Source organism: Peromyscus leucopus, chromosome 23, assembly GCF_004664715.2.
Source record: "Peromyscus leucopus breed LL Stock chromosome 23, UCI_PerLeu_2.1, whole genome shotgun sequence".
In the NCBI taxonomy this organism is placed as follows: domain Eukaryota; kingdom Metazoa; phylum Chordata; class Mammalia; order Rodentia; family Cricetidae; genus Peromyscus; species Peromyscus leucopus.
The window spans coordinates 20,525,984-20,598,072 of NC_051082.1; the positions used below are offsets into that span (position 1 = coordinate 20,525,984).

General features: G+C 49.9%; 1 pseudogene; it reads left to right on the plus strand.

Moving 5' to 3' along the window:
* Positions 1 to 38,525: 38,525 nt before the first annotated feature.
* On the plus strand, positions 38,526 to 38,619 carry LOC114693724 (annotated as a pseudogene).
* Positions 38,620 to 72,089: the final 33,470 nt, after the last annotated feature.

Genomic DNA, 72,089 nt, shown 5'->3' on the forward strand with positions numbered 1-72,089 from the left:
AGATGACAGTGGTACCCAGGAATTCCAAAGCATGTAGGCCAGGGACTCCTCAGGCCTGCTCCAATCTTCTTTACCAAGACCTTTGCATCTGGGCACAGGACTCTGCATGTGGATCTACCATGAGTGGCAGCTGGGACAGGTACCCATCTCCCCTCCCCCCAGATCCCCAGGTGAATAGTGAGTGCCCATCTTTTCTCTCACCTTGGCTCTTGAGGGGGGTCAGCCTCCACAGGAAGTCAAAGGTAATGCTGACAGGTTCAGAAGCGCCCCCACATCCCACAGATACCGCATCACTGTCAGTGGGTCCCCAGGACCCTCGGTTGGAATCTCTTCTATTTACTCCCTTCCTCCATTGCTCAAGGTGGGCTAGGGCTGGGGTAGAACCTGACACGACTCCACTCTTTCCCCCCACTCCCTCTGAGCAGAATTATTTCTACCTTATGTCCTGGGTCTGGCCCTCACCGCTGCTGGCTAAGCTACGCCCACCTCTTCAATTATCCAAACCTTTAGGTCAAATCAATGGCGTGGCCAACAGACCGCACAATCATTCTCTGCCCACACGGAATGGGCAGGGGAGCTCTGGAGATTTTCTTGGTCTTGTGACTGACGGCCTGGCTTTCTCCAGCCTCCGCGCCCCCCTTCCTGCCCCCACCCCACAGGAAGCCAAAGCCAAGCTGAACACTCAACCTGCAGGTGACCAGATGTGTTCTCTTTGGTCCTACCTAGGGCTAAGCGTGGGAACAGATGCAGTCCCGGGCTCCAAGCATAAAAATAAAGAAGGCAATTTTGGGGGAGAGCTCTGCAGAGATGATGAAACAGCCCAGCGGGGTACCGTGGCCCTCAAAGCGAAACCCACAGGCAATCCTTGTTTTCAGCCATTCGCCCAGTGGCTGGTTGCATTTGATGGTTGATGGGGTTCCAGGAACTAATGTTCTTCTGGAGGAATGACAAGTGCCATTTTCCTAGTCCCTGATCCCTGTGACAGGCACATGCCCTGAAGATAGCAGGTAAAACACCCACAAGAAGCGAAACCTCCAGTGTCCTGCACAATGCCATTGGAGTGAGGGGCAGAAGACCTCCCCTCAGAGACTCGGTGTGGAATGAGTATCTTGGACCCCATATGAAAGGGTGGGAATCTGGAGAATGGCCAGGGATCACCAGGATGTGAAAGGACAGAGCTGAGGAGGGGACACCCCCAGCCCTCATGGAAGGACTCCTTAGTGTCAAACTGAGACCAGGTCCAGGGTAGTCCTGGGAGAGTAAGACATACCCTATGGAAACGGCTCTAACCTAAGCCATATGGGAGTCCCAGAAGTAGATGACACTGCAGGGGGACCCCCATTAAGAACTGGTTTCATGGGCGAAGTAGCTTCATCGAAAATCTCAGAAGCCAACAACCTCCACCTTCAACCCTCAGGTGGGGAGGGTTCTGGATGTGTCAGGTGACCGCTGAGTTGATGGCAGCCATGGATCACACTGCAGATTAGTACTCGTGTGTTGCTTGGCACCACATGTACCAGAACAGTATTCGGGATGCACAGCTTGCACAGTGAATTCCCAGCTCAGGGAGAGGCATTTGCTTGCTTGCTCTCCTGGGTCCTCCTCAGTTGCCTCCAGGTCCAGTGTGGATTTTTCTCACCTGCTCCCAGGCTCAAAACAGACAGAACTTGCCACTCAAATATTTCTGCCAAGTTCTTTCTGTATCTGGTCACTTACCCTGAGGCTCCAGTCCTACCCAAAGCCCCAGAAGTGCCTGAGGCAGTGGTTTCTCAAAGCCCTGTTTTGAAAGAATGACTTCATGGCTTTCCGGTCTGGAGGGAAACTCTGGAGTCACGCACTGACTGAAATCATGACCAGCATCCGGCATTGCCCCTGGCCATACCCGGCAGAGTCTGACCTACAGTATGAGGATGGTGTTCTTAGCTGCCTTTTCAGGCCTGGGCCTGGTTCCTGGCTACACAGCTGAGCACCGTGGGGGGAGACACAGCTCGCAGGGAAGATGTGTCATCTCCACACTCCATAAAGAGTTTCAGCAAGTGTCAACTTGCCGGGCCTCAGGCTGGCCCTATGAATGGTTTTGGTTCTGCATGCTCGCTCGCATGCGCACGCGCACACACACACACACACACACACACACACACACACACACACACCCCTGACCCAAGGCCTGAGAGGGAGGGCAGGAGTGCCTGCTCCAGCCTGTAGCCAAGCCCCACATGAGCGACCACACTCCTCCATACAGGTCTCCCAACCACCCTTCCCACTTTCCTCATACAGTGACTTTGTGCCCTGGTGGCATATCCTCCAAGGGTGTGGCAAAACTGCATGGCAGGTTCTCAGGGTGATCTCGGTAGAAGGCATTAGGTTCCCTGGTGGGGGGCTGGGAATGACCCCAAGCAATAGTCATTATATACTGTGAGTAGTAGCTGTGTATCCTCATCTCTGTTGATGGGTGGACCATGGTACCCCCATAGTCCTGTGCTGCTGAGTCACAGTGGTACAAAGCCCACCTGAGTTGGTGAAGTAAGACATCACTGACTAGGTAGAGAGTGTCCTGCTGGGCTCTGAGAAAGTTCTGGTAGAGACTCTTGTCTGTATTTTTCCTATGAGCCTAGGAACCATGCATGGGCTTAGCCGTGAAATCCCTGAGCAAAGCGATACATTCCAATCTTGGTCTACTGAAAAGTCAAATCTGACTCAAGCTAGTGCACCTGGAGAAGCCCAGTGCAGACATTTGGAAATGCAGAGGCCCAAGAGATGGCTGCCACCCGGCACAGGACAACCGTCACCAATTCCTGGCACCTTGGGTGGGTGGAGGAAGTAAGGGTCTGGGCCAGGACTTCGGTCCCATGAAGGAGGCCTCCCAGAGAAGCTGGATGCACTGACTGCAGGCCAGAGTTGGGGACCCACAGCAGTGCAGTGGGGGAGGGGCTTGCAGCTGAGTTGTTTATCTGAGCAGAGAACCCGGGCCAGCCGGTAGCAGGTGAACTTCCTTCCCCTGTGAGTCCACTGATAATAAGATATTCACTTCTGTCGTTTTGGAGACATGTCTGCTCTGCCTTCCGGCTTCCTTCGTTTTTCCAAGTTACCATCTTCCTTTATGTGCAGTTGATTTTTATTTTGCCGTTAAATGTTTAAATTCCTATCTCATTTCCTTTTGTGTGTATTCTATAGCTCTTTTCTTTGTGGTTACCATGGGGATTACATGTAATGGCCTAAGGTTATTACACTCTAATTTGGATTTAGACCAGCTTAACTTTAATAACACACAGGAACTCGACTCTGCAACACCTCCCCCACCCTGCTTTTCTCAGTGGTTGATGTCGCAAAATTACACCTTTATGCATTGTGTCCCAAAATACACACAGACAATTCCCAAAGGTATTGGTCTCTTGGGTCAGGTAAAGAACGAGGGGGGTGGGAGGAGACACCAAAGTGGCACAGAGCTTATGTGGAGATGTTTCCCATTAGGAGACCTACTGGACGCTACTCTTGGATCATTGTGTTCTATTGTGTTATCTGTGTCTCATTGGGTTATGGATCCTTTACTTATGTTCTGAACATCAGTCCTTCACCCACTAAATGTGCTGTGAAGAACTCTTCCCACTGGGTGGCTTGCAGTTTCACTCCAAAAGGTTTCAAATGATCAGCGTTTCTTCAATTCAAGTTTTTTTTCCCCCAATCTATCCATTGCTATGCCTTTAGATTTGTTTTCTGTTTCGAGTCATTCCCTGACCCAAAGCCGTTAAGTTACCCCAACCCAATCATTTTCTAAAGGTTCTTCCACGTTTAGACCTAAGCTTTACCTTGAAATGGTTAAGGAAGAGCAGGGGATAAGACATACTCAAAGGTTCATTCACTCTTTTAAAGATATGGAAAGGAGCCGGGCAGTGGTGGCACACGCCTTTAATCCCAGCACTTGGAAGGCAGAGGCAGGCGGATCTCTGTGAGTTCAAGACCAGCCTCATCTACAGAGTGAGTTCCAGGAAAGGTGCAAAGCTACACAGAGAAACCCTGTCTCGAAAAAAACGGAAAAAAAAAAAAAAGATATGCAAAGGACCCCACAATCTACAGGACAACTCTCACATTTAATAAATGTGTTTGCACTCATTTTTGTGTGTTGTGTACGTTCCATATGAGTGTTTGTGTCAGGCATCTGTTTGTATTTTTATGTGTGGTGTGTGCTCCTGTGCTTCTGTATGTGGTATTTGTGTGCTTATATGTAGTATGTGTGCTTTGTGTCTGGTAAATGTGTATTTTATGGGTTTGTGTGCTTATGTGTGATGTGTATGCATGTGTGCTTGCGTGTATATGGTCTCTGTGTGTGTCTACTTTTAGACTGTTTCACTACACGGCCGGGTGCTGAAGGCCCATGATCAGGGGATCATGACTTTATTGTAGGTGTCATGCCCGACAGCTTTCACTACATGGCCGGGTGCTGAAGGCCCATGATCAGGGGATCATGACTTTATTGTAGGTGTCATGCCCGACAGCAAAGCCCCTCAGCCCTGCTGGTCAGCCGTCCTGATTGTTCCTGCCCTACTCACATAGCCAAGGACATTTGAAAACCAGCTTGTCAGCTTTTGCAAAAAACAACCTGCCAAGGTTTTGGTAGGCTATTTGAGGAATAATTTGTCCATACAATGAACAAACTCAAACTCAGGGTGATTTCAGAGGAGGCGTGTGAGCGGTGTCGCCTCTCAGTGTCCACAGGGGACTGCTGCCAGACCTCCTATGACAATAAATGCATTGATTCTCAACTTCCTTGCATAGACTGGCATTGTACTTATAAACAGCCTATACATGCCCCCTGTAGACCTTCACTCATCTCTAGATGTGTAAAATAGCAAATACCACAAAATACATAAATACTGTGTTGTACTATTTAGGTAATAATGACAAGGGAAATGCCTACATGCATTTTAGTGAAGACACACTTTCCTCTCTGGGAAAAAAAAAAAAAACTCAACTCATGGCTGGTTGAATCCATAACTAATATTATTTGCAAAGAGCCTTTCCTAGAGAGATAGTGATGCCTTAAAAATACAGCATGCGCGTAACTCAGCCAGACAGTAGCTTTACTTTAGGTAGTTTATCCTGCTGATGTAGCTACTCAAATACACAAAGAGGGACAGACGCATGGAGGGTCATTGTTCCCTGTTTTGACCAGATGAGAAATAATCTGAATTCCATGTATACGGCATGTCCTTGTAATGGAATATTATGGAGCCATTAAGAATGAGATTTATCTGTCTTCTGTACATCTGGTGGTGAACCAATACACTGTTAAAACAAAAGGGAGAGTGAACAGAAAGAAAGGAAGGGGGCATGATAGTTCAGCCTCATTGTCAACTTGGCTGGTTTGGAGATCACCTAGGAGACACACCTCTGGGCTTGTCTGTGAGGGTATTTTCAGAGTGGTGTAACCGAGGAAAGAAGACCCACCCTGAGTGTGGGCAGCACCATCCCCTAGGCTGGGGTCCTGGACTGCAAAAAAGGGGAGAAATCTGAGCTGAACACCAGCATTCATCTCGCTCTGCTTCCTGACTGTGAATGCCATGTGACCAGCCACCTCACATTTCTGCTACCATGCCGTCCCCACCATGATGGACTTTTGAGCCACAATAAACCCTCCTTTCCTCACACTGTGTTTTCTGGGCATTTTGTCACAACAATGGGAAAAGTAACTGATACAAGGGGACAGGAAAGAGGAAGCAGGTCCAGCTCAGCACAGACCTTGACTGCAGGGTGTGTGTGCATGTGGGTGAGGTAATGGGATTATGCACAGGACTGTGCATAGGTGTCTCTAAGTAACATCTGAAATCTACCACGAGTGGCTGACTCCAAGAATAGAGGGGTCCCCATGGACAAATGGCAGGGAGACCGCAGAGATGATTGACAGCTCCCTATGTAATGCATCTTCCTTCTGGGCACACAGCCCTCAGAAGCACCCAGAGCACCAAACTTTGGGCATCTGCTCTCTGAGGCCACCAGCCTGCCTTTTTTTTAAACCACCAATGCCCCTCTTTGCCATGGCGAATGTTGTTAAACTTCTCATTGCTCCAGAGCACCGTGTTTGATCACTTGGTGGGTGAGGAGTTTGTATGTGTGTGTAGGTGGGTACACGTGTTCAGACACACATGTATGTGTTCGTGGGGGCCTGACAACAACCTCAGGTACCGTTCCTCAGGTGCCAATCGCCTTGTTTGTTTGCGACAGGGTCTCTCCTTGGACTGGAACTCCCTGATTAGGCTAAGTCGGCTAGTCAGTAAGTCCTAGGGATCCTCCTGTCTCAGGTTACTCAGATCTGGGACACGTGTGTGCTATCATACCAGGTCTTTCTACACGGGTTCTGGGAATTCAACTCAGGTTCTCACGCTTGCCTACCAAGTACTTGACTTGCTAAGTCATCCCATCCATCCCCATCCCCACCCCCATCCTCACTACCATCCCCCAACCCTGTCCCTGTCCCCATCCCCTGTCCCATCCCCAGCCCTGTTCTTGTCCCCTGTCCCCATCCCCACTGTCCCCATCCCCATCCCCATCCCCGCCCTCACCCCCCCTGGCACTTTAAAAGGCAGGTTCCCAGTGCACCCTTAAGATTAGACTCCAGGGCAAAGCTTCTCTGTGTGCGTTTCAACAAGCTCCTGGAAGACGCCCCCTTTACCATTAAAGACCTATCATTTCAAAGCAGTACTCCCTGTCCTGTCTCACATACTGGGGGACCCTGAGACCCCCTAACTCTAGAAATACTGATTCTCAAGCCTGGAGGCCCAGTAACCAGCCTGGTTACATCCATCAGCTTCCACTGTGTGGAACATTCTAGATCGCCTTCAGACGGTGCTGCCCCTCTTCAATCTGAAGGTCCCACAGCAGCACCACAAGAGGTCCAGGGGAAGGGCCTCACCATCAAGGTAGGTACATAGGTACCGGGCTATGAGGAGAGAGAGCACACCCTGGATAACGATGCTAGAAGTTCAGTACCCTGCTGGCCCCCACTTCAGGGGATCACAGAAGGCCTCGCCAGGGCCAGACACTTGACCAGCCCAGTGACAGATGTCCCTCGTAAGTCCTGCCCTCAACCTCATCTTCTCTAATCCTAAAGGCATCCTAGTGAATTTGTGGCTGTGAGTCTTCTGATCAGATGGCATAGGCCACGTTCCCCCTTTCCTTTCTCTCCTACTTTTTGGGTTTTTCTTCTTTCAAAAGAACTCAATCATATAAAAGTTGCAGAAGCAAGGTACATGCCGGTAGTCCCAGCACCAGGGAAGCTGAGGCAGGCTGGTCATAAGTTTGCGGCCAACTTGGTCCATATAGTAAGAATCCATCTCCAGAAAACAGAAAAAGGATGAATGAGGAATACTAAAGACAGCGTCCTTTATTCCAGCCTTTATGGAGAGCAAGTTAATGTGCGTCAAGTACTTGTCAAGTATTTGGGGACAGGGCCAACTCAGACTAAGTGACTGTCAAGTGTTTAATGTAGTTTTTATTACTTTTGATAGTTTTCCTGTAAGTCCCGGGAAGCATGGCTACTGGGAAAAAAATGGCGTAAGTATGCTTAGAAATAACGAACCCAAAGCAAACGGACAGCTCATCCCTGTGTGACGTTCAGCCCCTTCACACTTCTCAAAACAGCTGACACTGTGAAATTCATGCATCAGCCACTTTACCAACAGCAGTTTGGAGGGAATATGGCAGAGGCCCCCCATAGTTGTCTAAGTGGGAGGGGCTAGTGGCTTCTGTGGGGGGGCGGTAGTCAGAGGCAGGAATATTGGTGCTGGAGTTTGTATCTGAGATGCCCCCACAGGCTTGTTTTCTAGGTTTGTTTCCCAGCTGGTGGTGTGTGGCGTCTCAGGGTGGCGCCTGGAGGCACGAAGTGGGTCACCAGCGGCAGCCTTTGCTTCCTGCCTGTACTGTCTGATTCCGGATGCACCATGATGTGAGGAGGGCGGCTCCTCCACACGCTACCAATCCACTGCCTCCATGCCTTCCCTGCCACGATGGGCTGAGACTCTCTGAAAGTGTGCACCCAAATAAACCTTCCCAGGAATTTGAGTCACGATACCGCAGAAGTAACTAATGTAATCGGATGGCATTGGAGGTTGGCGGCTTCGTGTCCCAGGCCCCAGCAACGGTGTCATTGAATACCTACCGTAGAGGAAACCTGATATGAGGCTCCACTGGAAGACTGAGAAAACCTTGGTGACTGTACGATACAGTTGGTGCTCAATAAATGCATCGTGATGTGCCGCAATGTCCCTGAAGGCATGGCTGCAAGAAACCAGGATATGACCAGAGTGCAGGGCTGGGTGGTGAAGCTGGGGCAGTGACTCGAAGTAAGAGCACTTATTGCTCCTGCAGGAGACTTGAATTGGTTCTCAGGGAAGGTTAAAAACACTTGTAACTCCAGCTCCATGGCACTGGACATTTCTGCCTTCCTCAGGTACCCACCCAGACATATTATTTTGAAAATGTTTAAATCTTAAAGCGTAAATCAAATCTCAACGGGAGGGCACAGTAAGAGAGCCCATGCCTCTCCTCTGAGAGGCAGAATCCCAGCCCTGAGATCTACTGCCTGCTCCAGTCAAGAGAAGGTTCAGCCTAAGAGTCTTGGTGTTCCTGGACTCAAGGCCAAAGGCTAAAGAAATAGGTTAAGCCCTGGTCCTGCCCCCCCCCCCCCCGGGTCTGCAGCCTACTCTTTGATATACTTTTCCCAGGGTCTATCTCCGAATTTTGTACAGATGACTCTTTATTCCAAGGACTCTCAAACAGTGGAGAAGGTGTTGAATATTGCTGATGCACAGGAGCATGTCATTACTCACCTCAGAAATATCAGGTGGCAGACTGCAGGCAGGGTGACAGATGGTACCCCCTTCAGGCAGGTCACCTCCCCTGGGCTCTGACTCCTCCACAATATGTTTGAGTCCAGCCCAGCAAGCAAGACTTCACATCAATATAGCAGTTCTCTCCCTGGAGACCCCATTGAGTCCCTCCTGGCCACGGGCAGGATGACCCCGCTGCCCTACAGGCAAGCTGAGCTGTGGCACTGAGTTGGATGTATCAGCTCTTCATTGCCGTGGCCAAAGACTGAGATGACATTACAGAGGTTCCAAATGTCTAGGTTGTTTGATGCCATAACAGTAGGCTTGTTGGGGCAAAACATCGTGGTGGAAGGGTGTGGTAGAGCATCCCGGAAGTGGTAGAGGAGGTTGCCAAGGCAAATTAGAACCCTCAAGAACATGCCCCCACTTCCTCCAAGCATGCCCACTATCTATTATGTCTACCACTTCCTAATCCGTTCTATATAAATCCACCAATGTTAATCCATTGATTAGGTCAGAGATCTCCTATCATTACCTATCAATGACTGGACCCATTAGCTGGGCACCAAGCCTTCAGCAGGAGCCTTTGTGGGGGACATGGCATATGCAAACTTACCAACTGGGGATGATTCCTGCTAGTGCCCTGTTATCATGGTCTTTCGTAGGCTGCCCATCCCTGGCTCCAGTTTCTACTTATTTGTTGTTGTTGTTTTTCAAGCCACAGAGCCCAACTGGGGTTTCAGAGGAATTAATGAGGCTTGCTGACTGTCCAGAGATGGAGTTTATTTGGATGCTTCTTTCCGGTCTCTGCTCCCAAATAGCATTCCCGTCACTGTCCTGTAGACCCCAGGGCATTTCTTTTGGTTGAATGAGAACTGGGGCAGGGCCCTGCTTCCTCCTTGAGACTGATCATGGTTGAGCCCCCCATGACCTGGATCTGAGGATGCTTACTCTCCTCTGTTCCCACAAGCCGTGTGCTGACGGTCCTGAGATAAAGTTTCATTAACCCACTGAACAGGACTTAAAAGGATGCTGTACAGGGGAGGGCATTCCCACCCCAGACTTCACTGAATGGTCAGTCCTTGGGACCAGCGAAAAAGCCCTAGGTGGACACAAAGGCCAGTGGACCTGGGATAGACTCTCTGTAGCACAAGTGATGCACGTTTCCATAGAAACAACACCACCAAATCTGGCCAAGTGCAGAATGTAAAATATTTGCTTAATTTTAATGTGAGTAGACCCTAAGCTGTTTATTCCCAGTGCTGTTTAAATGCGTGTGTGGTGACTGTCTCTTCCCGACGCCTCCCTTTTAATCTCTCCTTGTTTTAATTGGCTTTTCCAGTGGACTGATTCTTTGTGAATAAAGGGAAGAAAATCAAGCAATATAAACAGAACCAGAGACACAAACAACTCAAGGGCAAACAGAGGGGAGTGGGTGTCTGGACCTAAGATCGGCCCCTCTCGGGCACCAGCAAGCTCCAGGGTCTGCCATAACACCCTCTCTACTGGACTGGCCCCTTGAGGTCAGTCCTCTAGCCGCTGGGTCTCTGGGACAGGGTAGCCATGAGTGGGAGGGGCAGGAGGGGCCAAGTGGTGGTCGTATATCAGATATCAACTGAAGGGTAAAAGTTCATTCCCTGAGGCGTCAGATGGCTCTTGCTTGGGAATGGAAATGTGGGTCCTGCAACTGTGAGGAACTTCTGTCGTGGGGTGCATCTTGCTTCCACTGTTGACTCTGTGACTTGCAATGGGAAGCGTGTGCCTAGGACTTAAAGTCCCCTCTTCTCCCTCCTGGTTGGAAGAAGATGGTATCTGTTCTGTCGCAACACTGGACACATCCTGTTAGGGAAGAAGATGAAGAGAGAAGAGACACTAACAAAACACTGGTTAAGAAAGCCCTGGGTCAGTCTGGCATGGTGGCACACGCCTTTAATCCCCGACACTTGGGAGGCAGAGGCAGGCGGATCTCTGTGAGTTCGAGGCTAGCCTGGTCTACAAAGTGAGTTCTGGGACAACCAAGGCTGTTGCACAGAGAAACCATGTCTCAAAAAATGAAACAAAGCAAAATAACAGTAGTATGTAAGTTTGTACTACATCCGGGGTGTCACTTGGAGGAGGAGCCTTAACTAGGGGGAGGAGCTATCCAGAGCAGAAGACTGGAGAAAGAACTGGGCTGAATGCAGAAATGGGCTAGTGAGGCATCCTGGGTTAATTAGGGATCTATTGGCTGGCAGAGCAACAGGCTCACCTGTTCCCACCATCCTCAAGGTCAGGTTGACCTCTGCACTTTGTGGGCCAGACATATGCCACTATCTCTGGCGGTACTTAAATTTTTTTTTTTCTTAAATCAACTCAGCCAGCTACTCAGCACTCCCCACCCAAGGCCCTGAGCCCCTGCTGCTGTCCAGGATGTAAGGTGACCAGGAGGGAGGGTCAGAGAGGAAGCAGGATAGGCTAGCCTTGCCCTCGCCCCTTCCACATCCAAATGCAGCACAGCAGAGGGCGTGGGAGTCCATAGGAACAAGAACTCCCTCCCAGGACTGTGCTTCCTGCTTCCTTAGTACCCCAGGGGAGGTGTCTTCCTCCCCCTGCTTCACACACCTCCCTGACCACCTGCAGTGACCTAAAAATATAGACTGACCCCTCCCCCCCAAACAGGACAATGTGCATACTGCGCAGGATACCACAGTCCTTCTGGAAGCATCCATATCGTACTTGCAAGGGTGTGTTTGTGGGCAGGAAGAGATCATGGGAGGGTGGTAGCTTATCCCAGTCCACCCAGGTGAGATAGAGCCATCAGACTAAGCCAGCTGATGCCTGGGGACCAGTGGCTCAAGGGACCTCAGGACTGGGTAGCCCTGTCTGTGGTGTAACATCCCACTGCAGGATGAGCATGAGTGAAGACATGCATTATCGGGAGGACACTCTGCACACTGTAAAGTCCTGTGCTCACCCAGCGTTTCTCTAGAACCCCCTGCAGACTCCTGGTAGCCAGGTCTCCTGCCCTGGTACCCAGGGGTCCTTGGGCTGCTCCAGAATCCAGGTCTGCAGTATCTGTATCCACAGCCTCCTGCCCCCTCCACCTTCCATTAAAAAAAAAACTAGAGCAACTACATATTTCATTTTAGAAATGAATATTCATTAAAATCTTGTAATACGGATTTATAGCCGCATTTCAGGGGAATTAAAGGAATAAATAACCGGTATGTCTTTGAGTGTTGTCCTGAGGCACGAACATCACCGGCTTGCATTCAGGGCTGCCTCCTGAATTATTTAAATTAGCCTGACTCACTTATTAGGGAATACCCTTAATACTAACAGTTCCGGCATTCTTTTTTATTTAATGGTAAGAAAATAATCTTGCATCAGATGCATGCACTTACTGTTCTGCTAAAAATTGGGGAAACTCATGGCAGATCGCATTTCTAACCATCGTCTGATGATTCAGCAAAACCTATATGTAACACAGGTCACGTCTTTCGTGAGACAGATGGTCAGCCAGCATTTCCTCCTTGAGAAGGGTGGGGGCAGGGCAGGTAAGCCCCATAGGATTACACCCAGATTCTGGGCACAGAGGTATGGGGTGTGGGGATTCACTGAGGTGCCAGGAGTGGAGAGGTCAGAGTGTCACCAAGGAGGTGGCAGCCTGCAGCTGCAGTGGCCCCTCCTCCCTCTTGGGCTGAGGAGGCCAACAGGCTCCAGAAAGCAGGTCTCCAGGCACAAAGCTCCAGTGCACCTAAGGGCCCCAGGTCCCTGCCTGGCTTACCAGAGTTCCCAAGAGTTCCAAGACTCATACTGCAGACTGGCTCCCACCCTGAGCGGGTGACTCCGAGCAGGAAAGTTCTGGCTCGCCAGTAGAGCCCAGTACCCTTCTTCCTCTGACAAACACAAGCCTACCTTTTCTTTTCCTACATTTCCACAAATAAACACCACATGAAAATTTGCCACAAGATGGGCACCGATCTAAGCGCCAGGGCCCTTGATAATAGTGGCAATTTGGACTTGCCTTCATGGAGTGTGTCCGGGCCTGCCTGAGGCCTAGGAGGAAGAGAATCACCTGGTCCATGCTTGACAGAGCTCACTGGGAGCATGGGATGTACAAAACCCCTCCCCCTAGTGAGAGTCAGCCTCCCCAGTGCCTCTCTGTCCTGTGGACCTTGTTGGCCTCCCCCACTCCCCCACAGACCCTCTTAGCCCCCTCCAGAGTAAAAGTCTTAAGGCTCCGTGATGCCTCTCCAAAGAATCCCCCACGCTCCCCACTGTACCCAGAGCAGGGCTAGCGGACTTTGCAGCCCCAGCCTGAGGTGTCCACCACTCCCGCAGCTCATAGGACCAGCAGAAGGGCAAGTAACTTTCTGCCATCACTTTGCTGCCTCTTGAGCAGATAGCCACCAACGGTTATGTCCACACTGGCCATGGGGTAAAGGGCTGAGGCCCCAACCCCTGGATCCTGGAATCTGAGACCCCGGGGCTGGGCCAAGAGCAAACATAAGGCTTTTCCACTCCACCATGAAAGGTGAGCCAAGGCTTGAGGCTTCTTCTCTACAGGCTGCAGCCCTCTGGGCCTCTCCACCCGGACTCTCGGGATTCCCTTCCATTGCTCGAAAGCCTCCATCTGCAATCACAGCACAGATTGCAGGAGCCACTCCTGGGGCCTTGGGCTGAGCTAGAGGGTAGCCCTGCCCTGCCCTGCAGCTGCTAAGAGACAGGGTGCCACAGGGCTGTTCACAGGCAGGGATAGGTACAAACCAAGAGAATGCAGATTTCCTGTCCCGCAGGTAGCCAGAGCCCATCCGACACCGTGAGCGGTGTTGTGGACCACAGGAGGCCATGACCAGGTACAGAGGCAGGTCTTAGCTTCACCCTCTGCAGACCTGGGCGGGTGCTCTTCCCAGGCAGAGGAAACAGTGACGGGGAGAAGGGGGTGCAGAACAGGGCATTGGCCTTCCTTCTCAGGGGCACGTGTTCATGGAGCAGGGTGGTGGGGTGCACCTGCGGGGTCCCAGGCTCAGGCACATCCTTCCCCGGGACCTTTGCAGACCAAGCGGTTCCTCATGACCGTGACCTGGGATGAGGAGAGGTAGGACTCAAGCAGACCTTTGACCCTGTCTTAATACCCCTTACACGCAGGCTTAGATCTGGAGCCCTTCTACCCTGTGTGGCCTTCACTGTGGAGAGACAGAGTCAACTTTTGGCTTCCAGAAGAAGCCATCTTCTCCGCAAGCGAGCCACACTATCTGAAGGTTCTTGGCAGCCTTAGAGTTCAGCAGCCTCCACCTCCCCCCACCTCTGACTTTATGTTCTTTAGACAGGATCTCATGTATCCCGGATGGCTGTAACGTCTCTAAGAAGCCAAGGATGACCTTGAATTTCTGATCCTGCTGGAATCATAGGCATCACCATGCCCAGTTTATTCAGTACTGGGAATCGAACTCAGGGCCCTGGTTAGAGACAGAAGAAGGAAGAATAATAGGATCTAGGTATTTCTTCTCACTCTCCCTCTCTCCCTCACCTTCTCTCTATATATTGGTTGCAGTGTGCTTTCTCAGTACCCACCCCCACCCTTGTCCAGGGTCACAGCAGAAGCTACCTGTTCCTCCTGGACCTGCTTCCTTCAAACGTTGCCAAGGAACGCTCTTCAACCCTGCACTTCTTATCTCCCATCCACTTCCCAATTTTCCCAACTGATTCTGCTCTTTCAGGATCTGGTTCAAATCCCAGTCTCTGAAATAGCATATAAATGTGTGTTGGGGCGCAAGGGTGGGTATGAGATGTCTCTGGAATGGCACTGCTCTTCCCAGCTCTGTCCCCTCCATCAGGGGCTTCGCCTTCACTGGCCAGCTGCACCCTGCCTCACTGTTAATTGACACAGGGAAGAGTGTCACACTTGGGAACCGCAGTTGAGACTGAAGCTTTGCAGCTCCAGAGGGAGACACAGACCTGGCTGCTCAAGGTCTGAGAGCTCGTGACTAACCGGAGCAGAGCATCCGAGGGCCAGCTTGGACACTGCTGTCAGCCCCTGCTTCCATTTCTGCTCCTGGGGGCTCCACACCCCACAGAAAGAAGGAAGCCATACCCGGGAACCGGCACTCGGGTGAGTCCAGATGCACCTCATATTAAGTCCCCAACACCAGGGACGATGCCGCCTCTGCCTCCATCCGCTCCCTCAGCACCTCAGCATTTGGCCACTTGCGTCCAGGCACGCAGCTTCCTTTCCCTCCTCACGTTTCCCGAAGCAAATTTACAGGAAGCCCACTTAACAGGGTCAGCGTGTCTGTGTTTAATAACCCCATCCTGGAATCGCTGTCCAGCCAGGTAATTTACTGGCCTGAGGGAACACAGGCTGCAGGCAGCCTGGAGGTCTGGCTCGGCTTTGACTTCCAAAGCACACTGCAGGTGAGGACGCTATCCGGCTAATGGCGGCTGTGACTTTTTACGAGGCCATTGAGCGCTCGGAGCTAATATGAATTATCTGTGATGCTAACTATCTCTGTCGCTAATAAATTCCCCAGTGGTCACCATATAAATAGGACCAGAGGAACCTAGAGGCATGGGCAGTGCACTTCTGAGCCACCCTGCATAGCTTCTCCTGCTTAGAAAGGAAACCCAGGAGCCACCTAGCATAGGGACCCTGTCTGGCCAGGGACACGTCTTCTCTGGTAGTTATATCACGCTCTGTTTGGTGCAGGGGAAGGAAGGGCTAAGAGTTCAGGCTTGTTCCCTTGACCTGAGAAATGCCCAAATGCAGCACCTGCCATAGGAATCCATGTCCAGCTGATCTGGGGACCCAGGAAAAGCCAGGCCAGATGCCAGGAAGAACCTAGGCGGTCCTTTCTCTGAAGATCATCTCTGCCAGAGCCAATCACTCTCAGCTTCATCTGGAAGAACCTGTGTCTGCACATCAGTAGACTCTGAATTCACATCCAGGAAGGGAAGGGATGGGTACTCCGGGCAGGGAGGAGGCTGTGAAGTGGGGCAGCTGTGGCCCGCAGCTGTTCATCTGAGCTCTGAGTTCCCTATACTGCTGCCTGGCACTAGTTCTTACCTGGGAGCCACCCAGAGGATTCCTGCCCAGTCTCCATACCCGAGCACTGGGGAGTCACCTCAATTAACTCCTACCCAGATCCATTCCCCAGCACTTGGGGGACACCCAATGGGTTCAGTGTCTCTATCAGTCCCTTGTTACTTTGGGTCACAGACTAGGGCTCTGTGGGATGCAGGATCAAACTCAGAAGCTAACAAGAGAAGTTTCGAGAACATTATTTGGCTGGGCACAATGGCATGTGCCTTTAATCCTAGCACGTATGGGGGCAGAAAGAGGCCATCCTGAAGCCTGGTTTCCATAGCCAATTCTCAACCAGGGAGAGTAAAAGAAATAAAAACAAAGAGGACATTGCTCACAGGGCTGTCAGTAGGCACAAGGAGCCCATTAGGGACATGGGGGCCCCAAGGACTATCAGAGCAGAGCACAGGCCCTAAGACTGATCATCAGGGACGGGGGACAGCATCATGGAGCCCAGGAAGGACAGTGTCCCACACTGACATGAGGAAATCTTGCTAGGTGGTGCTGGGGAAGCCACCAGCTTCCTTCCCCATGCCACCCAGTTGCCGGAACATCTGTTGAGCAGACTCAGGGGAGGCTGGGAATGGCTTCTGTGGTGTCAATCATCTCCAGGTGCAGAGGGAGCATGAGGAGAGTAATCATAAGGAGGAGAATGACCACATACGGATACCGTCAGCATGCAGTGATCTGCAACTTGTGTAGGCACACATCTCCTCTGTTCTCTGCAAAGAGCGTCACTTTCCCTGTCCCACAGCAAATCCGGAGGGTGACTGTGACACAGGAAAGGGCCACACGTGGAAATGGATCTGCACTACCAGAGGTACCAGAGCCCATTCTCCTCCATCCTCAACTCAAGGTCTGAGACGGAGCATTGTAGCTGGAGTTTTTCTGCCTTGCCCACAGTTAGGACAAATCTCTGTCACCCGCCAGTCCCACAGCCGCTCAGACCCAACCAAGTAAACACAGAAACTTATTTTGCTTGCAAACTGTATGGCCGTGGCAGGCTTCCCGCTAACTGTTCTTTTATCTTAAATTAACCATTTCCTTTTATCTTAAATTAACCATTTCCTTTTATCTTAAATTAACCATTTCCATAAATCTATTCCTTGCCACGTGGCTGGTGGCTTACCGGCGACTTCACATGCTGCTGATCATGGTGGCGGCTGCAGTGTCTCTCCTCATGGCGGCGGCTGCAGCCAGCCCTTCTGCCTTTCTGTCCTTTTATTTCTCCTCTCTGTTAGTCCCGCCTATCCTTCCTGCCTAGCCACAGCCGATCAGGTTTTATTTATTGATCAATCAGAACAACTTGACATACAGACCATCCCCCAGCACAGCCAAGTGCAGACCATCTCAAACACCTGCACTCAGGCCCATGGTCCTAATCATCCTCTATACGGACCTGCTGGGTAACGCCACAAAGAACCCAAGAAGGGCTCCCACAGGACATACAGAACATCCCACAGCAGAGCATGGTCAGAGGGTGAGAGGTGGTGTGCGGGTCTCACATAGAGGGTGGATGTGATGTGGGGTCTGGGGTGTGTCTGATCTGGGGATCCCCCTTTAGAGAGGTCAAGGTCTTCTGATACTGGGGTTCTCCTTTTTTTATTTCCCAGGGTCACTCAACTGCGACCTCCCCAGCCTGCTCTTTCCACAGTCAAACTGGCCAGTTTTATTTCATCTGGATGATGTAGTCAAATCCACCAAGACTTCTCATGTGTCCTCCAACTAGATGCCACAAGGGAAAAATAAAACCTCTACCCACCCACCCCCAATATCTACATCATGGGGCAATGGGTCTGAACACCCATGACAATCCCAGGGAAAGAGCCAAGAGGTAGGAGGAATAAACAGCCCCAAGGTTAGTGCAAGTGTCTTCGAACAGGGGTCATGGCTGAGTTTTCTGCCACACTGACCAGTGGCAAGTTGAGGAAGGCAAGGGACCCCTGGGGGAGGGGACACAGGGAGGAGCAGGCCAGGAAGGATGAGACTGAAGAGACACTTATGGGTGACCTAGGGCTAGTTTCTGTCCTCTCCGCCCCTTGTGCTAGTCATCGAAGGACAAAGGAGCTAGAAACGATGATTGCTACTAAACTGTATGTTAAGCTGCTGGAGAGGGGTCAGTGCGGTCCCTGCTGACGGCCAGAGCAAGGGGATTTTTCGGTCAGTCATTTTTCTCTCTGCCTTAGGCAGCCCAGCAGGGACAGGGAAAAGCTGGATATGTTGATATAGAAGCACCTGGGATCTAGAGTCATTCCAGGCTGGATATGGGAAATACAAGAAGTTAATTAAGAACTAAATTATCTCGAGAAACATTCTGAGTGACATTTCCAAGTGGCAAATCCCTGAAAGCAGTGGATAGCCTTTCCACTTTCTTGATCCGGGAATGTGGTCTAGACAGCAACCTCAAGTCCCTATCCAGCCACACGTACCCAGGAGGTGATGGAATAGAAATTCTCCTGTCCATATCAGGCACTGCCCAGCGGCTACCCCAAGATGCCGCAGCTCTCTCTTGAGATCCTGACAGACCTGCTAGAAGGCTGGGGAGCGAGGGTCACTCATGTGTGCCCACAGCCTCTGCCCAGCAGCTCAGGCAGCCCTCCAGCTAGGCCCACCTGCCCCCTGGAGTCCAGTGCAGCTGAGGCCTCACATTCCCTGCTCAGCTACTCTGGTCCTGGCTAATGGAGCGGTGGCTCCCTCCCCTGACTCCCTGTACCCAGGTCACAGACTCATCATTAAATGTCTTTATTTAGAGAGCTTCCTGCCCAGGTCTGCCCCCAGGGCAGCATATATTGATGCTAAATCCATCACTTAGTGGGCCGGGGCATTTAATCAATTAGGCTGCATAGAGTCCCATGAGACGGGAAGGGTGCCAGGAGAGGAGGCCAGGCAAGAAGAGCGTTGAGAGTGGTCAGAGGGTACCTCTTCCCTGTGGCCCTGTGGCATCCGGGCTCCGGCAGCAAGCTGTGTATCCCTGTAATGTTGGCACCATAGCAGAAGTCCACTGAGCGTTTCCTTTGTATTCATTCATTAGTTCCCACATGCATCCAATAAATACATGTGCGCCGCGCCAGGCACGGCTCTAGAGGCCGGCCAAGGGGGACGAGATGCACATGTTTTTGGTTCCTATCGAGCTTCTGGTCCTGTGGTGGAATAAATGATGGCGGTGGGGGTGTGATGGTCATGGTGATGAACATGGTGTTGGTGATGAAGGTAATTGTAGCGACGATAGTGGTAATGATGGTGGTGGTGATGGTGATAATGGTCATGGTGATGAACATGGTGTTGGTGATGAAGGTAATTGTAGCGACGATAGTGGTAATGATGGTGGTATCAGAGGTCATGGTGGTCGTGATGGTGATGGTGGTGATGGTGACCATGATGGTGACCAGTTATGGCCTGAGCTGCGGCGTCAGCCACCATTCTCACACTTGGAGCAGAGGGCAGAATTTGATGTGTAGGCTCTCATTCCCGCACTATCCAAGTCCACCGTCCAGAATGTAGAAGCTGCACCATGCTTCCCTGTCTGTTACGTGTCCCAGAAAGTGAACGGTTACACAGTTAAGCATGTGAAGCAGCTATGCAGTGGGGTGAAGGGCCCTGAGGGCCTTACCAAGTCGGGTTCTGGGGGGACAGGGTGCCTGGGTCTCTTCTTTCTTGTGAGTTGCTGGGGCATGAGAACCTGTATCAGGGAGGCCTGGGGCTATAGAGAGAAGGTGGATGTGTGCACAGCCACGGGAGTCTACAAGGGAGACAAGCAGCACTCCCCACCTGAGGATTCCTGACAGTGGAGGGGTTGCTATGGTGATGGGGGCGCGGTTAGGACCGTGGCTAGGCAGTGTGCGTTGACTGCCTCCCCTTGTAAGCACACACACAAGTCCCAGAAGTGTCAGGTTTCTACTGGGAATGCCAGTTGTGCCCTGTCCGTCTACAAAGAGCCCCATCTATGTAGTTCTGGTCTCCAGAGGGTGAGGCCATGTCAAGGACCAGGACAGTGAATCCATTCAGAAGCACAGGTGCTACTGACCAGCAGAGAGGGTCTAACATAGAGTCATACTTACCCTACCAAGGAGAATGACTCTGTTACCAAAGCCTAGCTTGGCCATTCATTCGTTCGTTCATTCATTCATTCATTCATCTATCTCTTCTTTCATTCATTCATTCATCTATCTCTTCATTCATTCATTCATTCATCTATCTCTTCATTCATTCATTCATTCATTCATTCATCCATTCATCCTTCCATCAAATAGTATTTCTTGAAAGTTGTGTTCCAGAGATGGGGTGACTACCAGGAATAACAGAGCCAGCCTCTGTCCTTGCAGGTCAGGCAGTGTAAGGGGAGCATGAGGGAGGATGATGTACGGAGCCATTGGCTCTCTGAGGGAAGCTTGTCCCAGAGGAATGGAGATAGTGTTAGGGAAGTCTGTGGTATCTGCGGCACAGACATGCTCCACGGAAGTTGTCACGCCTGGGTTTCCTGCACTGTGCCCTCATCATCTACCCCTTTCCTGAGTACAGAACCTAAAACCCCAAGTCTCAGGGTCAGAGCCATGTCCAAGTCCCCCAAAGCCTCCTCCTTGCCTGCCCCATAAGTCCATCACAGTCAGCAGGACAGCCTCTGCCTCCTCAAGATTCCTCTGTCCTCAGTGAGGGCCCCGGGCTTCCCTGGAGACACAGAATGGTACAGTGTAGCCTGGGGAGATGTTCCACTTGTAGTTTTGGGCATAAAGCCCAGCCTGCACGTGGCTGGGTCTTTAATAGAGATAAGTGTTGAGCAGGAGCTGGTAGATGGGTCTGCTCTGCTGGTTCTCGCCACGACAGAACCTGAGTCCTGAGTAAGTTCTTGCCTCTATGTGCCTGTTTCTCTGTCTGCCCAGAGAAGCTGTGTGAGTAAGTATCCAACAAAAACCTGGAAGTGGTACCTTGTCAAAGTTCTCCTCTCAGGGCAGGTGACAATAATGGAGATAGCCTAGAGATCTCTGAGTTCAGGAGCTGTCCCAGGCCCCTAGCAGGAATATAGAAAGCAAGAAATGTCTAGAAGAAAACAAAAAAAAAAAATGAGAGACTAGCTACTAAATTTTCAGACCTCTTCAATCCAAGGTCCTCTGGTCCATCTATCTATCCACCTACCCATCTACCACTTACCATCCATCTACCCACCCCTTACCACTCATCATCTATCAATCCACTATCCATCCAGCCATCTACCCATCTGTTCATCCACCTATCACTTACCACTCATCATCCAGCCAGCCACAATCCATCTAGCCACCTATCTATCAACCCATCATCTATATATCCACTCATCTATTAATCTCTCCACTCTGGGTCCATCCAGGTCTCTGCTCAAATATCACCTCCCTGGGGAGCCCTCCCTCAAACACTCCTAATATGAATCCCCACCCTGTGTTCTTAGTCCTAATCTCAGGGAGCAGAAAGTTAGAGTTCGCCCAGGATGACTGTTGCAGCTGGGGAAACTGAGGCCCAGAGAGCGGCAGGACCTGCCTATGGACAGAGTAGCCCAACTGAGAGACAAGGATGGATGCTGTGCTTCTGAGCAGCATGTAGAGTTGCTTTCTCAAGCTGCCTGCCTGTCTTTTTAAAGACATTCCAGTGATTCCAAGGTCAACAGAGACCAGTCACATCTCCACCTCATGGTGAGGCACCTCCTGGAGATCCGCATTCAGCATTGCTCTGGTGCCTCGGAGTCCTCAGAACTGCCCATCTGCTGAGGGTCTATCTCCGGAACCGAGACCTTCTGAGGAGGAGTCAGCCTTGCATGGTTCTCAGTCTCATCCTGTGTCTAAAAAAGAGCCTGGGTCTGGTGGGAAGCCACACCTGCTACCTCCAGCTGTTTCCCCAGCCCGCAGCTGGCATCCTAAGACACTGGAGAGTCCAAAGGGGTCCCTGTCCTTTGGCCCAGGAAGTGTAGGAGGCTGTGGCACCTCTGTCTCTGCCCTGGCTCACAGTACTAAGTGCCCCCTGTGTATGTTGGTGACAGCTACCTGTGTCCCCTCTGCCCTTCACCGACAGCTGCCAGGCATCCCCTCCATGTCTCCTTGCAGAGCAGAGTTGCAGCAAGCAAGTGCTGGGTTTCGGCAGCGGGTTTATTGCTGATTTTCGCTCTTACCTTTCTTTTTCTTTTCTTTTCCTTTTTGTTTTTATGTTTCTCTGATCCTGGGGATTGGAGCTAGGCCCTTGAGCATGCTGGACAAATGCTCACAGAACTCTCACATATTAACCCTCAGTCTCCCTGGCCCTTAAAATCATCCCCAAATGAACATCACATCCCCCTCTCTCTCAGGCCTCTCTCTGCGTCTCTGAAATTGGAGACCTGCACATCCGTGTCACCTGCCTCCCAATCACAGCCTGCATTTTAACAAGCCCCCCCCTCCCCGCCGCCGCCCCCAGAAGCTGTGCTCGTTATGCCCAAGGCATGCTGCTGCGAGCATTTGGCTCTCACACCTGCTGCACACCAGAGCCTCCCAGGGACCTGGAACGGATGCCTGCTTCCCTCTGCCAGAAATTCTCAGCTAATTGGCCTGTGGTGGGGACTCGTTAGCCTTCCAGGTGATCCCAACATGCAGCAGGGTTGGCGAATCACCGACTGAGAGGAAACCAGAGAAGTCCAACAAAAGGACGGTCATGCCGAGGTGGGTGGTCTGTTTAGAGCCCAGATGGGCAGCGTGTGGCAAATGAGCCCAAAGTGGCTGCGTTTCCCACCAAAGGACAGCAGGTGGGGCTGGAAGAGAGGGCCTGCGACCACAGCCTGGGCGGTGTAGGATGGACCCCAAGTGTATTAGAGTCCTCTAGGGGGAAAGAACAGATAGAATGAATATATATTAAAAAAGGGATTTATCAGCTTGGCTTACAGGATACAGTCTGGGTACTCCAACGACGGCTGTCTCACACTAGAGAGGCTGAGAACCCAGTAATTGTTTAGTCCACGGGGCTGCATGGCTCTGCCGTCTCCCTCTAGTTCTGTAGGCCTGGAGGATTCCTGAAAAGCCATTGTCCTTGAGGCCTGCATCAGAATCCCAGCTGGTTCTAATATCAGGAGATAAAAGCAGCAGCAACAGGCTAGATGAAGCTGCCAGCAAGAGTGACAGCAGGCAAAAAAAAAAAAAAAAAAAAAAAAGTCCTTCTTCCCCGTCCTTTTATCTGGGCTGCCATCAGAAGATGCCACTCACGGTCAAAGTGGGTCTTCCCGCTTCACATAATCTACTGAAGAAAAACCTTTGCAGGTGTGCCCAGTAGCTTCCTTTTTAGCCGATCCCAGTCCCGTCAAGTTGACAACCAAGATCCACCATCACAAAAAGTATACTTGGCGGGCCCATCACCATCCTGTGTTCCTGTATGTTTTTTTTTTTTAAAAAAAAAACTTTTATTGATGTGTGTGTGCCTGCTTGTCTGTATGTACTCCACATATGCACAGGTACCAAGGAGGCCAGAAGAGGCCGTTAGATTCCCTGGAAAGGGAGTTATAAGTGGTTGTGAGATGGTGGGACTAAACTCAGATCGTCCTCAACACTCCTTTGTAAACACTTGCACACACAGTCAGCACGCACACTCAGACCGGAGGAAGGTTTTGATGACCCTCCGAGCCTCATCCCTGGGGAGGGGAGGCTTTGCCATTCCCATGGGACTGAGGGGGGGGGCATTGGGTCCTTGACATGGTCCATGTTAACAAAACACACTCCATTGCTGTTTATGCACTCACTCAAGGCTTCCTCCGCTCCCCACCCGTCTGGAGCAGCTGGCTTCTGCACTGTCCTTCTGGTGATAGCATCCCACGGTATTTTAGACCAGTCATCATGTGGCACCAGATCGTGAAGCCCAGGGTAGGCTGCTAGCCAGAGTTCTGGTGCTGCAATGCAACACTATGCTCCCAAGACAAGGCAACGTTCCTAAGCCCTAGTGACTGGCTCTCTATGGACCCCAGCTTTCTGCTGTCCACAGCCACCTGTCTACAAGAGGTAACATTGCCTCACTGGGGTGGCCACAATGATCTGGGTCCACTCTCTTCTGTATGAGAGGTGTCCTTCTGTATACAGAGTCCTGACTGTAGGGACCAGAACCAGCAGATCTGCTGACCTCATAGTGACTGTGCAGCAGGCCTTGCTACTGAGGCCTGGGACGCTTCTGCAGAACACCCCAGTTCTCTGTTGATAGACCAGCTAGCTCTACAATACCCTGCAGGGAGAAACAACTTGCCAACAATTGATGCTCCCGGGCTTGACCATGCTGCAGACTCCCTGGCCCCTGGTGTTTCTCTAAGACTTCACCCCCACTTTCCAATCCCCAGGGGTGCCTCTCTAGCCAGCTGGAACTCCAGTTCTGTAGCTTTAGCATTTGAGTGGTCCTGTTCCCTTCCCTCAGGATCAGGACTGTCCACTCTCTATCCACCTGACCAGATATTCAGAAGCCTACCCAGGGAAATGATGGGGCTAAGCAGGTGATGACCGAGGTATGGGGCTGCTGATGCCTGACCCCCTGGGCTGGTTAATTCTTACAGTGAGACTGAGAGGTGCTGAGGATGCTGGCTAATGATCCTAGACTCTGTGTTGGATCTAGTGAACACACGAGGATGTCCCTGAGCATCTCTGTTAATGTCTTAGCTGGGTCAGGGGTGGAGACTCAGTGAGGATGATATAGAGAAATTAAGCTTACTGCTGGCAACTCAGCCCAATCAGCTAAGGAACTCAGGGGGGAAAGGGACAAAATTGTCTGTCCTGGAAAGGCAACAGACCATGGTAAAGGCCTGTACTGAATGTCCCCCATGAGATCAGCATTGAGCTGAATAGGACCTATGCTTAGATCCATCATGAGGGTCACCTCATGTGTCCACTCCTAACCACATTTATTTCCCACATAGCATGCATGACACCTCACCTCTTCCTGGATTATACTTGAGATATCGGACTCATCACACGGACCACTAGATGCTTGGCTTTGTAGCTTGATCAAATGAAGAGTCGCTGATGTCGAGTTGCTGACATGGGGGGGGGTCAAATCACAAATACAGGCTGCTGATAAGTTTGGACATGGCCTTTATGACGTCTCTGTCCCAGTCTGATTTCTTTTGGAGAAGCACCTGGCTTTCAGATAAAACAGATGCAGTTACCAACAACTATCCATATATCTACCATCCATCTACTTATCCATCCATTCATCCATGGATGCACTCATCACTCATCCATCTACCTCTCTATTCAATTATCCACACACCCATACTTACAAATTTTATATTTATCTATAGATCCATCTATCACACACCTTTCATACATCTCTCCATCCTCCCATTCACCTATTTATCCATCCATCACATACTGATACATCCATGCATCATCTACCCACCCATTCATCCATCTGTCCATTTATGACATCCACTGATCCATACATCTATCCATCACTTACCCATCCATCCATTTACTTACCCACCTACCCATATATACCTTCATATATCCACCCACCACTCACTCTATTACTGACCTGTCACTCACCCATCATCTGTCTCTCCTCCAATCCACCATCCATCCATCAGTCCACCATCCATCAACACCCTGACACTCATCCACCCATCCAATCTACCTTTATACATATCCACTCATCCATCATCCCTCCATTCATCTTCATTCTAGCCATGCACTCATCCACCCACACCTATCTACCCACTCATATATTTATCCACTCACCCACTCACCCATTCATTTATTCTTTCATTGTAAAAACTTGAATTGTATGATAGTCTCAGACAGATAGGCAGCTGCTGGCTTTGTAAAGGTCCATGAAAATAGAGGCCCTGCTTCTGAGAACTTCCATGTTTTATCACAACAAAGATCTATTTCAGATGCTTTGAGAGGGGCTGGAGAGACGGCTCAGCAGTTGAGAGCACTGACTGCTCTTCCAGAAGACCTGAGTTCAATTCCCAGCACCCACAATGGCAGCTCACAACTGTCTGTAATGTCAGTTCCAGGGGATCTGATACCTTCACATCAATGCTCATAAAATAAAGTTAATTAAAGTATTTTTTAAAAAAAGATACTTTGAGAAAAAGGCTACTAAGAGTGAGTGAAAGATGAAAGAATAGTGGCCTTTGCCATAGAATGATGGATAGGTGGGATGGATGGATGGATGGATGGATGGATGGATGGATGGATGGATTGATGAGTGGATGGGCAGACAGATGGGCAGATGGATGGATGGGCAGGTGGGTAGATGAATGGGTGAGTGGGTGGGTGGGTGGATGGATGGATGGACAGGTGGGTGGGCAGGTGGATGGGTGGGTGGGTAGGTGGCTGGCTGGCTGGCTGAGTAAATAGATGAGTGGGTAGCTGAATGGCTGGATAGATGGATGGATAGATGGGTAGGTGTACAAACAGGTAGGTGGGTGGCTGGATAAATGAACGGGTAAGTAGGTGAGTGGATGGCTGATGGATAGGGACAGATAAAACCCTTGTGGATCTCTTTCTTACCATCCGGCCGTCCAACAGCATCACTGAGTTTTGACAGCTCCTGTACTCAACATATTTACTGGTTTGAGAAACCCCTTGTCCTGTGAGAAGCCACACAAAGAACTAAAACTTATGAGGAAAAGAAACAAGAAAATTGCTACTCAAAATTGCTGGGAACAATGGGGATTTCTATGGCCTGCGTAAGTTCCTAAGTGACTCTGACTCCCCTCTTCCTGGACACTGCCCACATCGGGCTAAGTCAATGACTACATAAAGGCCAATGTTTCCAGACCAGTGGCTGTGGAGTGGGCGCACAGAGAAGCATAACACCTCCCCAGAACCACATGGTTGGGAGGAACTAAAACAAATTCTAGGAGAGCGAGGTTTACATGTCACCAAAGGTAGAGGATGCTGGACTGATGAGCGATAGATCCTGGTGTGGATTCGTGACCTGTGGCCATTCAGTAACTATGAGGGTCAATAGTGATTGTCCGTGAGATCTATCTAGGATTGCCTGGGAGGCAAACCTCCTGTCACACGGAGGGGGGGGGGAGGGTAACTGTGGGTGGTACCAATCCATGAACTGAGTTCCTGGACTGAATAAAAAGGAGGAAATGAGCTGAGCATCAGCATCTATCACTCCCTGCTTCCTGAGTATAGATGCAGTGTGACCAGTACTTCCTGTTTGCATGGCTATGCTATACTGGATCATAGCACCGCAAACTGTAAGTCAAAATAAGTCCTTCCTTCTCTGTTTCTGTCGGGTGTCTTGCTGTGGCATTAAGACAAGTAACTAACACAGTCACCACACTGAACAGTGTGTACAAAAATCTAAGCGACATGGCCCATTTGAACTCCTTAGTCCTATGACTGTGGCAGCCGCAGTCATGATACAAAAAGATGCCTTTTGTGTGAGAGGTCAAGGAGGCAGATTTGATAACTGTCAGCCCCTATACCACAGGTAGACACGACACAGCCACCAGATGAGGAAGAAAAAAAACCCCAGCCTCAGATCTGCTCTCCATTCTCCAAGCTCAGTGCCTATGAGTACCACCCCAGTCCCAGGTATTCCAGGAGCCACTGAAAACTCAGGCAGTCATACCGGCTCTGAAGCCTGTGTCCCCAAGTCACAGGCCCTGATGCTCCTCTGGTCACTCATCAGCATCATCCACTGAGACGATACCCTCTATCTTCTGGCTGTCACAGGGGAAGCCAACGGTGCCAGGTGACTTGCTGGGTCATCCGTGTTCCTGAAATGAGTGACAGACGCTCCTGGAATATCAGCTCTTTGCCACCATTAAGTAACTGCCTGCTCCATCTAGGTTAGCCTTGTGGATCTAGGTGTGTGCATGGGTATGTCGGTGTCTGAAGAATACTGATCAGGAGGAGGAAGCCAGAGGCAAAGTCTCTGATTGCATCTCGGGCTGTATCCGAGATGAGCCATTGTCTGTTCCCTGACAAGTAGAGGGCCGACTGCTCTCGGGAGCAAGAGATGCCGTACAGACCATGTCAAGGGAGGATGGAAATTGGTACCCCGCATTTGTTTTTTGACCTCTGAAAGCACAAATAGGCCTGCAATCAGTTAGACACTTGTGGTCAGCCATGGCCATTGACAAGGTTGAGTCTGGACATGCTGGGGACCCGTGTGAAACCGACGTTCGTGGATTCATACCTACAAATCGGCTAGAAGCTACTGAGGACCGAGGGAGGGTAGCACATGGTAGGCTGTGGGGAGAATTATGTGACAGCCTGGGGAAAGGACTAGAAAAGGAATAGGCCCAGCCGGGGCTGCCCTGACACTGGAGAAAATGGCAGCCACAGACAGCTCCCTGTCTTCATTTGTCCTTACTCCGCTTCCATTCAGGATGCTACTCCCCACGTGGCCTTGACCTCACTTCTCCATGGGTCCAGGTAGACCCTGATCTAGCTTGAGGGAAGTGAACTGATGGCCTGCAGTGTCAGGGACCGGTTGGCAGCTCAGAGCTATGGCATTGGCTTCCCCCAGCAGCAGCAGCAGCCATGTGCATTTTTAATGTCTCTGCTGGATGAAAGGCAGCCGAGCTGACTCTCGCCCACTCTCTTTAGCTGTCTACTCTCTGCTGCGGTGTCTGGCCCGGGGTGTGTACTGAGAAGCTGTGGGCAGCCTCTGGTCCCATGCCCATGAGTAAATGGATGGAATAGCTCATCCACTCAGCTCTCCACATGGTGTCAGAGACCAAGGAAGGAAAGGCTGCTGGGGAGAGCTGTGTATGAGGCTTTGTGTGGCAAGGGAGGGGGCTGACGCATGGGTCACAGATGTGTGCCAAAGCCTGTCACAGGGACGGGCCACAACAGTAGATGCTGTTCACAGTATCCAACAGCAAAAACAAAACTAATAATGGCTACTCACGCTGGGGCTGTAAACACTGAAGCAACAGTTTCCAGCTTCTTCCTCACGCAGCCAGCTGTGGTCTTTCCCCTTTTCCCCTTTGAATTGGTGACCTCCCATAACTTCTAGGAAAACGAGTCTCGCAACTTAAATCCCTAGCTTGTCGGAACTCCCCTGCCTGACTTCGCTTCCCCAGCTTGTCAGTGACCATCTGTGCAGGCTGCCATCCATCTCTTGAGTTTCCTCACCTGCCCGGAACTGGTTACAGTCACAGATGCGAGGCTCTCAAGGCTGCAGACACACCTCTGGTGCTGCTGTCTTCAGCGTCCGCCCCTCGGCAGTAGTTTATAGCCTCCTGGATCCAGCTGGATACATAGTATCCTAGAATAGAGACATATTCTAGTCTCCCTTGCAGCAAGGCATGGTCATGTGGCCATGTACTGTCCAGTGGATGAGAGATGAGATTGCAGGTAACACTTCGCAGTTATTAACGCAGCCCTTCCCCTCCCTTCTCCCCAAGGGGGCTGGATGCTCAAGAGCTATGCTGGATCCTGCAGAAAAGAGAGTATTGGCCAGTTTTGCTGTCACAGAGCAGTAGAGAGCCCTGGCTTGGACATGGGGATGGGAGTCACACAAATCTGGTCACTTGTGCCTGATTGTTGATGACAGAGGTGATTGACACCTCCCAATGCCTGCCCCCAAAGAAGCCAGAGATTCACTGCAAGCTCAGGTTCCTGCTACCTCCTGTGGCCAGCCAGCCTTCCATCATGTACAAAATTCCTGCAATAAGAACCTAAAGGGGAAGATTTATGTTGGCTCTGGAAATCAGAGTTTAAGTTCATGGTTAATTGTCCCCATCGATTTTTGGACCTGTAGAAAAGGAGAGTGGAAATGGCTCAGTGGTTAGGAGAACTGGGTACTCCTCTGAAGGACCCAGGTTCAGTTCCCAGCGCCCACATGGCAGCTCACAACTGTCTGTAACTCCAGTTCCAATGGAACCATGGCACCTGCCACGCACATAGTACACATATATGTGCATGCAGGCAAAATACCCACACACATAAAATAAAATAAATAAATCTTTTTTTAAAAAATAAAGAAAAGAAAGAAATGGAGAGTAGGCAAGCTGTTCACCTCATGGTAGCCATGATAGCAACCAAGAGAAGCCAGGGTCCTAGTATCCCCTTAAAACACCTTCCCACCTCCTAGCCTCCCCCTCCAAAAATCCTGACTTCTTCTCTCCAGGCCATACCTAAAGGTTTCACCACTTTCCAGAAGCACTATAATCTAGAACCAAACTTCCAACACAGGAGTCCTGGGGCACCCCAGATGCCAGGCACAGCATCAGGAAAGCATGTCTTTTGGTCCCCAGGAGTACTCAGCCCAGCCTCTTGCTCCCTCACATGCTAAGCACTAGCTCTGCATAAGGCTTTCTGTTTTGCTCAGGGGCTTCAGCTGGGAACCTCAAACCCTCCTGGAGTGGTCCAAGAATGTCAGTCCAGGCTGCTCACAGCCTGCACAGAGTGCAGCATCGGCTGGGTGGCCCCGCCTAGATGTTTCCCTCAACCTGAGCCAGCCAGCCCATCCTGGTGTGAGTGCTGTGGGCCTTGAGCACGTGACAGCCACCCAGAGCCTCCAGTCATTTATCAATGAAATGGAGGACACTGGAGTGCTATCTCACTGAGATGTGTCCCAGTGAACTGACAAACCGTAATTGTCCGTCCAGGGGTAGGCAGATAGCAGCCCATGAGCGATAGGGACTATTGCCTTTGTGTAGGGATATTTGGTCTCTCTGATTTAGGTCTGAAAACTTTATGCATAGCCCAAATCCTCTGTAAAAAAAAAAAATCTCTGAATCAATGTTTATTAGGGAGCAAGAAACACAAAGCAAAACATGAAGTTGGGCAGTTCCCAAGTGGGGACAGACAAAATCCGTTTGATCCGAGGAAGGGTTTAGCCAGCTCTTAAGTGGCCAAGACTCCTCACATGGTGCAGCGAGCTACAGAGAATGGAGGGCCGGGTCTGACAGGATTAGGAGTGAGCAGGAAGGAAACATCAGATACACAGAGGGTAAAGACTTGACTGTCAGCCTGCCTGCATGGCTGCCGGCTCCGCCGAGTACTGGCTGGACGCTGGGCAAGGGATTTGATGTCTAGGGGCCTCACTTCCTTGATCTGCAAGATAGAGAAAATCAGATCTGGCTCTAGCCGAGATGCTGCAAGAATCGGGGGACGGATCACAGTGTTCCCAACAGGGTTGGCAGAGCAGGTGCCTGGGCGGAAGCAACAATTATGCTTCAGCAGAGACATCCCGCCATCTCTGTCTCTACTTCAATGTGACACAATTTATAAAGAACTGGGACCTCTGTGGAACCTTCCATGAATCAACATCTACCTGGGCAAAAGAACCACACAGGGATGACAAGAACGTTTAGCAGCTCCACAAACGGGAACAATGACTAACATTCCCTGCCCACTCACCGCGGACTAGCAGACCAGGGTTACATCTTGCACATCCGCACTCATGCCAGTGTCTCTGTGATTGTCCTGCAGGGATTCCACCTTCACAGAGAAGGAAACTGAGGCAGGAGGTGGAGAGGCCACATGCATAGTAGAACAGGAGAGACAGGATTCAAACAGGCTACCCAGGCTGGGCAGAGGTACCTTAGGGGTCACTGTTAACTTGGCTTATGCCCAAGAGAAGATATAGCTAGGAAGTACAGCAATATCATTTGCCCCCTCCCCGGGGAAGTTTACATGGTGGAGACTTGATTTAACTTACTCCATCTGTTCCCAGTCAGCTCCACACATTTGTTTGCCTGGGTTGGCTATTCCGTTTCAGGAAATGCATGCCTCAAACCTCTCTCCGCCCCACTTTCCAAATGGGGGCGGCGGCGGCGGCAGGGGCGGCGGGGGCTCTGGCTAGGCAGCCCTGTGGACAAGGCTGGGCAGCAGAGGAATATTACTTGGGGAAAACGGAGCTGCCCAAAGCAATATCTGGGTTTCATTGCTGGATGCAGAGGAAACAGATGCCAGATGGGCAAAACGCAGCATGATGTGCGTGACAGGCCACCTGATCACAGTAAAGGTGTGTAGGTGACCCCAGGGAAGCAAATAGGAACACAGCCCCACCTGGCCTAGGGCTATTCTATTTTTGACATGGAAATGCCCATGACTGGTCGCTCCCTCATTAAAGAGGAGATGTGAAAGAGATGGCAATCCTCCTGAGGCTTCTGGGGACAGGGAGAAATCAAAGCGGACCTCCACACCACCGGCTAGAAGAGTTCATTCCAGCCTGGGAGCTCATGCAGTCAGAATGCATTAAAGCTACGGGAGTTAAAATGGGAACCGCAGGGGTGATGGGAAGCCAGAAGAGGGGAGGACACACTCAGGGTCACATGCAATACTGGTCCCTGCATCTTTCGATGGGGTGAAAGACTTCATCATGGACAGGTCCTCCTAGAGAGCTGGTCTCCACCGTACCCAGGTTAGGCCTCTTCTCTGGTCCTACTAAACACCATGCAAAGATTCTGTGACTCAAAGCAACACCCCTAATTCTGGATTCCTCACATTCTATGGCCTCCATGTAGCCTCTGTTGGGCTTAACTATTTACTTGTCCCTGGCTAGGTATTGAATTAAGCTTAGAAGCTTCTAGAAGGATTTTTTTTGTTCACTCACCCACATTGTTCTCAGCACCATAAAAAAGTCACAGAAGTCAGGTCAGGATCTTTTTATTAGCAAGGATTGGGGAGGGGGATACATATCCGTGACACGAAGTAGCATCATTAGGAGGCTCTCGATCAACCAAGTGAGTTCCGGTCCCCTGTTGTAGGCTACTTGAGTTTGAGATCTTTCACATAAATAGCTGTGGAGCATTGGGTCTGACCTAGTGGCTCTCAGTCTTCCTAACACTGTAACCCTTTAATACAGTTCCTCATGTTGTGGTGACCCCCTCCCACCATAAAATTATTTTTGTGGCTATTTAGTAACTGTAATTTTGCTCCTGTTATGAATCAGAATGCAAATATCTGATATGCAGGGTATCTGATATGTGACCCCCTGTGAAAGGGCCATTCGACCTCCAGGGGGGTATCGACCCACATGTTGAGAACCACTGGTCTGACCTGAAGATGGGGGCTGCTTGTCCTCAAAGCCTGGGCATCCAGAGCCTTGGTGAGGGTCACTCTGAGCCTGAGCTTGAGGCTTAGATTCTCCTTGCTCTCCGCTCCTTCTTCCTCCCTCTCCTCCACCTCACCGAAAGAAGGTGAGAAGCACATCTTTTGATCTGCTAATTCCCCTGGAAAAGGAGCCAAGGAACTGTCATGTGAGGCTTCAGGATGCACATATGGTAGCGCCACATGATTCTGTAGCTCACTGGCGTCTGATGGAGAGGCAGGTGATCAGTGAGAGGGGCCAAGATGTGATGTGTCTGCTCCGTGGCACCACAGGGGCCTGTGACCCATGATCCCTGCGAGAGAACTAACAATCCCAGAGGCCCACAGAGACTCAGAGGTCCTACCACCATGACGCCCTCCACAGATGGAATGAGAAGCCTGGCGGGCACAGCACAGCCCACTGAGCCCAGGGAACCAGAGCCGTGGAAAGCTTCAAAGCCGGGAATTTACCTGCTGATATGTGTCCAGCCCTAACTCTGACCTGGGCCCTGTTCTGGATCCCAGGAACGCACAGGACTAACCAGAGCCCTACCCATGGTCTCTTTGCTGCAGTGACTAGGTGAACAGTGACATTAGCCCCTCAGTTGGCACTGCATGCCCACACTGCCACAGTTCCCGCCTCACCTGCCTCACCTGCCTCACCCTAAGAGGTGAAGACACGAGCCCAAGCTAAGACCAGCACCCTTTGATAGGCCTCATCCGGGGAGAGTGAGTCTCTGACCACAAGGAGAGGGGAAGTTTCCATGGTTACAGATAGAAAGGAAACAGAAAAGAGACCCAAATAACTGAGGGATTCAATCACCCCAGGCAGGGACATTTTTGCATGTTTATGGGAAATTGGTGTAAAAAAAATTCAGATTCTCAGAGTCACCTTGCCTTGGGTTCTAATCATGGTTTTTGCACTGAGTTACAATAAGGCAGATGGACTCATGTCCCATGGGGGTTGTGTGTGTGTGTCCTTGACTCTCTGTTTTCTCATCTGTGAAGCAGGAAAGGCCACAGCACTGGCTTCCTGGGTTTCCCGATGTTAAAAGGGGCTCGAACATGCAGAGAGTGTAACCACCACCGCCATTGCCACCGAAGGCTCACAACGCGAATACCACCGCTGCCCTACCTCCATCGCTCACTTCCTGAAACCCTTGGTGCTGAATCTGAGCCCTGCATGGGCTCCAGCTCTGCATCTCCCAAGCCTTCCTGCAAAGTCACCCGCTCTGCTTCCTGCTGTGGGTTCCTCTGCTTCCAGGCAAGAACGATTTGCTGCTACACTGATGAAATGGCATTTCCTCCTTTGAACCCTTTAGCTGGAATGGGAGTTGGAATCTAAAGAGAAATGCTGAGGGAGCTTGTGCTGGGAGCGTGGACAGTGATAGATACCAGGGACGCTGATATTGGAGAGAAATTGGCCAAGTCAATTTCTTCATCCTGCAGAAGGAGAAACAGATGCTCAGAGGAATGATGAGACTCCCTTGGGTCAGAGTAAAACTAAGGGAGAGGTTATGTCTAGAACGGAGGTGTCCGTCCACCCTGCGTGTGTCCCTGCTGCTGCTCACCCAGCAGCTGTGACACCAAGAAGGACCGCGTTGCTTCTTGGGACAAGACGCCACCCTTGTGTCTGTGGGAGGCCAGGCAGCCTCTCCTCTCTGTCCAGATGCAAATTCTCAGAGCAGCATGCCTCAGTTTACAGCGTGGCCGGGGTTGTGGTGGGACTCTTCCATGTCCCTCAAAGCCTAGACTTGGGGTACAGGCTTGGTCCTCAGTCTGTGGTGCTATAGGGATGCGGAACCTTTAGAAAGAGGGGGAGCACACATGAAGTGCGCTCTCTCTCTCTCTCTCCCTCCCTCCCTCCCTCCCTCCCTCCCTCCTTCCTCCCTGGCTGTCAAGAGACTGGCTTCCTCCCCACCCGATGTTATACCAAGATGAACAATGTGACTGGCACCCACAGACAAGCATACCATGACATTAGTGCACTGCCCTGTCACTCCTTGCTGCCAAGGTAGAGCAAGAGACTGGGACATGGGGACATCTGTGCCTCGAAGGTAAGAAGGCAGCTACATGTTCTCACCCTTTTATGCCAAGGAGACACCAACCCAGGCTGCTGGGACAAGTGCCTAGATGGCGAGAGTGACTGTGGTAGCTGGGAGGGGGGACCCTACCTGGGCAAGGGACTCTTGGAGGATTGGGGGGTTTGCGGGGAGCGTGTGTGGGGTGATGAGACACTCAGCAGTGAGGCCCCGAGGAGGTGGTGTCTGCTTAGCAAAGAGAGGATGTTTGCACCACAGTAACTCGTGAAAATAAATGTGTTACAAGCAGAGGGGAGTTAAGGACAGCACCCCAGGTGTTCGTGCCCAGAAGACCATGAGAGCACCGTGCAAAGGCCGATTGACATAGAGACATCACCAAGCCCCACCTACTACGACCTAGGAGTCGGAAAGGAATCTCAGGGAAGGCCCTGAGCAGACACATCCATCACCAGACACGACCCAGGAGCAGAGGAAATGTGGACTGTTACTGATGCCCACAGCACTTTAACATGCCCTGCGTGGGGAGGGATCACAGGAGGACAGAGAGAGAGTGAGCCTTGATACCCAGGTATGGGCAGGGATGGATGGAGTGATGCCTAAAGAGTGGGTGGATTCAACCCACACTCTGGAGGGACTAGATGGGGAAGAGGGAGCGGGGAGGTGGCTTAGGGACACTCAGGGACCCATGGAGGTGGCTGAGGTTGTGTCTCCTCCTTGCCTATTCAGGAACCCATCCACATGTGCAGCCCTGCCCCTGAGGCACCAGGTTCTGCAAAGAGCTCCTGGGACAGACATGCTCTGTCTACGGCCCTGCTGTGGGGACAGTTGAGATGATGGACGGGGCTGGAGCCAGGCCCATGGCGTCAGCATTTTTTTTTTTTTTCTGTGTTCCCTATTTATTTTCGATTTCACCTCAAACCTAAGTATTTTTGGAGTTGGGAAATGCGGGCATCATCCACAGAGGCAACCTTGCGACAAAACTGGGTGCGGGGGGAGGGGGAACTGTTTGGTGCCCTAGATTCAAAGCAAGCCTTTCTCTGTTTCCTGAGACTGAGACATTGTGGCTCTGAGCCTCAGTCTCTCTGGGTCCCAGTTCAGCAGGTACAGCCCAAGGCTCTGGTTCTGACCTTTCTGGAGAGTGTCCACTCCCTGCTCGACACTCTGGGCATGCCCCTGCTGCGAAGTATACTGGGCCAGGAGCTGTCTTTTTGCCTGCTATTCAGTTTCAGAGGCATGTCCACATTGCAGGTTGATTTCCAGGACTCAGATGAGGAACAAAGACAGATCCAGTCCCGACAAGACAATTATAGGAGATCCTGTCCCATGGATAGATGGACAGCTATCTGGAGCTCTTGGCATCTGTGCTACACAGGGGGGACTTTACTGGCCAGGAGGTGAGTGTCCGCTTCCCGAACCTCCAGGCCAAGCCACTCATGGCTCTGGCTGTCTTGCTAGGTCTCCGCCTCACCTCATCACAGAGCTGGAACCTCAGGCCTGGATACAAAATATCCATTCAACAGAAACTGATACACTCCGACAGCAAGTACCGCCTTTCTACTTGAGAAAGTTCAAGGTCAGAGTTTATGTTCACAAACACTTGTTCACCGTAGTTGGACGTCTTAGGCCAAACCCCTGTTAACACACGTCCTTAACCTCCAAAAACCTGAAAAATCCAGCAGAGGGTGAGAAGCTCCTGCACCCCACTTTATCACCTCTTCTCAGCCAATCTGGGGGCCAGGGAGGTTGACTATGTACCCAGAACCAAGTCATCGGCCCTTACAACAGCGAGTGTTGCTTATGGGAGCTGGAGAGGCTCACTTGGTCGCCAAGCTCAGCAAGGATGGATGCCTGGCTGCTGGCAGCGTGGACTAAGCCATGGATAGTGTGGATTCCAGAAAAGCAAGTCAGCTCTAGGGTTACACCGATCAACACAACTAATAACCCGCCAATCAATACAACAGACACCCTGCCAGTAAACACAACATCCTGCCAATTGCCACCAGAAAGCAATTTGCCAATCAGCACAACAGATAACTCATAGTGTCTATGTGGGATATATCTCACCAAGGATCTTCTTTTAATACAGATGCTGGGCACCGTGGCTGAATGTGTTCCTTCCTGGTCGCTGTGACTGACAGAATAACTTAAGGGAAGAAAGATTTCAAATGATCTCCATCTATCACAAGGGGAGGGAGAGGCATGATAGAGCATCTTCATCATGGCGGCAGGACCATAAGATAGCGCCATTCACTCTTCACCTGCTGGTGCTCGCTCTGCTCCAAGGTTTTGGGAAGAGAGCCCTGGAGCTGGGTTTCTGGAATCAGGATGGACCAGTTGACTCAGGCGGGACTCAGCTGGAAAGGGCAAAAACAGAGTCTAAACGCAGGAGGACCAGGCATCCCACTCCACCTCAAGCCTCTGCCTGCTCTGCACCTGCTCCATAGTTGCAGGTTCGGGACTCGGGTCCTCCTTCACTCTGAATGGTTAGAAAGAAAGACACCAGGAGTGAGGGACATTTTTTTCATGCCTGTCACTGATGACTACGCAAGTTTTCCTGGAGCTGTTAGAGAGACAAAACGACCCAGGTGAGTTCTGAAGACCCAAGTGCGCTCCCGAGCTCCCCTCAGGGGGGTCACCTGGACCACACTTCTTCCAGCAATGAGTGGAAGCCACAGCACTCAGAGATTCTATCTCAGGCTAAGCACGTAGTCCCTCTCTGCTGGGAACCCAGCCGCAGTTGCAGAAGCTCCGGGCCCAGCAAGAAGTCAGACACTCCATCCAGAGGGCATTGTTTGTTCAGTCTCAGCAGCTGGCACGGTGGGATTCAAGAGCACACTTTTTATCAGTAAGTAGTATTGGCAATGTCTCAAAGCCACATTCCGAGACTGGCCCAGTACACGTCCTGAGAACTATTCCCACCCCTGACCAAAGGTTTGTGAGACTGAGCCACAGCTGAGCCTTCTGGGTCCTACCAGCATCCCTGCTCCCTGCCCTCATCCCAGGAGGGCAGCAGCATCTTGGTCCTGTGTGGTCCTCTGTGCTGCCCCAGCCCCTGTCCATTGTCTCCACTATCTATATCTTGTGAAGCCAGCTCCAGCTCTGCTTCCCTGTGTGACAAAAGGCCAGAGTTTCCAGCAGACCCTGGGGGCTAACTCCTTCACTTAGGGCATAGTTAATCTTATCAACTTAAAGGGATCTGGAGCCAACTAAGAGATACCAAAAGGAGACAATCCTCTGGAGGCAGCATCTCCCAACAGGCAGTCCAGATATAAAGAGGTCCAAAGAAAAGGTAGCCATGCCTTTTTGCCTTTTACTGAGAGGGTGTGTCTGCTGCTCCTACTGCTGATGTTGGTGATGATGATGGTAGTGGTGGTGGTGGTGGTGGTGGTGGTGGTGGTGGTGGTGGTGGTGATGATGATGATGATGATGTCCTCAGCTGACATCAGACTCCAGCTGCTTCAGCCACCCAAGGTGGACTAAAAACCAGTGACTCTCTAGGAATGCCCCAAACCTTCAGCTACTGGGTTCTCAGCCTCTCCAGTGCACAGACAGCCACCGCTGGACAATCAGGCCGTTACGGTATTAGTCAATCTAATGAATCCCATTTATAATATAAATTATTATCATTTCTCAGCCTTTTGGCTAAGATCAAGTATGCTATCTCTTCTTGTCAGTTTAATATATGTTATATATGTCCTGCTTCTTCAGGAAACCTTGCCAACCGCTGGTTCACAGCTCTAAGGGGCAGAGCAGAGGCTGTACCCAGACCCAGCATGGGGGGAGCAGAATTAATAACAAATGGACCCTACACAATGTATCTAAACTGTGAAGGCCAGTCATCTTGGATGCCCATCTGCCTGGTTGCCTATGTGTAAAAGGTCTGGAGAACTTGCTAAGGGGGATGAGGGTGTGCCTCCTGAAATCAAGAGATGAGCAAGCATCCTGCTACCAAGGACATGTGGTCCAGTGTAAGCCAGACTCTTTACTCCTTGTTTTGGGACGTGAGAAAGTATTCACCAGAGGAGGGGGACTACAGAAAGCCAAGTGCTCAGGGCTGTTTCCCTGTTTGGTAGCACAAGGGGACAGAGTCCCTGCCCAGAACGGTGTAGAACATCGGTGCTACACAGGGCAGATTCTGAGAGAGGCAGAAGAGGAATAGATGGGATCCCGAGGAGCCTTCTTCCTCCAGAGTTCACTAGACCGGAGGGGTTCACTTCCTATTGCTGACCTGTGGCCCTCGTTCCCAAGTCTCGACCACAGACTCTACGTTGAAGGGCCCCATGTCTCCGACACAGGTTCCTTAGGGAGAGGCCTCCAAACACACCCACAGTGTCCACACACAGCTGTTGTGCCTGCTGCCTCAACACCATGTGGCTCTCAGACGTCTGGGAGACGCCCCAACTTTGACAAAATGCCAGAGTACTTTATAATCGCTTGCAGTGAGCAATTTTGAAACACTCAAAGACAAATTGCCAGTTTGCAGAGCGTATTTCAAAGCAACTTCCCATTTGTTTAATTTCACAGCTTTTATGACTGGAAGCTTCTCGCCAGGACTCCACACTTGCTTTTTACCCACCGAAGAACTGTTGTTCCCTCATCTCCAGAGGCAATCGCTCGCCGTCCGCTCAGAAGCTGCCTCCTCTGCCCGTTAGGTGGGGTTGCTTTACCATTTCAAATACGGTTCAGTTTACAGAACACAGCCTCTCTGCTGGACACCCAGGTCCTCAGCTAGTTGGTTATGTTTTCACTGAGGATGTAACATCACTGGTTGTTTCCTTGAACAACGATATTTCACTCACTCTGTAGAAGCCACTGTGGGTGATAGTGAAGGGTCCAGCTGGAGATGAGGGTGGCATCTGCCTAGGACCTCCAAATATCATTCTGCAAGTGGGGAGAGAATGCTTCACATGAAGCCTCACCCTAATCTCTACGGCTCTGGCTAGTGCTGGGATAAGAAGCATTCGGAATTGGTGCACAGGTTCCTCTACTTAGAAACACATAAACCAGGGTCTGGGGAGACAGTCCAGGCAGTAAAGCGCTCATCCTGCAAGCAGGAGAGTCTGAATTCAATCCCCAGCACCTACATAAAGATGTGGGGGGAAAGAAGAGGTGAGCATGGCAGTGCACACTTGTTATTTCAGCTGCAGAAAGGATGGATCTCAAAGGCGTGGTGAGCAACCAACCTAAGAACCAAAGTGCTTAATTCCAGGACAACGAGAGGAACTGTCTCAAAAAAACCAAGATGGATGGCATCCTGAGGAGTGATACTCTGGCCTCCACATGCACACACACATATATGTGCACACACATGCACCCACTTGTAAATATGAGTACACGCACCCATATGCGCACAAAATAAAGAAATGTGAAGACCAAATAATCTCCTATTTATTTATCTATTTATTCTTTTATAGTACTGGGAATTGAGTCCAGGAGCCTTGATCATACCAGGCAAATGTTCCCTGAGCTGCACCCTCTGCCTTATTTTTACTTTTTATTTGATAATGCATCTCAGTACATTGCCCATGATCAACTTGAACCCTGTCTCTATAGCCCAGGGTGGTCAGGAACCTTCGCTCCTCCTGGTTCAGCCTCCTGGGTAGCTGGGATGATAAGCTTGTCTCGTTTTTTAAATCTTTCTGAAATACTCAGTTAAGATCTGTATGATCTTGTTCTTACTGCACTGTGATGGTGCTGATGCCCTGATGGCCTTGGAAAGTATGGGTTGTTAGAGTTTCCAAGCACTTACGCACAAAAAGTAAAGTGATTTCTATGATTTTGGTTTGGTTTTGGTTTTGGTTTTCGAGACAGGGTTTCTCTGTGTAGCTTTGCGCCTTTCCTGGAACTCACTTGTTAGCCCAGGCTGGCCTCGAACTCACAGAGATCCGCCTGCCTCTGCCTCCCGAGTGCTGGGATTAAAGGCGTGCGCCACCACCGCCCCGACGGAAACGTGATTTTTAAGGGATTCAAAGTGAAGGTCAGATCTGGTCCCTCTTTTCTTCTGTCTCAACACTCTGGAAATAGGAGCGCACCCTTCACAGGAGTTCTCCGCCCCCTCAACAACTGCCCACTTGCTCCGATAGACAGGTCGCCTGTCTGTCATTTTACTGTGCATGGCGGAAGAAGGCAGCATGTGAGTTAAGCTCCCACCCGCAGCAAGGCAAGACGTGATCACAGACACTGAGAGGTGAGCCATATCATGTTCCCAAGACGGCATCACAAAGGCCCAGAGAAGGTGACACAGGCTGAGAAGGTGATAAGGATGAGGCAGCAGCGGTGGCGGTGAGGGTAAGTACAGACAGTTCACTGACAAGTCCCTCGTTAACAGGCACACAGACACTTCGAGGACAGATGTGCAGAGTCCTGGTGATAATGGGCACTAGCGAGTGCTTTATTTAATTAATCATGAAAAAGAATTCCCCCCCAAGCAAGGTCTAGATGTGCAGACCCCCTATATAGATGGTGAGAATAGATGATTCAATTAGATCTCTCAGACTCGGCTAGACCGCCCTTAACTTAATTCTGTGAAACAGCTAGTCTCCGGAACCCTGCCCTGCCAGGGCACACCCTCAGCGGCCAGCTGGGTCTTCGGAGCGGCTCTGCTTATGCGGGGTGGGGGGAGGGGGTCGACCTTGGGATGCTCTCTCTGGCTGTCCTCTCAGCCTTCTGCTTCTCTCCCATCTCCCTCCCTCCACGTAATCAGGAACTTGGCTCTTTTAATATCAGCCACATCAGATATTTTGAAACATAATTCTCCTGGGAGGAAACGGTTATTAAAAAGGTAATTAATTTATGCCGAAGGCATACACAAATCATAAATCATCCAGAGTTATTTGCCCTGAGCTTTTTTTTTTTTCCTTGCTGGCGTCTTTTCACCCAGGTAAACAAGGTGTATGTGTGAGTGAGTGAGCTCGCGGTTCAGAGGTATGTTGTACCAGAGCACACTGGCCGGCTGCCCTCCTCTGGTTTTGGAGAATCAGTGTCTCTCCTCAGACCCCTGCTCTATGTCTGCCAGGGCGAATGTGTATGCTTTTTACCCAGGGAGGCAATGGCCGCCAGGAAGCAGAGCCAATGTCTAAAAGCTTTCTATCTGCCTAATTGGGCAAGTTATGCATATTCATTACTTAGAGAAATGGGATTGGACAGGGGGCTCAGAATCACTGACATGCAGAAAAGACTGGGAATCATATAAACAACTATTTAGAGGCAAATCACATCACGTTGGGCTTGGAGGCCATGCTTGTCATCCCAGCATTCAGGGAAGCTGAGGCAGGAGGATTGCTGTGTGTGTTTGAAATCAGCCTGGACTACCTAATAAGACTAACTCAAACCCCACAAGTCCCTAAAAGTGTCAGATCATGACTAATCAGATTGCATCTTTGCTGTATTTTACTCTTCTAAGATGGGACATGTCACAAACAACCCAGGGAGAGTTTCCTCGGATACCTTCCCTGCTGGTGAGCAAATATGGAGGAGTGAAAAATGGGATGGGAGCCCACTGGGATTTCCAGGCTGCAGAGACAAGGGACAGCTGACCCCAGATATATCCAGGACTGTCCGGCATCCTCTCTGACCCTGGTGGGGCCTGGTTAAGTCCTCTCTTTGAACTTTGAGGTTGAAACAGTATCTCCTGCTAGCAGAGAGTACCAACCACAGCTCGCTCCTTAAGGGCTAACCGCAAACTCCCACCGTGAAGATCCCATATCCACTTGCATCTCGGCACATTACTTTGGTTTCATCTGAATTCCTTCCGAATTAATAGATGATGTATTTCATGCATGAATGCTAATACTGATTCAACATCCAAAGTAGATCCATGTATACAAAGTAGATCCAAGGAGAAGCAGCTCCTATGCCCTGGGTTGGAGGTGGTAGAGGCTTGACATCAGAGAAGTCTCCCATGTAAGCATTCACCAGGTTCATCCAGCCTGGCTTAGCTTCCAAGACTGGACATACTCAGACGCAGCTTCACAATGAAGCCAGCTCTTGGTCCTTGCCCTTCCTCAGCCTAGACACTCTTCCCTCCAGGAGACACTCGGAGAAGACCCAGGATGGAGCTCTCATCCCCAAAAATCTACACCCCCAGGCTAAGGTCTCCTAGAGGGACCAACCCAGGACTTGTAGCACAAATCTTAAAAGGTCTTATTAATAAAAACAAACCCGGGTATTGGGGTGAATTCTGAAAGATCAGAGAGACAGAACAAGCCACAGCTACCTCACCTTGCCAATTCCTCAGCTGATCCTGTTTCCTAACACTAGAAACCTCTGTGTCCTCATCTGAGTGGATCTCAGCTGAACTGCTGCTAAAAGCCTAAAAGCTTAACCAGGCTCTAGTTTCTGGTCCTCACACCTTATATACTTTTCTGCTTCCTGTCATCACTTCCTGAGATTAAAGGTGTGAGTCACCCTGCCTGGCTGTTTCCAATGTGGCTTTGAACTCACAGAAATCCAGATGGATTTCTGCCTCTGGGATGCTAGGATTAAAGGCGTGTGTGCTACCATTGCCTAACCTCTATGTTTAATATTGTGGCTGCTCTGTTCTCTGACCCCTGATAAGTTTATTAAGGTGCACAATATATTGGGGGACACAATATCACCACATCAGGCCTTCAGCATGATGTCCATTCACCTGATGATTAGGGGAGGGGACTCGTCCAATCCCTGTGTCCTGAGGACCTTCCAAGGTCTGCTGTTGAGCCACGCTGACTGTACCTCTGCCAGGCCATAACGTGACGGCAAGCGCTGTCAACTCCAGTCAGCAGTTCCGAGAACATGAGAAAAAGACACAGAACAGCGGGACCTGCCGCCACCACTCAGCACAAGACCCTCAGAGGAGGGAGAAGCCACAGGTCTGATGAGTCCTCCTGTGAGGGAACATAGCTTCCATCTCCTGCAGGAGACCTGACCTCTGAGGGCTCCAGTTGCCCTTTCAGCTCTGGGAGGGGTCAGCGGCCAGCGACTCACCTCCTACTACAGGCCATGGCCATCCATGCTCCCACTGGGCCTGCACTCCAAATTCTCAGGCCCATTCCCTTCCTTCTCTGCTCCACCCTCTTTTAGATGAACCGGCAAAGCTGCAGAGATGCCTGGACACTAGGATTTCTGTGACACAGTGGTGACAAAAATCCCAGGGGCTCTCTCAGATGCAGCCCCTGTGAGCCTCTCAGTACCAGACTGATGGCTACACCAGCCGCGGATGCTTCCTAGGGTCAGTAAGAGCCCAGTCAATGGTGGTATGGGGAGGGCCACTGCCTTCAGCAAGCCACCCATTCCTCCTGCCTCGGCACTGGACACGCAGGTCACATGACTAGCTAGCTGCACCGGCAGGCTGGGAAGTAAAGCCCAACCCTGTAGCCTGGATGGAAGATGGACTCAGGGGTGGTCCTAGGCCTTGACCATGGCTCTGCTCAAACTCTGTCATTCATGTACTTCTCAGGGAGCCTTGATCAGGCATCCAGGTCCTGCTACTGACTACTTTGTGGCTACAGTGTGTGTGTGTGTGTGTGTGTGTGTGTGTGTGTGTGTGTGTGTGTGTGTGTGGTGGGAGGGCATATTACAGAATGGAGAGCTGACTTCACCCTGATTAGAGGGAAACACAGGTTCCTAGCAAGGAGGATGTTCCTTCTCAGATGTAGATCAGTACCATGATGTGAAATGCCCTGGGGCTCCTTGGAACCAGGAGCAACTGAAAAGGTTACTCACAATTCAGTGTCTACAGTTACATCTCTTTTATCAGGTGCCATGGTTAGGGTGGCACTTGGCAGACAGAGAGGATGGTGGTCTAGGTAGATACTACCCTAATGTGACAACCCACAGAGGTCTGTTATTAATTTATTAAGGGGGTGTCATGGGGATACAGACTCACTCATACAGAACAAGGAAGACGCCGCTGCTGATCCTGCTGTTCCAGATGCCACTGTCCTGTCCTTTTGCCCCAGGGGACCAACTGCAAGCTACTCCACTCTGCTTGACCCAATCCTGGCCCCCAAGAGAGCAAACAACTCCTCTCTCTCAGCTCTTAAGGGGTCACGTACACAGATGAAGCCATGCGCTAGGGCTTGTACCCCAAAGCCATTGGCTGAACGGAATGGATTCCCACAACACTACCCTGCAGAAGGAACTCTGGCATGGCTCCCCCAGAAGCCTATGAGGTCAGGTAGGCCGATGTCTACCCACTGCTGCACACACACCCCCCTCCATGGCAAGACAAACAGCTTTGGGTTCATGACTTCCAGCTCACCTTAGCGTCTGTCACCATGGGGTCTAGGGATTGTGAGCCTCTGAGCTCAGGCTGCTCAGAGGTCAGGGTGTCCTAACCAAAAAGGGCACCCTTTGCATATATGGCCTTTTCCAGGCTGGCCAGGCCCCTCCTCTTAGGGCAGTGTCCCCACACTTCCTGAATGTGAGCATGAAAGCTGTTTCCAGTCTGACTGTCCATTTTGATCCAACATGAAGTAGTGCCCAAAGGGGCTCATGAGGACGTGTTTCTGTCTGCTTCTCCTTACCAAGATGTATCTCTACAATACAGCTACCGTCTACCGTCTTGAGATACCCAAACAGGGACACCCCCACAGGGTGTGAATTTCCCAGGGAGTGCCCTGGAAGACGGCAGCACCCAGCATGCATCTCACAAGGACACAACTGAACACAGTGCCCCCTGGACCCTCCTCGGGTAGCCAGAGGGAGCCAGGGACATGCATAAGGACACTCTAGGGCTATAGGGCATATTTCCCAATGGCCTGCAGAGGAGCTACAGGGCTGAGGAGAGAGAGGAGCGGAGATGCTCTATGAATCCATCAGGGTCACAGTATACAAGGGTGGGGCCAGACTTCCCAGAGGCCTAGAAAGACCCAGGTTCTGGCCGGTATGGCTACAGTTAAACTCTGAGAGGGGTCCAGGTATCAGATAAGCAATGGAAACAGAAAAACAGAGTGGGTGATGCTCCCGGGGATGTCGAGAGAGGATGTCAGGATGATTTGAAGATCTAGAAAGAATGTGGGAAACAAACCCCAGAGTCCCTCGCCACCAGATATCCACAGGAAAAAGAAGCAAGATAAATAGTGAGAAGTGGCATTGGGGTACAGCCAGTTACCCTAAGAAGATGGTGTTTTGAGGTGGTGCTGTGTAACCACTGGTGAACGATCATATTAGCAGCCCCGTTTAAAAATAAAATAAAATAAAAATGGAGAAATAGGCTGAGTACCAGCAGCCTATCAGTCCAGGCAAAGACCTGAATTAATCGCTATAATCTAGAAGGGAGGTGGAGAAATGAACTCATTTAAAGTGTAATAAATTAAATGCACATGTTGAAAGGGCCCTTCATCCTGCTATTGATCTCACCCTCCTCTCATGACTGCTGGGGGACCAAACTGTCCCAGTGACATTAGCAGGTACCTGGGCTCTCAGAATAAGAAACACAGGTAGATAGAGTGTTGTCATACCAGCTAACTGCATGGGGACTGTCGCCTGGTGCCCTGAGCAATTCTACCAGAGCAGTCAGCAGACATATCTATAGGACCGAAGGGACCGGAATGTGACAGGCATGATTTATGGTTCAGTTAATTTAAATAAACAGATTCAACCCTCAAAGCAGTCCAGCACCTTTCATCAGAGACCCAAGGCTCTCATCAGCAATAGCCATCTCTTCAGCCACCTTCAGCCACCAGCCCCAAGCAGGTCCCCTTCTCCATCACACAGTCAGCTTTTCCCAGTCCCCGCCCCCCCCAGCATGTCCCAAGGGAGCTGGACAAAGCCAGCTTAGAGCTTTCTCCCCCTCCAGGATAGACTACAGCTGTGCTCAAGGGAACTGTGTCCACTTGATTTGAAGGGACATCAGTGATACCACGGGCTAGCCTGGGCCAACTTAGAAGAGAAATGGACTCTATTGCAACCTGAGCTGCCGGGATCTGGAGATCTCTGGTGGCTGGAGGCAGGGACCCAGAAATGAGACCCAAAAGGGTGGGGGCAGGGGTGTATGTCATAGCCCAGAACCTCCTGCGCAGGCCCAGCTGATGATCTGCCACCCATCTGGTCCTCCTGGCCTGGGGTCTCAGAATCTGTAGGATGAGCCTTGACTGGTCAGGCCGCCACTGATTCCCCAGCACGGCCTGGGCCTGATGATGTGTAGAGTCTACGCCCCAGAACCTCCAGTGAGGGACTGCATAGGGTGATGGGAAACGAGCAGGACCCTGTGTTAGTCAGTTTGTTGCTGACGCCACAGGTGTCTGAGAAGGACACTTCATGAGCAGGGCAGATGGTTTTGGCTCACAGCCTCAGGCTTCAGTGCACAGGGGGCTGGCTCACGACTTTGGGCCGGTGGTAAGAAGAGCATCACGGTAGGAGTATGTGGCAGGGGAGGTTGCTCACCTCACAGCAGCTGCAAAGCAGAGAAGCAAAGATGGATAGGCCAGGGACAAGATATCCCCTCCAGAGCACACCCCGGGGACCATGTTCCCCAGCAGGCCCCCCCCCCCCAACCGGTTTCCACCAGGTCCCAAAGACTCTCAGATATGAACCCATCGGTGGGTCAGTCCACGGATCAGTCACAGTCCATGTGACACCTGACCTCTCAATGACTAGATCTGCCACATGAACCAGGCATTCAATACATAAACTTTCTGGCTCATCTCCAAGTCACAACACCCCCAAATCACCATGACAGGAGCCCAAAAAGCAGGTGTCAAACTAGACAAGTGTCCTCTGCACAGTGAAGGGGGACATGGGGCAGTCTGTGGTTGGCTGACAGTGGAAGATGAAGATGGAATTGTCTGGACATCCCTTATCTTCGTGTTCCCCTGGCCAGGGAGGGTGGTGAGGGTACCCAGGTGACTTCGGTACTACAACAAGAGTCTATGACAGACACATGTCCCCCATCCTGCTCCACATCCATGAGCCTGTGATCCCCGGGTCCCTCCTCGGAGCAGCAAGAGGAAAAAGAGAAGAGAGAGGCTGGAGGGGAGATGGGGCACTTCACCCTGAGCCTTAGGGCACTCAGACCAAGGGTGGAGGAGACCTTGCCGGGCCCATGTGTCTGCAACTGACCAGGTTGGAGCTGGAGCCTTGGTGTTTCTGACCAGGGAACGTTGTGGCAGCCAGAGTGTGAATATTTCTTCAATTGAACAATAGTCAAAGAGATATTTTGTTGTTTCTCTCTCTCTCTCTCTCTCTCTCTCTCTCTCTCTCTCTCTCTCTCTCTCTCTCTCTCTCTCTCTCTCTCTTCCTTCTCCTTCTCCTTCTCCTTCTCCTTCTTCTTCTTCATCTTCATCTTCATCTTCATCTTCTTCTTCTTCTGGGATGCCTCAGGCAAGCTCTGTTCTCTGGCTCCTTTGTCCAGGGCAGAAACACCTCTCTCAGTCTCGACTCTGCTCAGCAGTTGAGAGGAGTGATCGGCACAGCACAGGGCACAGGCCCACCATTGCCAGCGCCGACTAGCAACTGGGGCCTCATAGCCCCGGATGCAAACAGAAGTAGAAGGATTGATGGGATACCGAGACAGTAAAGGCACATATCCAGAGGCAAGTCCAGGAATATAAGCCCAGGTGGGTAGGAACAGGGACACAGGACTGTGGGGGGAGGGGACTTGGTGGTATTCAGGGTGAGGTGGATGGGGGGGGTAGGTTAAGTTGGGTAAGACCAGCTGGGAAGAGGTGAGGTCCACAAGGCAAGGTGAGCAGGGTAGATACCTTTGGTCAGTGGGTGTCAGGTGGTGACTCTGTGCGGCGGCTCTGACACTGAATAGATAGGACTGAGATTCCACGTCCAACTGAGGCAGATGTGCTGTGCGTGTGGATGGCGGCCAGTCAGGACTTAGGGGTTCTTGGCGGGTAACAAACTGTCCTCCAGTGTCAGCGTTCGGTGGAGCGAGGGCTGATTCCCGGCAGGCGCTTTCTGTCCACGGTCGCATGGCTAGGATGTCACTGCTTGTCAGCTTCCTGCTGCTCCCTGTATTAGAGAGGAAGACAAAAGCGTAAAAAATGACACCCTGAGTCCCCAGGCTTCCGCACAGACTGCCATCACTGCTCTAACATTTTGCAGGACGAAGGTTCAACCAGGCCAGTATCAGTGGAGACACGTCCTCCTCCCGGAAGGTGACAGCAGCCACCGTGAATGGTACCAAGGTCTTTGGAGAGAGTGTCATCTCCTCTTCACTCTGGCCACTTTCAGACCTGCTTCGGGAAGGTTGCTGGCCACTACAACAGTGACCTTTCCCTTACGATGACAAAATGCCCGACAGAAGCAACTTAAAGAAGGAAGTGTTTGTCTTGACTCGCCGGGATGCAGACTGGCTCCTCCACATGCCCTGGGCATCAGCTCTCTCCCATTCGCTTTGTCTCCATGGGGGCTAGGACAGACAGTGCCTCATCGGTTATGTGAGAATCCGGGAGGCTGACAACTCCCAGGGCTCCCTGTAAACGTTCAGGAAATGCCGGTGAAGCTGTCCTGGGTCCCTAGGACCCAAGTCAAAGTCTACCATAGCTAAGTCCTCAGGGAGTGTGATCATGGGATGAGTGGGACAATTTACACAATGTGAGCTATGTAAGAAGAGGGGGCCCCAGATAACGTGACCCTGGAGGATACAGGGCAAGGGTTCATGGCCAGGAAAGCATAGGGAGAAGATGCAGAGAGAAACATGAGGACAGGCGCTTGTCCACTGACAGCTAGGGAGCATGGGCTGGAAGCCTCTGGAGCCATCCTGGGCTCCATGTTATGGCAGCAGACAGGCAAAGTGAGAACACATCCAGTTAAAATGTGTCTGTGGTCGCAAAACTCACACAGATTTCACAGCAGTGGTTAGGGACTGTTCTGTGCTGATCTGTCATATGGCTGGTGAAAAACGCCATGATTTGCATAAAATAAATAACACTAGAAATAGAATCATCAAAATATTACTTGTGAGTGAAGCCAGGCATGGTAGAACACTTCTTTGATTCCAGGAAGAGGCAGGTGGATTTCTGTGAGTTCACAGCCAGCCTGATCTGCATAGCAAGTTCTAGCCCATGCAGGAATACATGGTGAGACCCTGTCTCAAAGCACAACACACACACACACACACACACACACACACACACACACACACACACACACATGAAACGGGCCAGTTTTTAATTTTTCTAGTCCCCATAGTGATTTCACTTTAATTTCACAGTAACTAAGTACATTGTCTTTGTATTTGATTAATGCATGAATATTTAGGGGTTTTAAATTAGAGACAATTTAAGCGAAACCTCTATGAAAATGATTCCACTTTCTCAAAGAAATTGATGGCGTATATAAAAGGGACACTCAGCAAGAAAGGAGAAGGAGGAGGAGGGTGTGGCTGTGGTGGTGACAGTGATGATGATGGTAATAATGGCGATGATGGTGATGATGGTGATGATGGCAGTGGTAAGGAAGCCGTGATGTCGGTAATGTTATGGTGATGATGATGACGAGGATGATGGTGGAAACACAATGGTGGTGATGGAGAGGGTGACCGTGATGATGGTGATGGATGGTGGTGAGGATGATGGTCGTGGCATGATGATAGTGATGAGGGATAATTCAAAGATGGTGCTGGCACTGTTGCTGATGATGGTGATTATTACGAGTGAGATATTAGTACAGGTGGGGATGACGTTATTCCATTACTCACTGGCTTGTGTCCTTGGACAAGTGAACGTCTCACTGCTGTGACTCAGTTTCTTCATCTCCAAACTGAGCAAAGACAACCTGACTCTTGGGGTAGGGGCCAGTGGGCGGGGCCTATAATCAGAGCTCCCTGGGCGTGGCCAGCTCAAGGCCAGCGTTGGGAATGCTGGTTCTTCACACTGGCCAGAGGAGACCCAGTGTCCTCCTCCAGGGCTGGCATGTCACTCCTGACAGAATGCCCTCGGCAGGGCCGTGACTCCCAGGAGAATGGCTCTCCTCTTTCAGCTGTCAGCTCCAGAAGCCCGGGCTGACTATTAAACAAGCTGTTCTGACTCCATGTCCTGCTCTCCTGTCAGCGGGAAAACTACAGCTTCAGAGGACAGATCTTCTACGAGGAAAGACAAAATGTCACTGGCAGAGATCAAATCAAGAGTGTGTCCTTTGGTAGCAGGTGTCAGCCAGGCTGTGAGGACAGGCTCACTCTGTTCGGCTTTGTTTCCTTCGAAGTTGGTATCTCCCAGCTGTCCACACAGCCCACGCTCACAATCAGATCTGGGACTCTAGTGAGGAGGAGGAGGAGGAGGAGGAGGAGGAGGAGGAGGGTGGGAAGGTGGGAATGATGCCATGGTCATGAGGTTACCATGGGATGTGATGTAAGGATATGAGTAACTGGGTATTTCAGGTGACAAAGACTCTCTGGCCTGCCTCTGGTGTCCACCATCAGAGTCACAGCTATACCAACAACAAGGCCGTGCCCAAACCGCCCATTGAGGTATGTGGGACAACAGATGGGTCATGCCTGAGAGTGCAGGAGAGGATCCTGGGGCAGTCTCTGCACTGTGCAGGGTCAGCGGCAGCCAAGGGTCACAACAGTGCTGAGCTGGGTGTCGCACAGGGACGGACCTGATGTTGGAGATGGCAAACAAGCTTGACACTGGCCTAGGGGATGGCATTCTGGGACAGGCAAAGTGAAGATACATCTCCAGTCATGGGGAGCTGAGCCAGTCCAGGGAGACCAGGCAGGTGTTGGCAGAGCCAGTGGTTGAACGTGTGGACTGTGGCAACAGACACCCATGTCTAAGACCTGGGCACAACGGAGGATTGTCTCCATCTTCTTGTGCCTCGGTTTCTCCATCACTACAATAGGGGGTTGGTAACTACCTTATAGGCCTTTGTTCCATCTTTGATTCCATTCTCATCTTCACTGACATGTCTGCCCAGTTTCCTGAGACAACACAGTATGGGACCTGCTCTCGGCAAGCACTTCCTGGGGAGCACTTCCTGTTTCTGAACATAGGCTAACCACTCATTGGCCCAAACCAAGGTGGGGCTCAGGCCACATGGGGGCAGGGGCCCGGGCACAGGCATGCTTAAGCACATGGGTGTGGGTCCTGCCTCTCATCCGTGCTGAACCTAGCCGCCACTTCTGCAGAGTGAGGATGATTTTTACCCCTATGCCACAGGGTTATCATAGCTCCCACATCACTGGCGGGCAGCACACGTGAGCAGCATCTGACACACGGTGAGCACTGTATTCCTGAAACCGGCTGAACTTCCCATACTCTCCCTCTGTGGTTCTTCCATCACTAACCTATTAATATGGAGCCAGTACAGGTCCGTGGGCGCAGGCTCTGCCTGGGGCATGTTGTCTAGTCTCTCTTTGCCCTGGAGAAGAGGGTCTGGGGCATGCCATTCTCCTAGGACAGAAGGAGCATCCTGCTTTTTTCCCTGTGCTCCAGGGAAGTGACCACCCTCTGAAGACAGTCTTAAAGCCAAGGTTATGACCCTACCATCCATGTGAAGGACACTCACTGCTCCAGGCAGGGAGCAGGTCTATTTATAGACTGAACTGTTCACTGGTCTATATCATCAATAAAGCGCTGCCGTTACCCCGTACTGGGTGGGAAGGAGGCTCGTGTTGGAATAGCATCTCCAGTGAGCTAGTGAGGAGGTGACCTAAACTTACACCTCAAGTGTCCCTGCACCTGAAACTCCATGTTGAACACCCCCAATCCCCCCAGATGACCCCATCAGAAGCTGTTCAGTGATGCTCTGCGTTGGCTCAGGGATTGGGAAAGGAGTGGCCTGTGTGCAAACAGACAAGGCCATGGGCAGACCCCATCCCAAGCCTGCACCTCCGAGGTGAAGCTCCTGTCAAGAGGCCGTGGCCTGAGGACAGCAGAGCCCCTCTTCGGGAGCAGGAAGAACAGCGCAGGAAGCCAGACCCCGAGTCTCCAGCCTCGACGTAAGTAATGGGATTTCATGGAATTACAATTTCAATTACTGCACTATTACCATCTCACAAATGCGATTCTCTTCTTTTGAAATGGATTAGTAGGATTGACTTGGCCTGGGTACAAATCGGCACTGATGGCTGGATCACGGACAGATGTTGCTGTCTCCACTGTCCCTGGGCCCAGGCCCTCCACCAGGCCCAAACTGCAGAATTCCATATCATTCCAAGCTGAGGTCACGATGCATCCTGCCTTCTCTGACCTTGTGGGACACAGGTGCCCACTGTTCGGATGCACTGCCTGGAACCCAAGCTGGTCCCCAGCAGCCCAGCTAAGAAGACATCACAAACAGGCACAAATTGATCTGCAGCCTAGTGCTAAATTTTGCTCAGGGCCTCTTCCTGAACAAAGGCTCATGGGACCTTTCTGATTGATGAGGCAAGAGTCATGTGACTTAGATAACCAGGGTGGGTGTCTCACTAGGAAAAAAAAAAAATTGGGGATGTGGAGTGCTGGATTTCTCCTCAAGACAAGAATCAGGGTGAGGGAGGAAAATGTCTCTGGTGGGATCGCATCCTCTAGGACCACAGCACATTTGACCTACAGGCCCAGCTCTCAAGATAGCCACACCTTCCTCCTGCCCTACCCATATTCCCATACACGAGGTCCACCCCAACTCAGATCTAGGCTGTTCTCCATAGCTCCATCCAGGCCCTGTTCAAATGTCACCTCCTTGCACGGGTTTTCTCTCCCTACCCTGAGACAGTCTCTGCACCCAACACTGTAGCACACAGCCCACAGCAAATGTCATGCATGGAGAACTCGGGTGGCCCGATTCTGACCATCCCTGCTTCTAGCAAGATTCTCCCATCTTTCTGCAGAGCTTCCCAGACAGATTCCAGCCACAGATTTTCACAGGGAATCTTCAAATCAGATGTGGCCCCAGGAGGAATGTCCTGGGGATGAGGATGAGCCACTGCCACACCCATGCGCATGTGCATGTGTGCGTGCGTGCGTGCGTGCGTGCGTGCGTGCGTGTGTGTGTGTGTGTGTGTGTGTGTGTGTGTCCTTCAGCAGACTGTGTGTCCTTCAGCAGGCTGCATGAAAAGCCTCCTATTCCAGCATGGCCGAGCATCCCCTCAGCCCATGTCCCAGGCACCTGCTGCCAGGGAACAGCACTAATGGTGGCGTTCACAGCGCCTCTGTGGGTCTGTGTCTCCACCGTACCCATGCTCTAAAGAGGTCAACGCCTGACATTAGAGGAGTTCCCACCACCTGTGCACCTCTCTGTCGGAGACAGGTGAGGCACACACTCGCAGCCAATCCTCTCCACGTCAGAGAGCAGAGCTGCATGCTCAGAAGGAAGATGGAGGAGATGCAGCTGGATAGCAGTCTCTGTGTCAGAGCCGCTATCACGGGAGCTGCGGATCCCCGTCACTACCTACCTGACATGGAGGTAATGGCTGGTTTGTCTCAGCAGGGACATTAGGGTTATACCAGGATGTGGCCAGGGCTTTGAGGCCCTCCTCTTTGTGTGCCTCGGATAAACCAGCTATAAAGGGTGAGTGGATGGAGGAGAAGATGAGTTGCTTGAGGACCTGGAGCCAGGTGGACACCTAAGCAGAGTCTGAGTCCCAGGAGCTCCACGTGTTCCCTCACCTGCCCACTCAGCCCCCGGTTGGGGATGGTTAAAGGAGGAGGCATGGAAGAGACAGGTATGGATTTGTGCCAAGGCTAGTGTAGGATAGTATGGGCATAGCAGAAGTGTCACGGGGGCATAGGAAGCCGGTTGGTAATCAGAAGGGAACAGAGGATAGAGATGTATGGGAGGGAGAGCAAGAAGGTGATGTCAGAACCGTAGGGGTAGTAGAGGAGTCCCAGAGATCCCTCCACTCTGGAGCCTTGGGGAGCTGAGTGCCAATCCATAAGGACAGGAAAGCTTTGGTTCCTGAAGATAAGGCTTCATTTTTCTCTTACTGTATTCTTCTTTAAAAAAAAAAAAAAATTGAGACAAGGTATTATATAGTCCAGGCTGATTCAAACTTGCTAGGCAGCCAAAGATGACCTTGAACTTCTGATCCTCCTGCCTGTATAGCCTAAGTGTTGGGATTTCAGGCATGCATTATGCCCAGCAAGCTCTGTGTCCTTCTGCCTAAACAAAAACAAAGGTTACAGACATTCATTATCTGTGAGTGCCAAGTGGCAGTGGACACCCCCCATGGTTGGTTCCTCACCTGTGTGAAGTGGGGTAAAGTGGGAAATCATGAGAAAAGACTGACAGCCCTTGAAAGTCTCATCCCAGCAATGCAGCATGGCATGCATTATTGCTGCTGTGCCCCTAAGCATGGGTTCCCCACCCAGAGTCTGGTTCGCCTCCTCTGCAATGGTTGGCCTTGAGTGTAGAGTAGGTCACAAGATGCCTAGGACACTTCAGGGTGTGTCTGTGTGAGGCTCTCTCCAGCGAAGACTAGTTAAGGTGGGGAAGACCTGTCTTAAATATTGGTGACACCGTCTGGTCAGTGGGAGTCCCACATAGAACCAAGTGGGAAGGAAGAAACCAACCAGCCCACGCCAGCTGTGAACCGGCTCTTATGTCTTCAGCCCTTTAATGAGCTCACACTAGAGACTCTCCAAGGAGCTGCCAGGCCTTCAGCATTGGACTAGGACTGTGCCATCAATTCCCCCTTTATGCTGGTTAATCTTCAGTCAACTTTTCATGGGCTAGAGTTATCTGGGAAGAAGGAACCTCAATTGAGGAAATGCCTCCATCAGAGTGGCCTGTAGGTATGTCTACATTTAATCTTGATGAATGATGCATGTAGGAGGGTCCAGCCCACTGTGAGTGTCGCCACCCCTGGGAAGAAGGTCCTGGAGTATAAGAAAGTGAGCTGGTAAAGCCATGGAGAGCAAGCTGGTAAGCAGCATTCCTCTGTGGCCTCTGCTTCGGTTCCTGCCTCCAGGTGTCTGCCCTGACCTTCTGCCTTGGTTTCCCTCATGAATGGACTGAGAGCAGGGACTGTAAGGCAAATAAACCCTCTCCTTCCCAAGTGGCTCTTGATCCATGTTTTATCACAGCAATGGAAAGCAAAGTAGGACACACTTGTTTTGAGGTTTTTTGGACTGAGCAGCGACCATGTTCTCTGCCTTTTCATCCAGGGAGCTATTGTGGGATTATTCAGCTTCCAGTTGAGTCAGCAAGTCCAGCAATTCCCCTTTCATAACACACACACACACACACACACACACACACACACACACACACACACAATGTTGCCTCTGTCCTCTAGAAAACCAAGACTAATAGACTCTCACATCAACACGGAAGTGGAATAGCACCCAGGAGTTACAGTTGTGAGGTCTTTTGTTAGTGTTTTTAAATAAAGCAACCAAACCTACAATTTCAGCTTTCTTTTCTTTTCAATTCTTCCAATATTTTCACCAGGTCTCCGTAGTTGCTTCAACAGCACTGCACTCAGAGGAGTTTTCTTAAGTACTGCTTTCAGTACGGCTTTCACAGCAATAACCCATTTGTGTCTTCTCATCACATCGGCTTATGGCGCTTTATTTAGATACCTAAATTCAATAGCATGTAGAGAGAGTACAACACGCTAAAGGCCGGTGAGCCATGCTTCCTGCAGGCGTAGATGTGTGCTTCTCCATATGGCTGGTTGCCCAGGGCTGTGGTCAGCAAGGGCAAAAGGAGTAATGCCATCAGACTCTCCATTATGCGCTCTGTCTCTGTCTCTCTGTCTCTGTCTCTCTGTGTGTCTCTCTGTCTTTGTCTCTCTGTCTCTGTCTGTCTCTGTCTATCTTTGTCTCTCTGTCTTTCTCTGTCTCTCTCTGTCTCTCTGTCTTTGTCTCTCTCTGTCTCTGTCTGTCTCTGTCTCTGTCTCTGTCTCTGTCTCTCTCTCTCTCTCTCTCTCTCACACACACACACACACACACACACACAGACCTATAAACAACTTACAAGAGAAACCATTGGCTCTGGCTCACAGTTTCAGAGACTTCAGTCCATTGTCGCTTGGCCCTGTGTGACTGGACAGAACATCACTGTGACAGGAACCTATACTGAATAAAAATATTCACCTCATGATAACAGGAAGCAAAGAAAGCAATAGATAGGAACCAGGGACAATACACTCTGAAGACCAGCTCCTCCTGCTAAGTCTCACCTCTTAAAGTTTCCAGAACCTCCCAAAATTTGAAGGCGAGCCCCTCTAACACACAAGCATGTGTGCGACATTTTGTTTTATATTCATGATGGTTGGCTTTCATTGTCAATGGAATGCAACCTGGAATCACCTGGGAAGAGAATCTCAATAAGGATTTTCTTAATTGGCCTCTGGCTGTGTCTGTGGTAGATTGCCTTCATTAAGTTAATTGATGTGGGACGACCCAGACCACTGAAGGAGGCATCATTCCCTAGACAGTGTGTCCCAAACTATCTAAGAAACCAGAGCTGGTAAGCAGGCATGCATTCACTGCTCCCCGCCCTTCACTGGAGATGTGCTATGGCTTGCTGATTTAAGCTCCTGCCTTGACTTCTCTGCTGTGATGGATTGGCATCTGTAATTGTGAGCTAAATTAAACACTTTCCCCTGCAAAGTTGCCTTTTATATTGTATCACAGCAAAAGGAAGAGGAACTAGGATCATATTCACAATGAAAGGAAAGTGGGGTTCACCATGTGGAGTTCAGCTGAGGAATTATCTGCTGATTTTACTCTACAGTGCACAGTAGGGTCCTGACATATTCCTGTGGTTATTTGCTGAGGTCCAGCCTCAGCTCAGGTTCAGGTCCTGAGATGGGAAAGGGGTGTCGGCGCAAGGAAAACTTCTGACCATCAAGTGGGTCGCACTCAAGTGGTCCCCAATAGCTCAGGCTGTCTTTATTTAGACCTAAACAGAGTTTTTCTTACCAAGGTTATATGAACAGCTTTATTATTGGTTTCTGTTTTTAACTTGAAGAAATACATCATAATTTAAGAAATACATAGTGATCATTATGAAAGCCCCCATTGTTCCCCTTTATGCTTTCCCAAATACACCCTCCCACCCACTACATAACCTTGTTCCAGACATAGAGTTCAGCATTTTTGCAGGGTGAACTAAATAAATATCGAGCCAGACACATCCTCCTCTCACAGCACTCATGTCAGCTGGCGGCTACTTGCGGTTACAAAGTTAAAAAGTAATAGACCTGGGCACAATGCTTTAAGAACAACAATATTCAAACCCAGACAATTCTTTCATGTCTGCACGATGTATTTTCATACAGTTCCCTTTTCTACAAGAGGGTCCCATGTCTCAATCTCTCTGTAAAAGATGGACCTTGATAAAAACACCCTTTTCCCATCTCACTATACCATACTTCTTCTGCTAATATAAACTCCTATGTATGGTAAAGATAGGTCTATCTGTCACACATTTTACACTGTATTTTTTCCACTTGGAGCATACCGGATCCTACCAGTGACTCTGTGCTTGGTGCCCAGAGAACTTGCTCTCAACAGTTGGCACCGTGTGTATTTCTGAGGCTTTCTTCCTAGTCTGTGAGTGCATGCCCTGCTCTCCTTTCCTGAACTGTAGAGCATGGTTATTGTTCCAGGTGTTGTTTTCTCATATGTACCTAACTATCTCCACTGAGTCAGAAAAGTTCCCAGGATTGGGAGCTGTAGTTAGTAATTCCAGCTACAAGATTTAAGAAGCATTAACCCCCTGCTGAATCTTAAGGGAAAATATTTGAAAGGGAAGAGAATTTCCAGGGAAAAATCATAGCTGTTGTATGTGTGACTGGCAAAGTAAAACTAAAAACCACCCAAAGAATCATCAATATAAGGAGAGAGAAAGGAGTCTGTAAGCTGCATGAATTTTTCAGATTCCTACTCTGTCCTGTGGACTACTGGTCCTTGCCAAGTGAGAGTCCATTTTCACGGGTATCTTGCCCTGAGGAATCCCAATGGACAGGTAGTCTATATGCTGATCCGAGACTAGGCTGCATGGCTAGTTATTTATTTATTGTAAATTATTTATTTATTTATTTATTATAAATGTCTACACTCAAGACCGGAGTGTATGTGGGGGGGGTGATGGGGGGTTGGGCTTAAAGATCTGATGCCGAGGTTTCCAGTAAGTTTTGTGTTCCAAATGGCTCTGCAAAAACAAATCTTCTTTCTTCACATGTATTGTGACTTGAAAGTGAAGCACGCCCCACCCCCACATCTCTCACGTTTAAACACTTAGTCTCAGCTGCTGGTGCTCTTTTAGAATGTTGTACAACATTTAGGAGGCGGAGCCTCACTGGAGGAGGAAGTGAGTCACTAGGGGCGGGGCCTTGGGGTTTGGAACCTGCTTCCTGACTGTTGGATGTAATGTGATCCGCTGCCTCACACCTCCTCCACTATCATGCCTTCCTGGCCTTGATGGACAACCCAAACTGTACTTCAAAAGAAACCCTTCTTCCTGTAAGTTGCTGCTTGTCAGATAATTTGGTCACAAAAACAAGCAAGTAACTAATAGAACAAGTGAATAACACCCTATATGGTAATGAACCAAAAACAAAAGCAAAGCACCGGGGTGTGTTCCGGTGCTGGACACATGGTAACTTCCAATGAGCTGAATCTAAACCTCAGCCCTGGGTGACATGAGGCTCCGTCATGTTATCACTCTTTTGACAGCCTCAGGATATGGGTGGGTGTCCCAGCTCACTGCCCCTGTGACCTCTATAACTCCAAAACCTCGGATTCTTTGGAGATAGGAAGTGGATAATGGTGGAAATGCTCCTGCCGGATGTAGACTAAATGAAGCTCACTCTTCCCAGATTCTGACCTAGTCAGTCTGAACCGAAGCTCTGGTCACTGTCATGGCTAGTATTGACGTAAGCTCCGGTCTTCTGGGGTGAGGGAACCTCAACGAAAGAATCGCTTCAACCAGCTTGACCTGTGGGCCGGTCTGTGGGACATTTTCTTGATGAATGACAGAGGTCGGGATAATGCCCCCCTCTTGGTGGCCGGTGCCACCCCTGCACAGATGGTCTTGGGTTGTGTATGAAAACAAACAGAGCGAGCAAGCCATGGGGCGTAATCCAGTAGGCAGCATTCCTCCAGGGCCTGCGCTTCAGTTTCCGCCTCCAGGTTCCTGCCTTGAATGCGTTCATGGGCTGACTTCCCTCAGAAATGGACTGTGCTCGAGACCTGCCACCTAAATAAACCCTTTCCTCCCCAGGTTGCTTTTGGTCATGGTGTTTATCACAGCAACAGAAAGCCAACCAGGACAGGGACCATCATCACATTGACCAAACCGAGGCAGAATGGATTCCTAGGCTTGCCACAGCACGTTCATAGCCTGTGCGGAGCTGGCACTGGGTTTAAAGGCTTTATCAAACACTTCTCGCTTTTCTCATCACTCGCCGTCCAGATGCTGATATTTCTTCCTTTTAAATGTACGTTGTTATCCCTCCCCAGGCTGTATCAAGCTATACTTCTGATCTCCTCCATCTTAATGCTGACATCTAGACTCTAGAATTTTCATCTGTTAGATGAAAATTGATTTTCAGATTTCACAGGCACACACGCTCTCGCCACACTGGCATGCTTGTGGGTTATTGAGATTTAGCTGGGACACACTTAGTTTCTACACACGCGCACACCCACACGCACCTGCCAGTGGGAAGGAGGCGTCCTCCTGGGCCTGCGGTCAACTCACTCTAGATGTGTTTTAATTTATACCTGAGAGACGGCAGGACTTACTCAGCCTTCCCTCCTGGTCCCTCAGGCTCCGTGCCAACCAATATCATTTTTCTCTCCCTCTGCCTCATCTCCACTTCCTTACATGCCAGCATACAAACTTGACTGAATTCCAACACAAGGAACCATGCATCCCTCAGGGAAGCTTCAGGGGCCCCACAGGTGGGTCCGAACTTCCATCTTAGTCCATATGTATTGCTATAACAACAACAACAACCAAATACCAAGAGACTGAGTGATTTATAAACAATAGAGATTCATTTCTGATAGTACCAGAAGCTGGGAGCCCATCATTCAGGAACTGGCAGGATCATCTATCAAACCAACTCTCTGTTCCCTGAATGCTGTTCCCTCTAGCCCCAAATAAGATCCCTAGTTACCATCATGAGGGCTCCACTATTATGACATAATTGTCTCTTAAAAGTCTCACATCTTTGTACTTTTTAGTATTGCTGTACTGGGAGTTTAGATCTCATAAATTTTGAAGGGTACTCAAACATTTCAATCATAGCACCCATTTCCAGAGCGCTCCACACTCCCTTAACTTCTTCCCGTTACTGTCTCCACCTGCTCCCTCTGACCAAGAGTGACCCAGGAGATGCATCTTCTCCAACCCACAGGAGGGTGGCTGTGGCTTCACTTGATCATGCCTCTCAGACTCAAAGAGATGCCAGGGATGGTACTCATCACGCTACAGTCCACAGTCAACGTTGGTTATCTAGGTGAAACAGGAGTCTTCTGGAATGGCATCTTAATTCAGCATTGTGATGGTTAATGTTAACTGTCAACTGGACAGGATCTACAATTTACCCGGGAGATGTGCCTCTGGGCATACCTGTGTGTTGGGGTGGAGGTGTAGCTTAATTAAGTTCATTGACGTACAAAGACCTGCCCACTGTGGGTGACGCCATTCCCTAGGCTGGAATCCTGGCCCCTATTAAAAGAGAAAGAGAAAGAGAGCTGAGAATAAGCATTTTTCACTATCTGCCTCTGGATTGTGGGTGTGATCAGCTGCTTCAGACTCCTGCGGCCTTGACCTCCATACCATGATGGACTGTACCTTTGAACTGTGAATCCAAATCGACCATTTCTCCCTGAAATCGCTCTTGTCACAGCAACTGTAGGAGAAACTAAGACAACCATACGCTATCAAAATCCCCGCCCCCTGGGAGGGGGTGCTGAACCAACAGAAATGTCCTCACAGTTCAGGAGGCTGGAAGTCCAGGGCCAGGTGCCAGACAGGGTGCATTCTGATGAAAGCCACTTTCTAAACAGCAGACAGCCGAGTTCTCTCTGTATCTTCCCACACAGAAGGAACAAGGGAGCCCTCCGAGTTCTCTCTTGCAAGGGCACTGCTGGTTACTTTTATAGCTGTGAGTAGAATACTTGAGAGTTCAGATTAAAGGAGAAACAGGAATCTGGTACCACCTTCAGAGCCACATCCGGTGATCTACTTCCTCCGTCTAGGCCCACATCTCCTACGGTTTCCAGAACCTCCCCAAAGAGAGTGCCACTGTGCTGTAATGTAAGCGTGAGGCGTTCAACCCAGGAGCCCGAGAGGAAATTTCATATTTGAACCCTCTTGAGCACAAACGCTATCCCGAGGCCTCCACCCATGACTCCATCACCTCTGAAAGGGCCAGAAAGAACAAGGACTCTGCACACAAAGAAAGAGAGCAGCCATCCGGCGGAAGGGCTCACATTGTTGGCTTGAAGTCAATACAACCTCCAGCTGGGACCAACGGAGCAGATGTCACCTCGTCACATCTCACTGCCTTCCCAGGAGTCACCTCCAGGTGAGTTTAATTCACAGAACTTAGCCTTGTTATTCTCATCACAGCCAGCACCAGAGAGGCCTGGCCCCGGTGTGGGACAGAGGCCAGTGGAGTGGAAGTAACTCAGGCAATTGGTCAAAGACTAGGATCCATCCACGCAAGGTCTTGTCCTGGACACCGGCTAAGTCACCACAGAATTCAATGTTGGCTCCAGGAAAAGAATCCACCTCTCGGTAGACAGGCCCGGCGGCAGAGACAAGCAGACGCAGGTAGGCCTGCGGCGGGGGCCCGTGGAGGTAGACGGGCCCAGCGGCGGCAGCCGACAGGGATATTCAGACCCGGCGGCAGCCGGCAGAGACATTCAGGCCCAGCGGCAGCCCACAGAGGTAGACGGGCCCAGCGGCGGCCTGCTGAGGTAAACGGACCCGGCGGCAGCAGCCGACAGGGACATCCAGGCCCGGCGGCAGCCGGCGGCAGAGACAAGCAGACGCAGGTAGGCCTGCGGCGGCGACCCGTGGAGGTAGACGGGCCCAGCAGCAGCCCGCTGAGGTAGACGGGCCCAGCGGCGGCAGCCGACAGGGACATTCAGGCCCAGCGGCAGCCGGCAGAGACATTCAGGCCCAGCGGCGGCCCACAGAGGTAGACAGGCCCAGCGGTAGAGACAAGCAGACGCAGGTAGGCCTGCGGCGGGGCCCGTGGAGGTAGACGGGCCAGCGGCGGCAGCCGACAGGGATATTCAGACCCGGCGGCAGCCGGCAGAGACATTCAGGCCCAGCGGCAGCCCACAGAGGTAGACGGGCCCAGCGGCGGCCTGCTGAGGTAAACGGACCCGGCGGCAGCAGCCGACAGGGACATCCAGGCCCGGCGGCAGCCGGCGGCAGAGACAAGCAGACGCAGGTAGGCCTGCGGCGGCGACCCGTGGAGGTAGACGGGCCCAGCAGCAGCCCGCTGAGGTAGACGGCCCAGCGGCGGCAGCCGACAGGGACATTCAGGCCCGGCGGCAGCCGGCAGAGACATTCAGGCCCAGCGGCAGCCCACAGAGGTAGACAGGCCCGGCGGCAGAGACAAGCAGACGCAGGTAGGCCTGCGGCGGGGGCCCGTGGAGGTAGACGGGCCCAGCGGCGGCAGCCGACAGGGATATTCAGACCCGGCGGCAGCCGGCAGAGACATTCAGGCCCAGCGGCAGCCCACAGAGGTAGACGGGCCCAGCGGCGGCCTGCTGAGGTAAACGGACCCGGCGGCAGCAGCCGACAGGGACATCCAGGCCCGGCGGCAGCCGGCGGCAGAGACAAGCAGACGCAGGTAGGCCTGCGGCGGCGACCCGTGGAGGTAGACGGGCCCAGCAGCAGCCCGCTGAAGTAGACGGGCCCAGCGGCGGCAGCCGACAGGGACATTCAGGCCCGGCGGCAGCCGGCAGAGACATTCAGGCCCAGCGGCGGTCCACAGAGGTAGACAGGCCCGGCGGCGGAGACAAGCAGACGCAGGTAGGCCTGTGGCGGCGGCCTGTGGAGATAGACGGGCCCAGCAGCGGCCAGCTGAGGTAAACGGGCCCGGCGGCAAAGGCCGACAGGGACATTCAGTCCCGGCTGCAGCCTGCAGAGACATTCAGGCCCGGTGGCGGCCCCCAGAGGCAGACAGACCCAGCGGCAGCTGACAGGGACATACAGGCCCGGCGGCGGACTGCAAAGGTAAACAGGCCCAGGGACGGAGACAAGCAGACGCAGCTTGGCACAGGGACGCCCCTAACCCCAACATCTAGGGAAGAAGCTATATCGGTGGGTCAGAACCAGAACGAATCTGAACACTCCGTCTGAGGACAACCCAGGGCCCAGCTGCTGATCCTGTGAAACCCAACAACTTGGAGGTGTTGGTGAGACTACCCTGCTCAGCTGAAACCCATCTGGGAGAGGATTCAGATGCCTACAGTTTAAAGTCTGAAGAAACAAGATCAGCTGAGGAGTTGACAAATGAACAAAACTTGACCTGGGAACACAGAAGAAGGCGCTACCCAGACACCAAACCAGATCACCAGAATCATAAGTATATAATTCACCGATCGAAATCAGCTGTCCCTGAAGAAATAGCCCAATAGCACCAATTTAACCAAGAACCACTACTAAACCAAGACTAAAAATTAGAACAAGAGAGGCACTCTCAGACACAGACACCACCTGCACCTCACAGAGGAAGAGATGAGTAGACGCCAGTGCAAAAATACAGGCAACAACATAAAGACCTATATGGCAACATCAGAACCTAGTGATTCTACACCTGCAAGACCTAAACATACCATGACAGAAGAAACAGAAGAAATCAACCCTAAAAATGACATTAAGAAGATGATAGAGGCCCTTAAAGAAGAAATAAAACATTCCCTCAATGAGGAAATAAAAACTTTCCTTAAAGAGGAATTGAAAAACTACCTTAAAGAGGAAATAAAAACTTTCCTTAAAGAGGAAATAAAAAACTCCCTTAAAGAGGAAATAAAAACTTCCCTTAAAGAGGAAATGAAAAACTCCATTAAAGAGGAAATAAAAAACTCCCTTAAAGAAATGGAAGAAAAAACGAACAAAAAATGGGAAGAAATCAAATCAAGCCAAGAAAAAGCAATTAAACAGATGAAAGAAACATTCCAAGATCTGAAAAATGAATTTGAGACAATAAAGAAAACACATGCTGAGGGAATGCTGGAAATAGAAATCCTGACAAAACGAACAGGAACCACAGAAACAAGCATAACCAACCGATTGCAAGAGATGGAACAGAGAATCTCTGACACTGAAGACACGATAGAGAAAATAGATTCATCAGTCAAAGAAAACAATAAAGACAAAAAAGTCCTAACACAAAACGTACAGGAAATTTGGGACACCATGAAAAGACCAAACCTAAGAATAATAGGGATAGAAGAAGGAGAAGAATACCAACTCAAAGGCACAGAAAATATATTCAACAAAATCATAGAAGAAAACTTTCCTAACCTAAAGAAAGAAATACCTATGAAGATACAAGAAGCTTACAGAACACCGAATAGGCTGGATCCAAAAAAAAAGTCCCCTCGCCACATAATAATCAAAACACTAAACACACAGAATAAAGAAAAAATATTAAGAGCTGCAAAGGAAAAGGACCAAGTAACATATAAAGGCAAACCCATCAGAATAACACCAGACTACTCAATAGAGACTATGAAAGCTAGAAGATCATGGACAAACCTCATGCAGACACTAAGAGACCACGGATGCCAACCCAGACTATTATACCCAGCAAAACTCTCAATCACCATAGGCGGAGTAAACAAAACATTCCAGGATAAAACCAGATTTAATCAATACCTGTCCACAAACCCAGCCCTACAGAAAGCACTAGAAGGGAAAATTCAACCCAAAGAAGCTAAACACATCCATGAAAAATCAAGCAATAGATAATCCTACACCAACATACACCACAGAAGGACAACACAACACAACCAAAAAAATAACAGGAATTAACAATCACTGGTCATTAATATCCATCAATATCAATGGTCTCAACTCACCTATAAAAAGACACAGGCTAACAGAATGGATAAGAAAACAGGACCCATCCATATGTTGCATACAAGAAACACACCTTAACTCCAAAGACAGACACTACCTCCGAGTAAAGGGCTGGGAAAAGGTTTTCCAAGCAAATGGACCTAAGAAACAAGCTGGTGTAGCTATCCTAATATCTAATAAAATAGACTTCAAACTAAAATCAATCAAAAGAGACCAGGATGGACATTACATATTCATCACGGGAAAAATCCACCAAGATGAAGTCTCGATTCTAAACATTTATGCTCCAAATACAAAAGCACCCACATTCATAAAAGAAACACTACTAAAGTTTAAAACGCACATCAAACCCCACACATTAGTAGTGGGAGATTTTAACACACCACTCTCACCAAAAGATAGATCTACCAGACTGAAACTTAACAAAGAAATAAAGGACCTAACAGATGTTATGACTCAAATGGACCTAATAGATATCTACAGAATATTCCATCCTAACACAAAAGAATATACCTTCTTCTCAGCACCCCATGGAACCTTCTCAAAAATTGACCACATGCTTGGACACAAAACAAATTCAACAGATATAAAAAAATTGGAATAACCTCCTGTATCTTATCAGACCACCATGCCTTAAAGTTAGAACTCAATAACAACAAAAATTATAGAAAACCCACAAACTCATGGAAACTGAATAATGCCCACCTGAAACATCAATGGGTCAAGGAAGAAATAAAGACAGAAATTAAAGAGTTCCTAGAATTCAATGAAAATGAAAGTACAACATACCCAAACTTATGGGACACTATGAAAGCAGTGCTAAGAGGAAAATTCATAGCTCTAAATGCACACATAAAGAAGATGGAGCAATCCCATACCAATGAATTAACATCACAACTGAAAGCTCTAGAACAAAAAGAAACAAACTCACCCAGGAGAAATAGACGCCAGGAAATAATCAAATTGAGGGCTGAAATCAACGAAATAGAAAACAAGAGAACAATACAAAAAATCAATGAAACAAAGAGTTGGTTCTTTGAAAAAATCAACAAGATAGACAAACCACTAGCCAAATTAACCAAAAGGCAAAGAGAGAGCACCCAAATTCACAAAATCAGAAATGAAAAGGGAGACATAACAACAGACAATGAGGAAATCCAGAGAATCATCAGATCATACTTCAAAAACCTGTACTCCACAAAAATGGAAAACCAGGAAGAAATGGACAATTTTCTGGATAAATACCAAATACCAAAATTAAATCAAGACCAGATAAACCATTTAAATAGACCAATAACCCCTAAAGAAATAGAAACAGTCATCAAAAGTCTCCCAACTAAAAAAAGCCCAGGACCAGATGGTTTCAGTGCAGAATTCTACCAGACTTTCAAAGTAGAACTAATACCAATCCTCTTCAAAGTGTTCCACACAATAGAAACAGAAGGAACACTACCAAACTCTTTTTATGAGGCTACAATTACCCTGATACCCAAACCACACAAAGATGCAACAAAGAAAGAGAACTACAGACCAATCTCCCTCATGAACATTGATGCAAAAATACTCAACAAAATATTGGCAAACCGAATCCAAGAATACATCAAAACAATCACCATCACGACCAAGTAGGATTCATCCCAGGGATGCAAGGATGGTTCAACATACGGAAATCAGTCAATGTAATACACCATATAAACAAACTGAAAGAAAAAAACCACATGATCATCTCCCTAGATGCTGAAAAAGCCTTTGACAAAATCCAACACCCCTTCATGATAAAGGTCTTAGAAAGAATAGGAATACAAGGAACATTTCTAAACATAATAAAAGCAATTTATAGCAAGCCAACAGCAAACATCAAATTAAATGGAGAGAAACTCAAAGCGATACCACTAAATTCAGGAACAAGACAAGGATGTCCACTCTCCCCATATTTATTCAATATAGTACTAGAAGTTCTAGCTAGAGCAATAAGACAACAAAAGGAGATCAAAGGGATACAAATTGGCAAGGAAGAAGTCAAACTTTCACTATTTGCAGATGATATGATAGTATACATAAGTGACCCCAAAAACTCTACCAGGGAACTTCTACAGCTGATAAACTCCTTCAGTAAAGTGGCAGGATACAAGATCAACTCAAAAAAATCAGTAGCCCTCCTATACACAAATGATAAAAGGGCTGAGAAAGAAGTCAGAGAAACATCACCCTTTACAATAGCCACAAATAATATAAAATACCTTGGGATAACACTAACTAAACAAGTGAAAGACCTTTTTGATAAGAACTTTAAATCTCTAAAGAAAGAAATTGAAGAAGATATCAGAAAATGGAAGGATCTCCCATGCTCATGGATAGGTAGGATTAACATAGTAAAAATGGCAATCTTACCAAAAGCAATCTACAGATTCAATGCAATCCCCATCAAAATCCCAACACAATTCTTCACAGACTTGGAAAGAAAAATACTCAACTTTATATGGAAAAACAAAAGACCCAGGATAGCTAAAAGAATCCTATACGATAAAGCAACCCTTGGAGGCATCACCATCCCGGACCTCAAACTCTACTATAGAGCTATAGTAATAAAAACAGCTTGGTACTGGTACAAAAACCGACATACGGACCAATGGAATCGAATTGAAGACCCTGACATTAATCCATGCACATATGAACACCTGGTTTTTGACAAAGGAGCCAAAACTATACAATGGAACAAAGAAAGTATCTTCAACAAATGGTGCTGGCATAACTGGATGTCAATATGTAAAAGATTACAAATAGATCCATATCTGTCACCATGCACAAAACTCAAGTCCAAGTGGATCAAAGACCTAAACATAAATCCAGTTACACTAAACTTAATAGAAAAGAAAATAGGAAGCACTCTTGAACGCATTGGCACTGGAGACCATTTCCTAAATAAAACACCGACAGCACAGACCCTGAGCACAACCATTAATAAATGGGACCTCTCAAAACTGAGAAGCTTTTGCAGGGCAAAAGACACAGTCAATAAGACAAAAAGACAGCCAACAGATTGGGAAAAGATCTTCACCAACCCCACATCTGACAGAGGATTGATCTCCACAATATATAAAGAACTCAAGAAACTAGACATCAAAGCACTGAACAGTCCAATTAAAAAATGGGCTAAAGAGCTAAACAGAGAATTCACAAAACAAGAACTACAAATGGCTGAAAGACATTTAAAGAAATGCTCAACATCCTTAATCATCAGAGAAATGCAAATCAAAACGACTCTGAGATACCACCTTACACCTGTTAGAATGGCTAAGATCAAAAACACCAATGACAACCAATGTTGGAGAGGATGTGGAGCAAAGGGAACACTCCTCCACTGTTGGTGGGAATGTAAACTTGTACAACCACTGTGGAAATCAGTATGGCGGTTTCTCAGAAAATTAGGAATCGAACTACCTCAAGACCCAGCCATACCACTCTTGGGCATATACCCAAAGAATGCTGATACATACCATAAAGATACATGCTCAGCTATGTTCATAGCAGCACTATTTGTAATAGCCAGAACCTGGAAACAACCTAGATGCCCATCAACGGAAGAATGGATGAAAAAAATGTGGTACATATACACAATGGAGTACTACTCAGCAGAGAAAAACAATGAAAGCATGAAATTTGCAGGCAAATGGATGGAACTAGAAAAAATCATCCTGAGTGAGGTAACCCAAACCCAGAAAGACAGTTATGGTATGTACTCACTCATTGGTGGATTCTAGATATAAAATGAACAATCAGACCACAACCCATAGAACCATAAAGGCTATATATATATAGCATGGAGGTCTCTAGGACGACTGTGGCATATAATAAATTTCAGTTTTACTCAATTATTGAAAAAAAATAGCCAAATGAATGGAAACACATGAACTATGAACCAAAGGCTGAGGGGCTCACAGCTGGATCAGGCCCTCTGAATAGGTGAGACAGTTGATTGGCTTGATCAGTTTGGGAGGCATCTAGGCAGTGGGACCAAGTCCTGTGCTCATTGCATGAATTGGCTGTTTGAAACCAGGAACTTATGCAGGGACACTTGGCTTAGTCTGGGAGGAAGGGACTGGACCTCCCTGGACTGAGTCTACCAAGTTGATCACAGTCCTCGGGGGAGGACTTGTCCTGGAGGAGGTGGGAATGGAGGGTGGGCTGGGGGTAAGGGGAGGGCGTGGGAGGGGGGAGAATAGGGGAACCCATGGCTGATATGTAGAACTGAATGGTATTGTAAAATAAAAAATATATATCACAAAAAAAAAATAAATAAATAAAAAAAAAAAAAAAGAATGATATAACAATGAAACAAAAAAAAAAAAAAAAAAAAAAAAAAAAAAAAAAAAAAAAAAAAAAAAAAAAAAAGAATCCACCTCTCTCCATAGGGCACGGTGTTCTGGGACTCATGCCTTGGCCCGTGTGCTGGTTAGATCAGGGAGGAATTCCCCGCTGCTCTGTAAGTGATGGTGTGTGGCTCAGGCCTGCCAGCGAGAGGATAAATGGCCCCGGAGAGCCTGTGAATGTGTGAAAGCCCGGATCATAAAGAGCAGTTTTCTTAACAAAATCCATCTTTAGATATATGTTTTTCACAGTCAGGACAGGAAAAAGCACAAAACACAGTCATCTTAACAGAAAACGAAAACACTCTGGCAGATCTAAGAGCTGTCTGTGCCGAGAGGCGACTGCTGGGCGTCCACCAAGTTTGTTTAGAAATGGCGGTGTTGCCCCTGCAGGGCGGGGACTCACGGGGTCCCGGCTCATAGTGATGGAAGCGTAGACACCCGCTCTGCCCATTGGGACTCTGCGGGATGCTGTGCTGGTCCCTCCTGGGCACACCCCTCTCACACCTGATTTTTGCCCCATGTCAAGGTCAGTCCCACCCCCCGACAATGGCACACACACTCAGCCTCAGGGGTGGCATTCAGCCTGGTTCTGCATTTCCTCCACTTTTTAAAGACATGACTGTAAAACCTTCCCCCACCCCCCTGCGACACTCATGGGTCTGAACACTTTGTCTCCAGATGACGGCACTGTGTGGGGAGCCTGGTAGAGCCTTTGGCATGTGGGACCTGGTAGGAGAAAAATGGGTCACAGGTCATTAAGAGATGCATCTTAGGATTTATAGCTTGTCCAATCTGCCTCCCCGGACCCACAGAAACATAAGCAAGAAGAATCCCATTTCCCACCACTGGAGCTCCCAATCGCTGCCATGATTTCCCTCCCATGATGCACTATAACCCCTCGAACCATAAGCACAATAAATTCTTCCTCCCTTACGTAGATTCTTGTCAGGTGTCATACAAAGGAGAAGAAGCCCCAGTTGGTTGGAGAAGGAACTAGAGACAAATCCCCCTTCAAAATGAGCTTTATTAGGAGAGAGAACATTGAGACAAGAGGAGATGATTGGATGTTATGGGGAGTGAACATTTTTGGCATATGATGATAATCTGACTTTTATAGCTTTAGAGGCTGGGAGACATCGACACTGAGATCTGTGTACTCACAGCAGGGTCTGTCAGTTCTTTGTCTCAAGGGACAAACTGCAAGGTGGGTGTGGCTGATTTCAGTAAGGTAGGAATCTGCTCTCTTAGTGTGACTCAAAAGTAGTAGGGACGGTTCTGAGTGAGTCACACACACACACACACACACACACCATGCTTTCTCTCTCAGTGTTTGCCAGCCTGGCCTCACCATGGCTAACACCTTCATGGGCACCTGAAAGCTCATGGTCGGCAAGAATATGGAGGACCACATGAAGTCGCTCGGCATGGGCTTTGCTACTGGGCAGGTGGCTTGCACAACCAAGTCTACCGAAATCATCAAGTAGAATGGAGGTATTCACATTGGAACGACACAGGAGTCCTCCAAGAACTCAGAGATCAGATCGGCGTCCAGCCAGCGGCGGTTGAAGTTCGATTAGACAATAGCAGATAACAGGAAAGTCAAGTTGCTTATGAAGCTGGATGGAGGAAACCTTGTCTTTGCCGTGGGCAGGAGACAATACTTAATTGGGATCTAAATGATGGGCAACTCGTCCTGATGCTCACCCGTAACAATGGGCTGAACACTTGAACTTCGAAGAGGCGTGTGGCCTGGCTGCACCATCTCTGACTGCTCCTCTGCCAGCTGGCTACCCCTCTCAGCTCAGCACCAAGTTCCTCATTCCCTATCCCCTGCTAGCATTTTGTATGAACACACTTTGGATTTTTCTGGAGTCCAGTGGCACCAGTCTGGATCC